Consider the following 72089-nt stretch of genomic DNA (forward strand, 5'->3'; position numbering starts at 1 on the left):
CCCAAAAAAGGCGTGGATTTTTTAAAGAATATTTTATTCAGGGTACCCAAACAAGGCGTGGATTTTTTAAAGAATATTTTATTCAGGGTACCCAAACAAGGCGTGGATTTTTTAAAGAATATTTTATTCAGGGTACCCAAACAAGGCGTGGATTTTTTAAAGAATATTTTATTCAGGGTACCCAAACAAGGCGTGGATTTTTTAAAGAATATTTTATTCAGGGTACCCAAGCAAGGCGTGGATTTTTTAAAGAATATTTTATTCAGGGTACCCAAACAAGGCGTGGATTTTTTAAAGAATATTTTTTTCAGGGTACCCAAAAAAGGCGTGGATTTTTTAAAGAATATTTTTTCAGGGTACCCAAAAAAGGCGTGGATTTTTTAAAGAATATTTTTTCAGGGTACCCAAAAAAGGCGTGGATTTTTTAAAGAATATTTTTTCAGGGTACCCAAAAAAGGCGTGGATTTTTTAAAGAATATTTTTTCAGGGTACCCGTGGATTTTTTAAAGAATATTTTTTCAGGGTACCCAAAAAAGGCGTGGATTTTTTAAAGAATATTTTTTCAGGGTACCCAAAAAAGGCGTGGATTTTTTTCAGGGTATCAAAGAAAAAAATTTAAGCACTTAGGTGCCTCCATTTGGTCAAATCTGTTCACACCATCCAGTGATGATGATGCTGCTGTCGACCATATACATGCGTGGTGATGTGTCTGTACTGCTGCGTGTGTTGTCTATAATATATGGACGATCACGGAGAAGAAGAAGCAAATGAAAGATGAGTCTTCATTTCTTCTTCATCGTCGTATTTTTTATAGCAATGACTTATGACCGATCACATCATCTTTTAAACATTAAACAGCCATTTGGAATTGTGTTTTTTGTTGCTGTTTGGTTTGAGCGTAAGTAACAGCTTCTGTTAGGAGAGAGCGATATGGTGTACAAATATCCAGCGGTGGAGGCCAATCAGATAGACAAAAATCATCGTACACAGCAGATGGACGATGGTCAAAGCTCATGCCTTCCAGCAGCTGCTAAGGAGATGCCTTGAGTACAAAGTAATAAAAAGTATTTTTATGGGGTTTTGTTGTTGGGGTTGTTGTGGTGGCTGTTGCTGATGTTGTCGTCATTACTATTTTCATGTGCTAGACTTGTTGACGTCTTTTTTTCGACTACCCGACAATTGCTGTTCCGGCTGTCCCGTGCTATGCTGTGTAGCAAAAAAGCTTTGCAAGCAAGCCCCATAAGCGTTTTGATTAAATACAACACAACAATTTTTTTCCTCTAAAAATATGTGGTATTTTGTGTGTTGTTGTATCGAATTTAAATTTTCTACTTTTTCTTTAGTCACCGCGCCGAACAGCAAGGAATCGGCAAAGTAAAATGCAGCAACATGACGACATCAATGCATAATTGCAACATCATCCATGATGGAGCAACAAAAAACAAAACAAACACCGATTTAAAGGAGCACAACAACACCGGCACCTAGGAATTGGAAAAAAATCAGCAGCAACAACAACAAACTGGCATTTCAACTCTTTAACTGCTCCTGTGTACCACTGCCGCAAAGCCAGGCAACCTGTGGTGCTGTTGCCTTGATTGTAGCATTTTCAAAGGCTCTCTAGTTTGCTGGGACTATTATACAAGTTACCTCTATAATCGCTCGTTATTATTGCAAGTGATTGGAATTTTTTCGCACCCCCCTCTCTTCTCTCTGCGTCTTATTCGCATAAATTTATGTTAGAGGATTCCAACATTGTTAGGTTTTTGTTGGGTACTTTTTACAAATATTAAGACATTCGGGATAAACGGTAGGGGAAATGGATGAAGTCTTACATGATATTTAAGGCCAAGGGAGAAACTCTTTAGACAAACGGAAGGGCGATAATTTTATAACTGACGTGGATTTTTTAAATATATTTTTTTATGACTGTAACAGCCGTAAAAATTCCACGCCAAATAGGCTTTAAAAAATCCACGCCTTGCATAGAACCTAAAAAATAGGCTTTAAAAATCCACGCCTTGCATAGAACCTAAAAAATAGGCTTTAAAAATCCACGCCTTGCATAGAACCTAAAAAATAGGCTTTAAAAATCCACGCCTTGCATAGAACCTAAAAAATAGGCTTTAAAAAATCCACGCCTTGCATAGAACCTAAAAAATAGGCTTTAAAAAATCCACGCCTTGCATAGAACCTAAAAAATAGGCTTTAAAAAATCCACGCCTTGCATAGAACCTAAAAAATAGGCTTTAAAAAATCCACGCCTTACATAGAACCTAAAAAATAGGCTTTAAAAAATCCACGCCTTGCATAGAACCTAAAAAATAGGCTTTAAAAAATCCACGCCTTGCATAGAACCTAAAAAATAGGCTTTAAAAAATCCACGCCTTGCATAGAACCTAAAAAATAGGCTTTAAAAAATCCACGCCTTGCATAGAACCTAAAAAATAGGCTTTAAAAAATCCACGCCTTGCATAGAACCTAAAAAATAGGCTTTAAAAAATCCACGCCTTGCATAGAACCTAAAAAATAGGCTTTAAAAAATCCACGCCTTGCATAGAACCTAAAAAATAGGCTTTAAAAAATCCACGCCTTGCATAGAACCTAAAAAATAGGCTTTAAAAAATCCACGCCTTGCATAGAACCTAAAAAGTAAGCCGTAAAAAATCCACGCCTTGCTTAGAACTTAAAAAATAGGTTTTAAAAAATCTACGCCTTGCATAGAACCTAAAAAATACTTACTTAGCTGGCTTGTGACATAATTTTCGTTCCATAAGCCGAACTAAGAAAAGATTTCAGGCGCGCCGGTCTTTTGCGCAGTTTTTCCGATTTGAAATACCATTTTTGGCAATGTTGTCTTCCACTTGGTCTTTCCATCTTATTCATGGTCTTCCCCTTCTGTGTAAACCATCTGCTGGTTCGCTTTTATATGCCTTTTGGGCTGGGGCATCTTCATCCATTCTTACAACATGACCTAGTCAACGTTGTCGCTGCAGCTCATGGTTCATTCGACGGCGATATTCACCGTCACTGCAGATCGGCCCATAGATCTTTCGGAGCCTCATCTGCTTGCGCAAGTACCCATGCTTCAGATCCATATAACAGCACGGATAGTGTCAGCGTGTTGTGGAGTGTGAGCTTGGTCTGGCGGGAGGTGGCCTTGCTTTTGAGTTGTTTGCTCAGACCATCACTATCCTTCTCCGAAGTTCAAAACTGATGTCATTCGTTTTATTTATGGCGGTGCCAAGGTATCTAAAATGTTTAACTACCTCGAAGCTGTAGTTCTCTACAGTTCTACGTCTTGCCTGTTGATACCATCAGCTTGGTCTTCTCTTCGTTTATTGCCAGACCCACTTTGGCAGAAGGACTCAATTTGTTCAAAGGTGGATGTTACCGCTCTCAGTGTTCGACCCATTATGTCGATGTGATCGGCGTAGGCGAGTAACATGTTTGTTTGGTGTACAGAGTGCCATTTCTGTTCACTTTTGCCTCTCGTATGACCTTTTCCAACAGGATTTGAAAAAGGTCACACGAAAAACTATCACTATGAATCCCCGTTCGGTATTAAAGAGCTCCGATAGGTCCTTTCCGACTTTAAATGCTGATCTTGCGCCAGTTAAAGTTTTCCTGCATAGCCATATTAATTTTGCAGGAATGCCAAACGCAGACATGGTTTTATACACCTCTGAACGGATAGGGCTATCGAATTCGGCTTTATAGTCGACGAATAGATGTGTTTTTCGTGTTTTTTTTCAGGATTTGGCGCAGAGTGAAAATCTGGTCGATGGTGGATTTGCCAGGGCCGCATTGGTATGGTCCAATAATGTCATTGACCATTGGCTTCAATCGTTCACACAGTACGCTGGATAACACTTTATATGCGATGGGAAGGAGACTTATTCCTCTATAGTTGGCACATATCGTCTTGCCTCCTTTTTTGTGCCCTTTTTTGTGCTGACGTTCCACTCACTGGGCATGCATTCTTCTAGCCAAATTGTACTAATCAGCTCCTTACCAGCATCTGACCACCAGTCTTGAATAGTTTGGCTTGTAACCCATCGACACCTGCTGCTTTATCATACTTCAGCCGAGTGATTGTTATTCTGACTTCATCTTGGCTAGGTGGTGCACACTCTATACCGTCATCTATTATTGGTTCTGGGGTATCCTCTTCACCGCTACTATTTGTTACCAGAAGTTTTTCAAAATGCTCCTTCCAGATCCTCAGCACGCTGTCTGTATCTGTCACCAGGTTTCCTCCTTTATCTCTACAGGAGGATGTGCCTACACCAAAGTCGTCGGTTTGGTGTTTTACCCGTTGGTAGAATTTTCGGACTTCATTCTGACTCCTGTACATCTCGATTTGCTCATGCTCACGTATTTCTTGTTTTTTCATATTTTTTCTCCTCACTCCTTTTCTCCCGATAGTTCTCCATCGCATTACGTGTTGCTACTGTCCGCAGGGTTGCCTTATACGCTGCGTTTTTCATATCAGTAGCATTACGACACTCCTCATCGTACGACGGATTTCTTGATGGTGGTCTTTGGTACCCAAGTGTTGCTTTTGCTGCAGTTTGTAGGGAGTGGCAATTCTCTGCCACTATGCTTCTATACTATTATCGGGACAAGGGGTGCTTTCGTCAAGCAGTTGGGTAAGTTGAGCGGAGTACGCTTCTGCTATCTGTTGTGTTTGCAGCTTTTCGACGTCAAATTTCCGTGTTACAGTAGATCGCACCTTTGCTGCCACATTAAGACGGGTTCGTACCGTAGCTGCCACAAGGTAATGGTCCGAATCGATATTCGCTCCTCGGATCGAACGGACATCTAAAACACTGGATGAATGCCTTCCGTCTATCACAACATGATCAATTTGATTTCTCGTTACTTGATCAGGAGAAATCCAGGTGGCCTTGTGTATATCGAGATGCTTGAATCTGGTGCTGCTAACTACCATGTTTTTTGCTGCCGCGAAGTCAGTCAACCTCATGCCATTGTCGGATGTTTCTTCATGAAGGCTGAATTTTCCGACGGTGGGGCCAAAGATATTTTCCCTTCCGTTTTTTGCATTAAAATCTCCTAGCAGAATTTTAATGTAATGGCCAGGGCAACGGTCAATTTTAATGTCATGGCCAGGGCGACAGTGTCCACAATTGAGATGAAAGAGGGACCAAGATAAGCCTGGGCTTCGCCATGTTAAAGCCAATCAGAGCCATTGCTTGGTATCTATCATCCCCTACGCCACGCCGTTATATAGAACCTACAAAATAGGCTCTAAAAAATCCACGCCTTGTTTGGGTTCCTTAAATAATATTCTTTAAAAAATCCAGACCTTGTTTGACACCATAAAAATATTCTTTAAAAAATCCATGCCTCTAAAATAAGGACTAACTACCCTCATCATACCACCCCGCCACTTTGGACCACATTGTTGTTCATAATGTTTTCATTTTTTTCCTGTTGTTGTTGTTGCAACAACTAACCGAAGAATGTTGGTCAAGTGATTGTTATGTTATGTTTTATTTTTAGGTTTTATTTTCCATTTTCAATTTTTTTTTGTGGTCTTGCAACAACAGTCATATGCAGCAACAATCACTGCAAAATAAACCACAACACATAGACATCGGCAACAGGTCTAGTAGTTATCCTAGCTGCAAAAGTTTTAGCCATGAAAACAACATCTGCTGTTTAAATGATCCGAACATTTTTAAACAGCAGGGAATTCTTCGAAGTTTTTTTTCAAAATACAATAACACCAACAACAACACAATAATAAACGTTGTAAAAAGAGTCCAGTCGGTTAAGAAGTCAGCCTCGTTAGGCTATTCTGGTAGTGAAGTAGTTGTTGTTTTTGTTCGATTATATGTTATTGTTTTTTTTTTTTTTTTTTTTGAGTTTGGGAGACAATCTCATATTCTGTGGTCGGTCAATGGCACCAACAAGTCTATCAGGTTAAGCCATATATTGTTCCAATATTGTTATGGGGTCTACTGGAAAATATGAAAGAGAGACTTTCTTTCTTAGGTGAGCCGAAGGGCATCTGAGGGATTTTTCTGTAGACTAGCTGAGGGGAGTCTTCTCCCAAGATGAAATGTGCCCTTACCTTGTCTACAATCTCTCCCTTAACTAGTCTTCACCAATCCTTAAAAAATATATATTTTTTTAAATTTGAAGCAAACACGTGCCGCTTTTGAATTTCTACAACAATTAACCGATTAACATTTTTTTTGCTGTTAAATGTCGGAAATCATAAAATTCATATTTGAAATAAAATTTTTTATTGCCTTTGTGTTTGATGCTAGTTAGTAACACGCACTAGCACTACATACATAGATATGCATGTATGTGTGTGTGAATGAATGCCTATATAATTGTTGCAAATTAATATTTTATTTAACTTAATGCAGTGTTAATTATTACGACCATAATGAGGGAAGACTGGCACGAGAAAGCCAACAACAACAAAAAATACAGAAGTGGTCGTAAAAAATAAAAAATATTAAAATTATGCTATAAAAAATAAATTGAAACATTTTTTGTGGAATTTCGAGGGGTAGCTGAATTTTTATTACCCTGAAATGACATTTGAATTAGATGACATTGACACATTTTTAGATAAAATATTCGAAGAACAAAAAATTGAGATTATTCTAATGAGAATTTTTTTCGGGCAGGGGATGATGGAAGCCAATCATAGCCGTTGCTCTGATTGGCTTTAACATGGCGAATTCCAGGCTTACCTCCCCGTGGTGCCACTTGGGGTATCATTTTTCATCACCCGATGAAATAGTGAGCTAATATGTGCCGCGAGTTCACCCATAACAACTATAAAAAATGGGTTGAGGCGTCGGGTTAGTTGCCTACACTCGGAAAACCCATCCTACTATGAAAAAGCAAAGAAGAAGAAAACCAAACCCTCCTAATGTTGACGACCCCCGCAAACGTATAAAGGAAAACGATTTGCGAATCTGCACATGGAATGTGCGCATGTTGTACAGAAGAGACGCAGTGTTCGCATTGGCGGATGTACTCAAGAAGTACAAAGCCGATATTATTGCCTTACAGGAAATGCGATGGAAAGGGACTGGCATAAGTAAATCAGATGATTACCCCCTGTATTATAGCTGCCATGAAACGAGACATGAATTTGGCTGCGGATTTATAGTTAATAGGAGAATAAAAGACCTCGTCTCCAAATTCACCCCCGTAGATGAGCGAATTGCTATAATCCGTATAAAAGCGAAGTTATTCTACATCAGTCTCATTTGCGCCCATGCTCCGACCGAAGACAAAGATCAGCAGACTAAAGACATATTTTATGAGCTCCCAGAAACAGCATATGATCGTTGCCCTGGCCATGAGATTAAAATTCTTCTAGCAGATTTTAATGCAAAAATCGGAAGGGAAAATATCTTTAGCCCCACCGTCGGAAAATTCAGCCTCCATTAAGAAACATCAGACAACGGTATTAGGTTGATTGACTTCGCGGCAGCAAAAAAAAACATGGTAGTTAGCAGCATCAGATTCAATCATCTCGATATACACAAGGCCACCTGGATTTCTCCTGATCAAGCAACGAGGAATCAAATTGATCATGTTGTGATAGACGGAAGGCATTCATCAAGTGTATTAGACGTTCAGTCGATCCGAGGTTATACACCAAACGAGTTATACACCAAACCGAAGATTTTGGTGCAGGTACATCCTCCTATAGAGATGAATATGGGATCCTGGTGACAGATACATACAGCGTGTTGAGGATCTGGAAGGAGCATTTTGAATCAAATAGTAGCGGTGAAGAGGATACCCCAGAACCAATAATAGACGGCGGTATAGAGTGTATACCACCTAGCCAAGATGAGGACCTAAAAGCAATCAATCGGCTGAAGAATAATAAATCAGCTGGTGCCGATGGGCTACAAGCCAAACTATTCAAGCTTGGTGGTCATATGCTGGTCAGGAGCATGCTCCAGCTGATTAGTACAATTTGGCTAGAGGAATGCATGCCCAATGATTGCAACCTCAGTATCCTGTGTCCCGTGCACAAAAAATGAGACAAGACGATATGTGTGACCTTTTTAACATCCTGCTGGAAAAGGTCATACGAGAGGCAAAAGTGAACAAAAATTACACTCTGTACACCAAATAACACCAGTTACTCGCCTACGCCTATCACTTCGACGTAATGGGTCGAACACTGAGAGCGGTAAAAGCCACCTTTGAACAAATTGAGAAGGAGTCCGCCAAAGTGGATGTGGCAGTAAACGGCGAGAAGACCAAGCTGATGGTATCAACGCGCAAGACGTCCAGCAGACTCGGACCAACTGTGGAACTTGAGAACTACAGCTTCGATGTAGTCAAAGATTTTATATACCTTGGTACCGCCATAAAAAAAACGAATGACATCAGTTTTGAAATTCGTAGAAGGATTGTGATGGCCAACAGATGCTACTATGGTCTAAGTAAGTACTTTAGAAACATAGCCACCTCCCACCAGACCAAACTCACACTTTGCAAGACGCTGATACTACCCGTGCTGTTATATGGATTTGAAGCATGGGTACATGCGCAAACAGATAAGGCAGCTCTTGGGGTGTTTGAAAGAAAAATTCTGCGAAAAATCTATGGTCCGATCTGCGTTGACGGTGAATATAGCTGTCGAATGAACCATGAGTTTTATCAGATATTCTCGGACGTCGACATTGTTAGACGTATTGAGCTGCAGCGACTACGTTGGCTAGGTCATGTTGTGAGAATGGATAAAGATGCCCCAACACAGAAGGCATATAAAAGCTAACCAGCTGATGGTTCACGTAGAAGGGGAAGGCCACGAATCAGATGGAAAGACCAAGTAGAAAACAACGTCTTGGAACGTGGTCTTTCAAATTGGAGATTTTAAAAATAATTTTTAGGAAACTTATACAAGGCCTAGATTTTCTAAATAATTTTTTCCGGCACTATAACAGGTGTTGATTTTTTAAATATTTTTTTATTTAATTCATTTTTATTATTGGAATAATAACTTTAAATGCAAATATGCCAAACATTAGAAATTACATTTTTTTATTATTAATTAAAATATTTAATTGTATTTATTGAATTATATGTTTGTAAAATTATATATAGAATTATGAATCATCATATTTATAAAATGCTACAGATTAAAAATAATTTTATGTTTTGTATACATACATATTTACATGTGATTCCCATATGCAAAATAACCCAAACGAGAGACAAACAATTGCCATAAATTGTCATCCATCACTGGAAATGGAATTTGGAATTTCTTTGAAATAACAACAACATCAACAACAACACCATCATCATCTCCATCACATCGAATGCAAAGTTCAATTGAAAATTTGTTTTATTTAATTTACTGATTGACTTCCCACCCTCCTCATCCCCATCCACCACCAGACCAAACAAACATTCCGCAAGACAATAGGTTTGAATTATTAGAATCAAATGAAGATTTTCATGGCAGACAAAAACTGGACAGTCCAAGATGGGTATGTTTGTAAGTATTTGCTACACACACATTCACATATAGTTGTCATGCAAATTAAAATTGGACCCAATTTGCTTGTAATGAAGAGGCACATGTCTTATTTTGTGCCTCTTCACACTTTCAGCGCGTAAAGATCTGATATCGCTTGCCATTCTGGCTACATGTCAACATTGATGACACAATAACGTCTAGGGGCTACACTCATTCAAAGTTCAATACTATTTTAATTGGAACAATTTGTATTATGGTTTAGATGTAAGTTCTTGGAAAATGTTTTGAAAATTATAAGTAAATGTTTTCTTTAAATATTTTTGGGTTCTATACAAGGCGTGGATTTTTCAAAGGATATTTTTTAGGCTTCTATACAAGGCGTGGATATTTTTTAGGCTTCTATGCAAGGCGTGGATTCTTTAAAGGATATTTTTTTGGGTTCTATACAAGGCGTGGATATTTTAAAGGATATTTTTTAGGCTTGTATACAAGGCGTGGATTTTTTAAAGGATATTTTTTAGGCTTCTGTACAAGGCGTGGATTTTTTAAAGAATTTTTTTAAACTTCTATACAAGGCGTGGATTTTTTAAAGGATGTCTTTTAGGCTTCTATACAAGGCGTGGATTTTTTAAAGGATATCTTTTAGGCTTCTATACAAGGCGTGGATTTTTTAAAGGATATCTTTTAGGCTTCTATACAAGGCGTGGATTTTTTAAAGGATATCTTTTTAGGCTTCTATACAAGGCGTGGATTTTTTAAAGGATATCTTTTAGGCTTCTATACAAGGCGTGGATTTTTTAAAGGATATCTTTTAGGCTTCTATACAAGGCGTGGATTTTTTAAAGGATATCTTTTAGGCTTCTATACAAGGCGTGGATTTTTTAAAGGATATCTTTTAGGCTTCTATACAAGGCGTGGATTTTTTAAAGGATATTTTTTAGGCTTCTATACAAGGCGTGGATTTTTTAAAGGATATTTTTTAGGCTTCTATACAAGGCGTGGATTTTTTAAATGTTAATTTTATTTAAATTATTTACAACTTAGTTTATTGCACATTGCTTTTATAACAATAAAAAGAAATGCAGATCCATAACATTAGTCCCTGTATGTCCTGTGACCACATGATAATCTCCCTGCTTAACTCCTTTATAAAAATTATATGAATCATTGTTATTGATAAATGATTCCAAATCACAAATATTTTTGGAATTCAATTCCAAGAAGTCTTTGACGACTTCTGAACACGCCAATGCACCAGCAGCATTTGTGGGTCCATCAATGCCATCAGTGCCGGCACTCAGGAAACAAACATTTCGCAAACGGCGATAGATTTCCAATGACAATCGCAAAGCTAATTCTTGATTACGGCCACCAAGACCAGAACCCGAGACCTAAAAGATACCAAAATAAAATTATATATTTCCTTTAAAAAAATAAATTAAAAGAGGGTGACCAACCTTCACCGTGGGTTCTCCAGCCGTAATTAGCATTAGTGGCTTCTTTGACTTTTGGCACATAAGCAGGGTTTTTAGGAAATGTTGAAAAATCCTTGAATCAAATGGAAATTTCTTCCTCAGCTCATATTCCTCAATAAGGCCTTCCTGGAAATCGTATATTGCCGCCAAAAAATCACAATAGGTCTTGGTGAGATCCTGTACATCTCCCTGCATGGTGGTGGATGCAATAAATGGATTATAATTACAATTCATGGCCTCGGAGACTGCAGCCGATGTGGCCACACGATTATCTCCCACCACATAAATTGAATTATTCTGTTGCGACATCACTTCCCCATCATTTCCAGTGGTAATTAGAATTTTCACATGTTCCGGCAAATCTTGCCATAGCTCGTATTTATTGAGAATTTCTTCAGGGGTGGTTTGCCTCGGCGTTGAAGTCGCTGAAACCCATGTGGGTCCACTGGCAATCAAATCAACTGGATCGCCAACTATATCACTTATCACAAAGGAGATTACCGCTGAAGCTTTGCTGGCAGCCATTGCCAATTGGCCACCCTTTATCGATGATAAGGCAATGCGAACCTGATTCATTTCTTGTATGGAAGCTCCTTTGTTGGACAGGTTTTTTATTAGTTGCATTTTTTCTGTTAAAGTTATCGGATCTTTGGGGAGTGGTAGTAAAGCTGAACCACCTCCCGAAATTAAAACGAAGAAAATATCATTTTCATTTAATGATTCCGCAAGGGACTTGATTTCTTTGGCCGCCTTTAAGGCTATCATATCGGGTTGATTGTTTTCAGCTCCTTCATAGACCCTAAACACGGTGTCCTCTTTGAGGCACATTTCCTTAATTTCATGAAATTGCTGTTGACTACCCTGGAAAGAGAATTCGGATCAGAAGTATTTTATGCAAATTTAAAAATTATAACTAAATTTGAACTTACAATTATTCTTACACTTAACTTTACTTAAAAATTATTTTTGAGGTTAGTTTTTATTTTGAAGTCACTTCACCAATTCGATTTTCGTTAAATAGACGGATTGTACAAATCCAATCCTTGTTTTAGACCCTAAAAACTATTCTAGAAAAGATTCAGGCCTTGTTTGAGACACTAAAAACTATTCTTGAAAATATCCAGGCCTTGTTTGAGATCCTAAAAACTATTCTTTAAAAGATCCACGCCTTGTTTGAGACCCTAAAAAATATTCTTTAAAAAAATACACGCCTTGTTTGAGACCCTAAAAACAATTCTTTAAAAGATCCAATCCTTGTTTGAGATCCTAAAAACTATTCTTTAAAAGATCCAGGCCTTGTTTGAGATCCTAAAAACTATTCTTGAAAAGATCCAGGCCTTGTTTGAGATCCTAAAAACTATTCTTTAAAAGATCCAGGCCTTGTTTGAGATCCTAAAAACTATTCTTTAAAAGATCCACGCCTTATTTGAGACCCTAAAAACAATTCTTTAAAAGATCCACGCCTTGTTTGAGACCCTAAAAACTAAAAACATAAAAAAACGCCTTGTTTGAGACCCTTAAAAACATAAAAAATCCACGCCTTGTTTGAGACCCTAAAAATATTTATTAAAAAATCCACGCCTTGTTTGCAAATTTAAAAATATTTTTGAACTTAAAAATCTTACGCCTTGTTTGAGACCCTAAAAATATTTATTAAAAAATCCACCCTTGTTTGAGACCCTAAAAATATTTTTTTAAAAATCCACGCCTTATATGAGTTACCCTAAAAAATATTTTTAAAACTCCACGCCTTGTATGAAACCCTAAAAAATATTCTTTAAAAGATCCACGCCTTATTTGAGACCCTAAAAACTATTCTTTAAAAGATCCACGCCTTGTTTGAGACCCTCAAAAAATATTCTTTAAAAGATCCACGCCTTGTTGGAGACCCTCAAAAAATATTCTTTAAAAGATCCACGCCTTGTTTGGGTACACAAAAAATATTCTTTAAAAAGTCCACGCCTTGTTTGAGAAAAATATTCTTTAAAAGATCCACGCCTTGTTGGAGACCCTCAAAAAATATTCTTTAAAAGATCCACGCCTTGTTGGAGACCCTAAAAACTATTCTTTAAAAAATCCACGCCTTGATAGAACTTTAAAAAATATTCTTTAAAAAATCCACACCTTGTTTGGGTACCCAAAAAAATATTCTTTAAAAAATCCACGCCTTGTCAGGACCCTAAAAAATATTCTTTAAAAAATCCACGCCTTGATAGAACTTTAAAAAATATTCTTTAAAAAATCCACACCTTGTATAGAACCCTAAAAACTATTCTTTAAAGGCACCCATAAAACTTTCTTTAAAACTCTAATTTTTGTATTTATTAATAAAATATAATTTAAGAAAAATATATATAAAATAAATTAATCCAAATTTTGATATACATCAAAACCACGAGAATAATCAAATTGCAAAGATAACTCCGGTTCGGGGACCCAGTGTGTTAGTGCTGGCATTGGTTTTAAATAGTCACGCAAATTTGGCTGTAATGAGGTGTCGGCGGATTTTGCAACTTTACTTGTCCTTGAAGATGATTGTTGTTGTGGTGGGGAGGGTAAAATCGAGTCATTGACATTTAAAGGCAGCAGATTCTTAAAAACATTATAGGTGACTCCGAAATTTAGTTTCTTGGTTGTTTCACTTGGTAAGGAGGGAATATTTTCAGCAGCGGCTGCTGCCGAAGGAACCTTTTGATTTTGTAACTTTTCGGCCTGACGCATTTGCCGCAAGGTGGTATATAATTTTGGACGTTCCATGATAGTTCGGAGGGTTTGCGATTTTAATATAATATTCCAAGAAATTTTCACTTTGTTAATTTTGAAGATATAAAAAAATAAGGCGCTTCGTTTTGTTTACAAAATTAAATACAAAAACAACAACTGCTAAACATCTGTTCAATTTCGATATTTATTTTCAATATTCGATTTGATGCCTCCAAATGCGATTATTTTTGTATCCCAAGTCATACATGTAACCGCTGTACTATCCCAGCCAACAACCATTCTATTTATAGCTCTCTAAACGATAACCCGTTCCTCATAGACTTATCGATAACAAACGATTACTTACTTACCTTTGGTATACTCAATATGCCCTGCTTCAGTGTATCGCCCAATGCTTTTTCCAATTCCACCGCCATACCCAACACCGCTTTTCCAAAACCCACTGCATGACACTGTTTATGGGTAATGTCCACCCGTTTACCCTGCAGCTGTATAATTGTTCGATCACCTTCCGAACGCGGTTCCAAATTGTAATTATTACGCGAAGACAATAAATTATGCGGCCGTACCGACTCGACCGATTTGAGGAAAATCGTTTTCAGATTTTGTAAATGTTGCCAACGGTTATACATGCTGAATCACGACACTTTGTTTACACCACACGAAACTTTTCGAATCGAAATATATTGAAATAATTTTTAATATTTTAATAATTTTTTGCAAACGGAATCTCACTCTGATAACAAAATTCGAAATGACTGAACGAAGTTATCAGTAGCAGATAAATAAACAAACTAACAGCTGTTGCTGTGAAAAGCCGACTAGTAAGAAGAAGCATAGAGGGAATTCAAAGGGAAATTGATAACCCCTGTTGAATTAGTTTCAAGGTGTCGTAGATGGGCGATATTGGAAGTTACGAAGTAATTTGAAAATTTTAAAGAATCCAGGAAAGCCCAGAACAGACAATTCCCATACCGATTGAATTTGTAATTCCTTTATGAGATTATCACTCAGCGAATTCTGAAGTTTGGATTAAAATGCCAACGAGAAGAGGATGCGTAACCTAACGAAGATTGATCTCACTTAAATGGAGAACTGCATCAAGTATAGCATTAAGTTTCTGTCCATGTTCGGCGAGCATTAGGCTCGGCTATGGCACCTCTTGATGACCTTTATCAGGTAATTTATTTAATTTTTTTGACAATTGGAAAAAAGTCCCATTAATGTCAGGTCAATTTCTTGTATAATAGTACGTTTACGTTTAACCGGATTTCGTTAACCCAGTGGGTTTCAATTGTCAATTCCTTTGCATATATGTCAAATAAATCCTCATAAAGTAGGTTAACCCGGTAAAAAATTCTAATGTAAAAGCCGTTTAATACGGCATTTACATTATAACTTTTTACCGGGTTAACCTACTTTATGAGGATTTATTTGGCATATATTCAAAGGAATTGAAAATTTAAACCCACTGGGTTAACCAAATCCGGTTTAATGTAAACGACCTTTAAGTCTTCTGGAGCTACAGCTATATCCAACATTCAGGACCTAAATGTGCCTAATGAAATATTGGATTTACCCTCCATGTTTCTTTGGACCAAATCCATTTCAGACAAATTGGAATCGATTTACAAACGTTCGTCCGTCTGTCTGGCCGGCTGGTGCGCTCAATAACTTTCGAAGGAAGTAACCGATTTCATCCACACTTTGCACATCGTAATATTTCTTCCAAACTTAGTTCAAGTTCGAAGACGGGAAATAGCGGTCCACTGCTTTTGGTACAAAATGGTCAAAATTATATTAAAAATTAATTTCATAATATGCGAATCGACTATCCGTTTTGAAACAAACTTTGTACAACCTATTATCTTTACCAAGCCTACATGAAGTCCGAATATGGATTAGTCGACCAATACTTCTGATATCTCCCACATAAATTATCAGAAATTTCAATATTTATAAATTCCAATATCAGAAAATGGATTGTCCGATTTGTACAACCTATTATGTTTACCGAGTCTATATGAAGTCTACTTCTTCTGGTACCTCTCTTACATGCGGTCAATTTGCCTGATTTGAACCAAACTTTGCACAACCTATTATCTTTACCAAGCCCATATCAAGTCCGAAGTTTAGTCCACCTGCCGGCAACACCGATTGATACTTTTTTACTTGTTTTCTTAATAAATTAGCTAGTATTTTTCTTGTAGAAGATTTTTGGAGCTACAGATATAGAAAACTTCCAGGACGTCTATTTTCTATTTCAACCGGTTGTTCTTGTAACAGTTTCTATCAGAAACGAAGGGGTTTGCTTATGAAGAATCCCTTCACTATCCGAAATTGCAGAAGGAGGTTGGAGTAGGACTTTGTTGCATTTCATCGCGTTCGCTATCGACGGTCTGTTGGCGTCAGATGAAGTAATGACCTTCACAATATTTCGCCTTTCGTCCTGACGGACGAAAGAAGTCTAGGCAGGGGTAGCAGAATAAATTATGTAGTTGTGGTACATTCAAAAGAGGACATATCTTCTACAGATCTTCTATAAAAAAGCCTCCTGGATGGCTTCTTTTTAGAAGATCTGACCTTTTAGAAGCATTCTCACTATATCCTATCCTCTATAAATATCTAAATTTATAGAATATTGAAAATAGATGTATCTTTTAGAAGGCCTCATAAGGCATTCGTTCTAATAAGTCTTTCGTTTTCAATGGAATATTTTTTGAGGTCTCCCAGCTGCAAAATACCTTATGCAGATCCTTAAGTGATAGAGGACATGAATACTCTCTGTGGGCCCTCCTTTGGCCAGAAGACTTCCTGTATGTCGTCTATTGCCAGAAGATCTATATTATTTTAGAATAATATCTTGCGGAGGTTTAATATCTATGGACGATATTGTATCCTAACCTCTATAAAGCTCTCCATTTTGTAAAAAAAAAAAATATATTCTAGAGGACATCGTAAGTCATTCGATCTACTAAGCCTTCTGTAGCCCATTTTCAATGGAATATTTTTTCTGAGTCTTTCAGCGGAAAAATGCCTTCTGTAGATCCTCGTCGTCTGGTGTAGTTTGTAGGTATCTCCATTGTGTGTTTTGCTAAGGAAAGAAGTCTAGGCATGGGTAGCAGAATAAATTATGTAGTTGTGGTACATTCAAAAGAGGATATATCTTCTTCAGATCTTCTATAAAAAAGCCTCCTGGATGGCTTCTTTTTAGAAGATATGACCTTTTAGAAGCATTCTCACTATATCCTATCCTCTATAAATATCTAAATTTATAGAATATTGAAAATAGATGTATCGGCCTCATAAGGCATTCGTTCTAATAAGCCTTTCGTTTTCAATGGAATATTTTTTGAGGTCTCCCAGCTGCAAAATACCTTATGCAGATCCTTAAGTGATAGAGGACATGAATACTCTCTGTGGGCCCTCCTTTGGCCAGAAGACTTCCTGTATGTCGTCTATTGCCAGAAGATCTATATTATTTTAGAATAATATCTTGTGGAGGTTTAATATCTATGGACGATATTGTATCCTAACCTCTATAAAGCTCTCCATTTTGTAAAAAAAAAATTAAAAAAATATATTCTAGAGGACCTCGTCATTCGATCTACTAAGCCTTCTGTAGCCCATTTTCAATGGAATATTTTTTCTGAGTCTTTCAGCGGAAAAATGCCTTCTGACCTCTTGAGGAGGTCTAATATCTATGGAAGATATTGTATCCTATCCTTTATAAAGCTCTCCATTTTGTAGAAGATTTAAAAAATATCTTCTAGAAGGCCTCGTAGGGCTTTCTATCTAAAAAAAACCTTCAAAAGAATATTTTTTGTGGGCCTGTATAGCCAGAAGACTCTATTTTATAGCCAGAAGACCACAGTATACGGAAGACCTCCTGTCGGCCTTCTAGAGCACAAACTTATGGGTATTCATAAACTGTCATTGAAAATTAATCCTTATATTTGTCAGTTGGAAGCATTGCCGAATGGTATCGGACACATCCACAGGTTGCGGATATATATAGTGGGTAGCAGGGAATTAAAAAAAAACTGTGGGGGTTTAATGGCAATGCCTCTCTGGAAATAACGGAATACCAATAATTCTTGAGGTGACGAGGGGAATATTGACGGCACTAAATAAACCATTACCCTGAAGGACTACTTCTTAATGCTGGGATGTTACGCGACCTTGTGCCTATCAGTGTTTAATTTTTGCAGTCATGGAGCGTATGTATCCGAACGGAGCTTGAGTTGTAATGTGCATACCATGGTAAGGATGCTGTGTCGCGGCCGATAAATTGTCATCCATTTAATCGATGATTCATGGATTCAGAAAAAAAATTAAACAAATAACATAAAACCAAAGTCGGAAAAATGAATGAAATAGGTATACCTTTACATTTTCAGCCTCAGACGGTATCAAAAGTAAAAGCTCACGCTCAACACATTACTAGACATAGAGAACCACTTCTTAGCCTTATTGAGCAATATGGAAAGTATCCCGGCTGGTATATACATTACTTCCATTACGGGCTGGGAAAACGATGCTGTTTTTTGGGATTTAAGACAAGGCGTGGGGTTTTTTAAAGAATATTTTTGGGACCTAGCACAAGGCGTGGATTTTCTTGGCGTGACGATCAGGTAATAATATTGGGATGAAGTGGACCGAAAACTTATTTTTTTGTGTTTTTTTTTTCGAGTCGATCTATAGGCCACACTTGAAAGCCGAACATCACAACACAACCTACAGTGAAGGGAATCTGTGAAGTAATTAGAAGAGCTGTATTGAATATTAGTAATATTTGTTGACCTCTAGTCGGACAAGAGGGTGCAAATATCTCGAAATATTGCCAAAGCTCAGAATGTATAACCACAGAAAATTAGATTTTCGTGGATGTTGTATAGGATATCATATTGTCGGCTACGTCTCACTATACTACTCCGCTCACTGGTTTAAGGAATAAATTTTTGGACCCAAACAAGGCGTAGATTTTTACTATTTTTTGGATTATTTTTACAAGGGGACCCCCCCATTCTCGGGGTCAAAATTTTTGTTGATATAATTCGAATCTACACTGATTAAAGAATGTCTCTACAAAATTTCAAGTGAAAATCTCAAGAACTGTTGAAGATATATCCGATTTAGTGTGTCAGCATCAAGTGACGGCTAAAGGGTTTCTCAAACTTTAAACGCGTTTTTCTCTAAACATTTTTTTTTGCGAATGGCGGGCACGATAACTCAAAAACTAATAATCCAATCGGTTCCAAATTTTGCATCGTTTCTCTGGGAGTGTATAGCTCTCGTATGAACTAGGATAAAGCCAATCGGTGAAGATCTTCCTTATTTTTTAATTTGGTTTTTGGTCAAAAATCGGCGATTATCTAAAAATATTTTTTCAAAGGTCCACCATTTTGTTAATTTTAGAGCGAAGTCAATAATCCTAGTTCATACGAGAGCCAGACATGTACTCTTTCTAACACCGTTGGAATTTTCGGATTCCGATGTTCCAGTGAGGAGTTATCATGCCCGCCATCAAAAATAAGGACTTTTCTTTAATTACAAAAAACAACAACAAAACAATAACAAAAATTCTTTGTAAATTATTTTTCTTCTTTTTTAAATCTTCAATTATATATGTGCAAAGTTACAAACCTTAACAAGCATTGGTATTGATTTACCAGCCCATTGAAAATCTTAAAAAATTCAAATCGAGAATGGGGGGGGTTCCCTTAATATTAAATGCTCAACATAGTTTATGCAAAAAACTATGATCCCGTTATAGTTTGGACTATACCATTAACTACAACTAACTCCGTCTGGGCTGGAGTACCCAAGGCAAATGGTGATGACGAGCCGGTGGAAAGGAAATACGAACCGCGGGCTCTGAAAGAAAACGAATAGAACACATCTGACAAAGGAAATGCAAATTATTTCTCTACTCACTTATCACTGACATAATAGCCCATCAATTGATTCTCCACATCGAAATGATGGCATTGATTCAAAATGTAATGGACAAAGTCACCACAATAATACGACCAAAATCCCAATTCCGTTGTAATCGATTCGGCATAATAGATCACCGAACGAAAATGATTGCAATTTCCTAAGGAAGAAAACAAAGAAAAAATAGAGTGAGGAAATAATTCAATTCTATTTTGAAAATACTTCTCTCTTCGATAAAACTACAACCCGGTTGAACGATCGATTCCAAATTTGGATAGAAATCGGCATGACCAACGGGTGATATAAATGAAAACAAATATGGATCGGTGTGTATAACATCTACAAAATCAGCATCAGAGGGATCCAGTTTGTCCTTGGGATCGGCGGATGTAAAACCCCATGCAGCAGGATCGAGGCCTGTTTAGGAAGAAAATAGAAATTAAACAAGTAGTAAAAGTAAATATTTTTAGGTTCTATATAATGTATTTTTTATAAAATATTTTTTGCGGTCTAAAACAAGGCATGGATATTTTACCTGTTATCTTGCCTATTCGAAAATCCATATGATTTGCCGCCAAGCCTGCAATTTGGGCACCCAAACTGAAACCAATTATGTGTATGGCTTCTGGTTTATAAATTTCCATTTCTACAAGCTTCTTTAAAAATTCCGCCAAACACTTGGCCACAACATGAGTATTTTCTATGGCCCAGGGATAAAGACATGGTAATGTAGCCAACGGCTCATAATCCACACTGATCACATCAACATCCACATATTCCAATAGTAAGGGGCGAACTTCGGCATTAGGAGATTTATCCTTATTTAAACTTAGACCATGGATTAAAATTTCCAAGCCCGGTTGGCTGGGATGAAATATGTCCGTTGTTATATTTAAGGGATCCAAGAGAAGGGGAGTGTTGGGAGAATTCCTATAAAAGAAAGAGGGGATAATTTTGGAATTATTTATATTTTTCTACATTGAGGTTATACTCACTTTTTGTACAGCCAAAATCCAACATCCTTATTGGGACATTTATTTTCGGCAAAATAACATGGAAAGGCCGTATTGAGTTCAAATCTAAATAACACTTCAATCGAGAATTAATTTAAATTCCAATTAGAAATAAAAAACTTCATCACCCTTACATCCAACCACCAACCACAGAATGTGTTTCGTTACTAACATCTCTCCCGAACTTCAAAATTACAACAAACTTTCATTTCATTATGGCTTTCAATATAAATATGAATATGGTTTTGTTTTTTATTTTCAAATTAAAATCTACAAATAAATATTATTAATCTATATCTAATTAGGTCAAGTTTGCCTTTTTGTGTGTGTTCAGTTCTAAAACAAATGCATGTCTCATATATATGCTGGTTGTCGTGTTTTTTTTTTTTTTTTTTTGCTTCGATATTCTCAGTATTTTGCCGAACTACTACTGCTACTGTGCCGCTCATCGAAATGTGTCATTTTTCGAAATTCTACAAAATCATAATCGGTCCAATCAACGAATGCCTTACGTAGCTGAGGCTCGAAATCTTCATCGTAAATATCCTTGTAATCGTAGAGCATGGGCTGACGTCGGCCATTTTGCGATACCAGTTTGCCCATGGCAAATGGTGATTTGTCGTGCGTTTTCAGGAAATAGGAACCGGAGGCACTGAAAAGAAAAATGTGAAGATGTTGAATGAAAAAGAAAAATTACTGAAAAATATTTTTTTAAAATTCCACGCCTTGTCTAGGACCCAAAAAAATATTTTTTTTGAAAAGTCCACGCCTTGTCTAGGACCCAAAAAAATATTTTTTTTGAAAAGTCCACGCCTTGTCTAGGACCCAAAAAAATATTTTTTTGAAAAGTCCACGCCTTGTCTAGGACCCAAAAAATATTTTTTTGAAAAATCCACGACTTGTTTAGGACCCAAAAAATATTTTTTTTTTAAATCCCCGCCTTGTCTAGGACCCAAAAAATATTTTTTGAAAAATCCACGACTTGTCTCGGACCCAAAAAATATTTTTTAAAAAATCCACGCCTTGTCTAGGACCCAAAAAATATTTTTTTTTTGAAAAATCCACGACTTGTCTAGGACCCAAAAAAATATTTTTTTGAAAAATCCACGCCTTGTCAAGGACCCAAAAATATTTTTTTGAAAAATCCACGCCTTGTCTAGGACCCAAAAAATATTTTTTTTGAAAAATCCCCGCCTTGTCTAGGACCCAACAAATATATTTTGAAAAATCCACGACTTGTCTAGGACCCAAAAATATTTTTTGAAAAATCCACGCCTCTATGAAAAATATTTTTTGAAAAATCCACGCCTCTATGAAAAATATTTTTTGAAAAATCCACGCCTCTATGAAAAATATTTTTTGAAAAATCCACGACTTGTCTAGGACCCAAAAAATATTTTTTGAAAAATCCACGCCTTGTCTAGGACCCAAAAAATATTTTTTTGAAAAATCTACGCCTTGTCTAGGACCCAAAAAATATTTTTTTGAAAAATCCCCGCCTTTTAAAAATCTACGCGTTTTAAAAATCCACGCCTTTAAAAAATCCACGCCTTTAAAAAATCCACGCTTTTTAAAAATCCACGCCTTTAAAAAATCCACGCCTTTCAAAAATCCACGCCTTTTAAAAATCCACGCCTTTAAAAAATCCACGCCTTTTAAAAATCCACGCCTTTAAAAAATCCATGCCTTTTAAAAATCCACGCCTTTAAAAAATCCACGCCTTTTAAAATCCACGCCTTTTAAAAATCCACGCCTTTAAAAAATCCACGCCTTTCAAAAATCCACGCCTTTTAAAAATCCACGCCTTTAAAAAATCCACGCCTTTAAAAAATCCACTCCTTTAAAAAATCCACGCCTTTTAAAAATCCACGCCTTTTAAAAATCCACGCCTTTTAAAAAATCCACGCCTTTAAAAAATCCACGCCTTTAAAAAATCCACGCCTTTTAAAAATCCACGCTTTTAAAAAAAATCCACGTTTTTAAAAAATTAGACAAGCCGTGGATTTTTTAAAAGCGTGACCTAAAAATAATATATAAAAAAAAATCCACGCCTTGTCTAAGACACAAAAAATATATTTCAAAAAAATTCACGCCTTGTTGAGGAACCCAAAAAATATTTTTCAAAAAAAATCCACGCCTTGTTGAGGGACCCAAAAAATATTTTTCAAAAAAAATTCACGCCTTGTTGAGGGACCCAAAAAAATATTTTTTAAAAAATCTACCCCTTGTGTATCGACATCCTTACCTCCTCTTGACCCGATGACCCATAATTTCATCATTCGAATAGGGATTGCAGAGGCCAAAGACATTGTGCAGCCAACTGGGACAGGCATAGGCCCAAAATCCCTCTGGGTTGCGTATTGATTCAGCATAGTATTGAGGGGCACGATCATGATTACAGCTACCGGGATCTATAAATAAAATAATTTTTAAATTAATTTCCAAAAAAGTTTTGTCTCCTCCCCTTACCCTCCATATTATCCATTTGACAGCCCGGCTGATAGGGACCAATATTTGGATAAAAATCCACATGACCCATAGATCTTAGCATGCCACGACCCAATACATCGGTGTGTATGACATCGACAAATTCGGCATCTGTGGCATCCAGCTTGCGATCGGAACCCACTGTAACAAACATGGGCTTGGCGGGGTCCAAACCTAGAAAAACCCCATCAGAGAAAGTAAATTAAAAATCGGGGAACACATATGTATGACAAACTTACCCGTTATCTTTTTCAACCGCCTCTTGAGATAATTTGCCGTTTGCCCTGCCACCTGAGCCCCCAAACTAAAACCAATAATATGGATGCTGTCATTTTCCACAATATTCTGATCGACCATGGTGTTGATTAGATGACCCAAACATTTACTGGCCAGCGGTAGATTTTGTACTGCTGCAAAATAGCAGGGGTAGGGCACGAGAGGACCATAATCCACCGAAATCACATAGACATCTTGAGTTTCTAACAGAGCTGGACGTATATAGGTATTCGGTGAGAAATCACGATCTCCGGTATAACCATGTAAAATTATGTACAGAGGTTTGGCAGGCTTAAAGAGGTCCGCTGATAGATTTAATGGATCCAATTTAAGGGGAGTATTTTGAGTTTCACTGAAAGGATATGGAAGGAGAAAATATTCTTTAAAAAATCCACGCCTTGTTTAGGTCTGGGGAAAAATATTTTTAAATGAAACCACGCCTTGTTTAGGTCCCGGAAAAAAATATTCTTAAATGAAACCACGCCTTGTTTAGGTCCCGGAAAAATTATTTTGAGATCTCCTGGACTTCAATAACCATGTTCCACTGTATTCGTCTTTGTTTTTCCACTTACTTGGTATATAGCCAAAATGTCACATTCTCATTGGGACAATCACCCTGGATGACAACACACTTCGGATCGAATAGGCCCACAAAAGGATTCCCGTTTGTAAAATCTAAACAAAGATTTTCATTTATTTACAACAAATTCACACAATAATAACACCAACAAAACCACCGTTCACACCTTTAATTAAAATTATAAATAAAAAAATATTGGAAATTATTTTGAAATTTTTTAACAACATTTTTTGTTTTTGTTTTGGGGAGGCCTTTTCGGAACCACTAACTTCAGTAAAGACTTTTCTTAGAATAAACGAAATTCATTGAAAATTCTGGCTTTTTATATGACAAATCGAAGTGTTGATAGTCGAACCATTTCGTTGCGCATATTTTAACAAAATTTCATTTCAATTTCAAAAAAAAAAAAAAAAATAAACTTAAATTTTTTTTTGTTGATTAGTGGTTTCCCAATTTCTTTCCCATTCAACAAAAGAATTAACACCCAATTTGGTAGTCACCCTATTCTGTCAGTCCGTTAGGTAGTTAGTTAGTTGTGACATGACATGACAGTGACTGTTCACTCTACAGGTGGGCGGACGTTCCATTGATTAGGTATCACTTCTGCTTGTTTTTATTTCGGTTTCAAATTAGCCACCTATTGCCACCTGACTTTGGGAAACGCGACGATAGTGTCGTCACAGAATGATTTAAAGCTTCATTAGAATTACCGAACACCCTCATAAAAATTTCACTCGGCTGGCGGCAGCTGTCATAGATTTGACGCAACAACAAAGTCGAAAATCCGACTTTTTTGTTGCGGCTCGAAATTCAATGTTGCATTATTGGATCAAGGTTTTGAGGCCAAATTCAAAGTTAAATAATTTTTTAATAAACGGCACATAAAGGGTTAATAATTTCAACATTGAATTTTTTTGAGGAGGAGTATTTTTTTAAGGATATTTTTTCCGGGACCTAAACAAGGCGTGGATTTTTTAAAGAATATTTTTTCAAAGGCCTAAATAAGGCGTGGATTTTTTAAAGAATATTTTTTCAGAGGCCTTATCAAGGCGTGGATTTTTTAAAGAATATTTTTTCAAAGGCCTTATCAAGGCGTGGATTTTTTAAAGAATATTTTTTCAGAGGTCTTATCAAGGCGTGGATTTTTTAAAGAATATTTTTCAGAGGCCTTATCAAGGCGTGGATTTTTTTAAAGAATATTTTTTCAGAGGCCTTATCAAGGCGTGGATTTTTTTAAAGAATATTTTTCCACAGACCTAAACAAGGCGTGGATTTTTTAAAGAATATTTTCCACAGACCTAAACAAGGCGTGGATTTTTTAAAGAATATTTTCCACAGACCTAAACAAGGCGTGGATTTTTTAAAGAATATTTTCCAGAGACCTAAACAAGGCGTGGATTTTTTAAAGAATATTTTCCAGAGACCTAAACAAGCCGTGGATTTTTTAAAGAATATTTTCCAGAGACCTAAACAAGGCGTGGATTTTTTTTCAGAGACCTAAATAAGGCGTGGATTTTTTTCAGACGCCTAAATAAGGCGTGGATTTTTTTCAGACGCCTAAATAAGGCGTGGATTTTTTAAAGAATATTTTTTCAGAGACCTTATTAAGGCGTGGATTTTTTTTTTCAGAGACCTTAATAAGGCGTGGATTTTTTTCAGACGCCTAAATAAGGCGTGGATTTTTTTCAGACGCTTAAATAAGGCGTGGATTTTTTTCAGACGCCTAAATAAGGCGTGGATTTTTTTCAGACGCTTAAATAAGGCGTGGATTTTTTTCAGACGCCTAAATAAGGCGTGGATTTTTTAAAGAATATTTTTTCAGAGACCTCATCAAGGCGTGGATTTTTTTTCAGAAACCTAAATAAGGCGTGGATTTTTTTCAGACGCCTAAATAAGCGTGGATTTTTTAAAGAATATTTTTTCAGAGACCTTTTCAAGGCGTGGATTTTTTTTTTTCAGAGACCTAAATAAGGCGTGGATTTTTTTTCAGAGACCTTATCAAGCAATTGGATTATTTTCAGAGACCTAAATAAGTCGTGGATTATTTTTCAGACGCCTAAATAAGGCGTGGGTTTTTTAAAGAATATAATCAAGTTTGTGACTTAAGTCTTTTGTTTTGTATTCCATAAAATTGCATAGTTGACATCACTACTTTAAAAGCTTTTTGCCTTGTTTTCTCTCTCTGTCTCTCTCTTTCCTTCTCTTTGAAAGAGAGCCCATGAAACTGCATCTGCTTGAAAGCAAAAGTTGTAAGTTGTGCGTATTTTTGCCAGATTTACTTGAGCGCGCAAACTCAACGGTCGGAAGTCGGAAAAATTGGAAAAAAAATTACGAATTAAACGAAAATTTATAAATAAAGAAATAAAATAATAGAAAACCTAACGAGTGTGCCAATGTTTTAGTTTAAGAAAAAAAAGAAATCAAAACCAAACGAAATAACAAATTGTTAATTGTAGTGCAAAAAGTTGGTTTGGAGGCTTGAAAATAAAAGCCCAAAGTCTATGTTGAAACAAGATTGAGTGGCTATTAACACAATTAGTTAAAAAATATAAACAACTTTTTTGTAAAAAAAAATAATAAAATAATTACCAAAAGAAGAAGTTAAATTTCATTTTTTTATAAAACCTTGGCCTTTAAAAATTTTTGATCAAATGGTTATAAAAATAAATAAAAAAAAATAATAATAACAGAGATCATCGATTACATAATAACAACAACAAAAACAACAGGTGGTAACTGACAACATACCCAAAAAAAACAACAACAACAAAATAAAAAATACAACAAATTTGGTTACTAGCCATAAAAAAGTCGAAAACAAGTCTTACGTTAAAGGCCATTTAGCCTAAGTTCTTTACAACCAAAACAAAAATTAAAAAAAAAAAACATAAAAAAAGTTTTGGTATTTTTTTGGCCAAAACCCCTGCTAATTAATGTTCGAAAATTCTTTGCCACAAACTGTTATTTAACAGTTGAGTTGAAAACCAAAAAAAACCACCCGAAAGCAAAGTCTTCAAGCTCCATTGCCAATAAGCCAGAAATGTTCGCTGTTGCTGTAATTCCAAAATTCCGGAATTTATGGATTTTTGCCTTGACGCTCAGCTGTTTGATAATAAATGCCGGTTTGTATTTTTTTCTTTCTTTACTTTTGTTGTTGTGTTGTTTATTGATACCGTTTTTGGATATTTGTGTTTTGAAGAAAGCCAAGGGGATACAAGTAGGGAGGGTGGGGAATGTGTGGGGCTAAGTGAGCTAATATGTGTAAGCATTTCATTGACACTTTTTTTGTGACGGTTTGACGAAGTTTCCAAAAAACAAACTTTTACTTTCGCTTTTATTTGCATTTCTTTAAAATTTCTTTAAGAGACCCTTTGATTGTTGGCCTTCTTTTTTTTGATTTTGTTATTTTTTTACTCTTCTTCTTTTCTCGATTTTTATCGTTTTTTGTTTGATTTTGCTTTTTTGGTGGCCTAAAAAATCGCTTAGTCACTTTGGAATTATGTGTCACAGTGTATTCGCTGTGAGCTTCATCCATTGAAGGTTATCTGTGACCCTTTACTGGTTAAGTTCAAGTTTGTCGCCTAAGTCTTTTGTTTTGAACACGGACAGAGGTGTGAATTTACATAAAAATGCGATTTATGGGAATATTTCCATTGTGCCAAGCCTATAAATTATAAATAGGCCTATATACGAAAGCGAAATTAGTCTCACTTGTCAAGGTTTATGAATAAATATTTTAATTTTTTTTAATAAATATTTAGAATTTTAAAATGAAATAAAACCAGTAAGGAAAGTAGTAAAGTCGGATGGGGCCGACTACATGATACCCTTCAACACTTTGGGTATATTCAACAGATGAATCCTAACAGACGTCGCATTTTTAAGGGACCAGTAAAATGAAATTGCATTGATAAACATGTCATTCTGCAACCGATACTAAATTTTTCATTTGGTCAGATATTGAAGCTATAAATCTAAACCGAGCTATAAATCTGAACCGATTTTAGGAAACTTAACACACATCATTCTAACATCCTAATTCATTACACTGTGCCTAATTTCGTGCAAATCGAAAGATATATAGGGACTTTGGTGCACCATTTACATTAAATCGGACGAAAATATATATGGGAGCTTTATCGAAATCTGAACCGATTTTCACGAAACTTAGCACACATCGTTCTAGATTTAATTCATTACGCTGTTACAAATTTCGTGCAAATCTAAGGATATATAGTGACTTGTGTGCACCAATTACCTAAAATCGGACGAAAATATACATGGGAGCTATATCTAAATCTGAACTGATTTTTACGAAACTTAACACACATCATTCTAGGACTAATTCATTATGCTGCGCCAAATTTCGTGCAAATCGAGAGATATATAGGGACTTTGGTGTACCATTTACCCTAAATCGGACGAAAATATATATATATGAGATCTGTATATAAATCTGAACCGATTTTCACGAAACTTAACACACATCGTTCCAGACTTTATTCAGTACGCTGTGTCAAATTTCGTGCAAATCGAATGATATATAGAAACTTTGGTGTACTATTTACCTAAAATCGGACGAAAATATATATGGGAGCTATATCTAAATCTTAACCGATTTTCACGAAATTTAACACAACATTCTAGATCTAATTCATTACGCTGTGCCAAATTTCGTGCAAACCGAAAGATATTAAGGGACTTTGGTACACCATTTACCTTAAATCGGACGAAAATATATATGGGAGCTATAACTAAATCTGAACTGATTTTCACGAAATTTAACACACATCGTTCAAGACTTAATTTAGTACGCTGTGCCAAATTTCGTGCAAATCGAAAGATATATAGGAATTTTGGTGGACTACTTATATATAGGGACTTTGGTGCACCAGTTACTTGTACCACAGTGTGGTGAAGGGTATAATGAAATTAAAAATAATGTAATAAACATGAATGTAATAAAAATGGGTTTTGAATACATATTTAAACATTTTTAATAAATATTTAGAATTTTAAAATCGATGAAAAATATGTTGAGCTCTTGAAAAAATATTTTTTTAAAATCTACGCCTTGTTAAGCTCTTAAAAAAATCTTTAAAAAATCTACGCCTTGTTGAGCTCTTGAAAAAATATTCTTTAAAAAATCTATGCCTTATTTGGGCCTTGAAAAAATGTTTTTAAATATTTAAGCCTTGGTTGGTTGATTAAAACGTATTTTTTTTAAACCTATGACTTGGATAGTCTAAAAAATATTCCTTAGAAATCAACGACTTAAATAGTTGAAGAAAAAAATATTATCTATGTCGATGTAGATTTGTTTAGCACCAATCAAACTATTTTTAAATATTTCTAAAATATTTACACATTCTTTTATTTTCTACAAAACAAAAAAACCAATAGAACTGTAGGTCAAGGCTTTTGTAAATACATTTTTTTTTGTTTTTCTTTTCTGTGGCTTTTTTAATAATTGGAATTTTCTAGTACAATTATATCTGCAGATGCCTCTGTGAAACCAGTCACTCACCACTCAGTATCAGCTTATTGTTATTTTCGATTATTTATGTGTGTTGTGTATTTTACGAACTCGCATAATCATGTTAATATTATTTTATTTTTTTTAGTTCAGTGGCATTTTAATTATGATTTTACGTTTATTGAATTAGGATGAAGTCGGGGTGCCTTTTGTTTTGAATATTTTATTAGACGCTGATGGGGCTTTGGGAAATTTTTTGAATGATTTGTGTGTCATTGAATTGGAAATGATTTTAACTAGGCCAGTATATAGGGTATGATATTTTCATCGACTATCAAAGGGGTAGATTTTTTGAAAATAAACGTGGTTTTGATTTTTTTAAATATCATACAAATATTTTTTTATAATGTACTAAATTCCATTGAACCCCCAAAGATAGTTTTTATGTCAATTACAAATTTAAATTTTTATACCCTATACAACTATGTTGTCAGGGTATTATAGCTTTTTGCAGCCCCAAGAGTTTGTAACGCCGAGAAATATTGCTCCTAGACCCACCTTTAAGTATATCTATCGTCATATCTCGACTAGCTGAGTCCATATAGGCATGTATGTCCGTCCGTCTGCCCATTATAATTTGTAAACATTATACAGGCCACAATTATAGATCAATCTTCACGAAATTTTGCATGTAGGATGGGTTCGGCCCAATACTTCGGGGATGAAATGGACCAAATACTTAATTTTTGTCGGTTTTTCTGGTCGCTCCAGAGGCCATAATAAGGCCCTAACATCTCGAAGTTTTACATGAAGAAGGGGATCGGGCCAAAGAATGAGCATGCCTGATCGGTCAATATTTAGCGGGTCAAATAGACCCTGACTTTTGTGTGAAAAATTACAAAATTGTTATTCTGGGGCGTATATACTTGCTCCTGAAGGACATATACCCGAGAAGTTGATAGTATAGCCAAGAGGAGTGGCTGGCCTTCAAATTGATACCAATGGCTGTATGTACTCTGTATGTATATATGGCTGTATGTACTCTGATGTGGGAGTTGTACGTAATTAGGTAAAGGTGACTATGTGCAAAGTATTACTATTACTCCATTAGAGGATAGAAATGTAGCGCTGATCGCTTTAAAATCGTACATGAAATTCCGATTATGGTCATGGACGATGCCTACGGTTTTCGGTGAAGTTGAGATTTCATTCAGGGGGTGCAATGAACCAGAGCCAATTATTATATGCAGAGCATCACATAATTTACAAGGTGAAGGGGATCTGACCAAATACTTAGAGCGGCTGTTTAGATGATGATCGGTCAATATTCAGAAGGTCAAATCAACTAAAACCTAAAGTGACCAATTTTTTATTTAACGGCGTAAAAATTCACTTCAAGAAAAAAAATTTCTAAAATATGCCAGGATCATATGGTCGGCTCCGTCCGACTATATTACTCCGCTCACTGGTTTAAAAAATAATGTTTTTTATCAACTAACCAAGGAGTAGATTTTTTTAAAAAATATTTTTTTTATCAATTAATTGAAACTCCAAAGTTAGTTTTTATGAAATGTCAAGGTCAAGTACCTAACCTTGCTCTTTATATCAATTATAAACTTTAATTTAAATATAATTACACTTTTAAAATTAAATGTCACATAAATCATGAACTAATTTAAGCAAACAAATTTTACGACATCTTCTCATAAAAATTTGTTTCGTGATGATAATTTAAAAAAATATATATATATATAATAATTAAAACTGATACCTTGAACATTAAATAGATATTGCCAAAAAATAAGATCTCCCCCACCTTCAACTCAAAAAAAAAATCATAACAACGAACCTCTAATTTCACATTAGCACCTGAACCTACCTTACTTACGCACGAACACACACATACACACTTCAAGCAAAATAAACAAAAAAATGTATTTCTCATAGAAATTTGCACATCATTTTGTTGAATTGTATTATTTTTTTAAGTGTAGGGAGTATTTAGGAAACCATATTATTATGATTTTATTACAATTGTTGTTGTCAGTATTTTTTTATAATTCACATTAACACGGGCCATCAAATAAAATTCATAATTTGTTTGTGTAGTCAAGGAAAAAAGGCCACAAACTTTTAGTGTCACAACAAAAAACAAAAACAAATTCACTTTTTTGATTTGTTTTGCTTTGAACTTCACAACCCCCAAGTGGGCCATCACCAGGTCAGAAGCAGTGGATATGGAATTTGTCTGTCCATTGGATGGTACTGCAAAGTGCAGATGTATGCGTGCCTGCGATTATCAGAATTTAAAATTTTATGTCACAACGTTCTGTTGTTGTTCTGGCCATTGTATTGAAGAATTCTTGGTTTTGTTTTTGTTGTTTATTCTTTTGTTGAAACCCCATTAACGACTAGTGCTAAAGTTGTAAACACGTTTATGGTTATTTTTTAATACGTTTGGGGTTATATATATTTTTTATTTGCAATGACAATTAGTTTTTGAGGTCATTGGAAATATATTTTTTTTAAATTAAAATTATTATATACATAAAATTGCTATATAAATAAAATATTTAATTGAAATAAATTTGTTTCCTTATTTCGATGTTCTTTAAAATTTTTTCTTATAATTAATTAATTTTTTTTTGAAAATTCCAACCGACCCTGAAAATGTATGGAAAATTCCATTTTCTATTTTTTGAATATATTTTTTTTTAATTACTATCCAAGGAGTTGATTGCCAAAGAAAAAATTTTCAAAGCTGTTCAAGGCGTAGATTTATTAAAGAATATTTTTTCCTGAGCTGTACAAAGCGTAGATTTTTTAAAGAATATTTTTTCCTGAGCTGTACAGAGCGTAGATTTTTAAAGAATATTTTTTCCTGAGCTGTACAAAGCGTAGATTTTTTAAAGAATATGTTTTTCCTGAGCTGTACAAAGCGTAGATTTTTGAAAGAATATTTTTTCTTGAGCTGTACAAAGCGTAGATTTTTTAAAGACAATTTTTTCTGCGCGAGCTTTTTCATAGACTATTTATACCCTACACAAATATATAGTCAAGGTATTATAGCGCAGCCCCAAGAGTTTGTAACGCCGCGAAATATTGCTCCTAGATCCACCTTTAAGTATACCGATCGTGATATCTCGACTAGCTGAATCCATCTAGACATGTGTGTCCGTCCGTCTGTCCATTATAATTTGTAAACACGATGTCACGAAATTTTGCATGTAGGATGGGTTCGACCCAATGAAGACCCCTATTGTTTTTGGTAAAGATCGGTTAATATTTAGGGGATCAAATGGACCAACTACTTTATTTTTGTCTGATTTTCTGGTCGCTCCAGAGGCCGCAATTATGGCCCAAACATCGCGAATTTTTGCATGGAGAAGGGGATCAGGCCAAAGAATAAGCATGTCTGTTTTGATAAAGATCGGTCAATATTTAGCGGGTCAAATAACCCCATACTTTTGTGTGAATAATAGCAAAATTTTTATTCTATGGCGTATATATTTAGTCCTGAAGGACACAGACCCGAGAAATTGATAGTATATCCAAGAGGAGTGGTTGACCTTTAAATTGATACCAATTATATTGTAGTATGTACTTGGATGTGGGAATTACAAGTAAATATTTACAAGTGCTTAAGTATACAGATATTAAGTATTCAGATATAGCGCTGAACGCTTTGAAATTGTCCATGTGGTTCCATTTATGGTCAAGGACAACGCCAATAATTTTCGGTGATTACCATATAATAATTTTGGGATGAAGTGGACCAATTTTTTTTTTTTTTTTTTTATTTTTTCGATTCGATCTATAGGCCACAATTGAAAGCCGAACATCACAACACAACCAATGGTAAAGGGAATTTGGACAAGTAATTAGAAGGGCTGTACTGAATATTAGCAATATTTTTTGACCTCTAGTCGGTCAAGAGTGTGCAAATATCGAGAAATATCGCTCAAGCTTAGAATGTAGAACCAAACAAAGTTAGATTTTAGTGGAAGTTGTGTAGGGTATCGTATGGTCGGCCCCGTCCGACTATACTGCTCCGCTCACTGGTTTCTATTTTTTAAAATACAAAAAAAAATGTGTATATATATATATATATATATATGAAATATATTCGAGGGTGTAACAAATTTTATTGCAACATACATACCTACGTATGTATATATTAATATCCTCAACACAATGGTATAGCAAAAACAAACCTGCCTGTAATAACACCAACCTGTTCATGCAGGTTGTAAAATTGCAAAATCATTGAATTTATGTTAACCAACAAAAATAATAACAACTGTCTAGTTACCTTGATTTCAATTTTGGTACATTTTTTAATCATTTTTAAAATCCGGTGCGTAGTTGTAAACAACAAATATATATTTGGTCAAGTCTCAGAGTGATTATAAAATCATATTTTTTAAAAAATGGAACAGCTTGGGAAAAAATATTCTTTAAGAAAATCTATGCCTTGTAAAGCTCAGAAAAAAAATATATAAAAATATAATAAAAAATATTCTTTAAAAAATATACGATTTGTACAGCTCTGCAAAAAATATTCTTTAAAAATAAATTTTTAAATATTCTTTAAAAATCTATGTATTGAACATCTGTGGAAAATATCTTCTTTAAAAGATCTATGCCTTCAACAGCTCTGAAAAAATATTCTTTAAAAAATCTACGACTTGTACAGCTCTGGAAAAAAATATTCTTTAACAGATTTACTCCTTGTACAGCTCGGCAAAAAATAGTCTTTAAAAAATCTACACCTTGTACAGCTCTGGAAAACATATTCTTTTAAAAATTTACGCCTGGTACGACACTGGAAATAATATTTTTATGAAATCTGACCCAAGTACACCTTTGAAAAAATATTCTTTCAAAATGATAGGCCTTGTACAGCTCTGGAAAAAATATTCTTTGAAAATCAACGTCTTGCAAATATTTCTAAAAAAATAGTAAAAGGAATTCACCATACATTTCCAAGAACGATCATGATGTCCACAAAAATTAGGTAATTAGCTCCAGAGGACTAAAAAATTAATTATTAAAAATATTCTAAGAAATAAGAAAACAATTTTTTTTAATTAAATCATATATTTTAATTTATATATTAATTTTAATTTAAAAATTATATTTCCAATGACCTCAAAAAATAATTGCAAATTAAAAAATATATATATAAGCCCAAACGTATTAAAAAATAACCATACACGTTGTTAACAACTTTAGCACTAATTGTTAATGGATTTTTAACAAAATAATCAACAAAAACAAAACACTCAGTATTCTTTAAAACAATGGACAGAACAGCAACAACAAAACGTTGTGACATAAAGTTTTTAAATTCTGATAATCACAGGCACGCATACACCTGCACTTTGCAGTACCATTCAAACTTCAACGGATAAATTTCATCTCCACTGCTTCTGACCTGGTGATGGTCCGCTTTGGGGGTTGTGGAGTTCAAAACAAAAACGAGGCATTAATTAATTTGTTTTTTTTTTTTTGTGATACTAAAAGTTTGTGGACCTTTTTCCCTTGGCTGCAGATATAAATTATGAATTTTATTTGATGGCCCGTGTAAAATGACTGATACAAATTGGCTGCAGATACAAATTATGAATTTTATTTGATGGCCCGTGTAAAATGAGTTATAAAAAAAAAATACAACAACAATTGTATAACATCATAATAATATGGTTAACTAAATACTCCCTACATTCTACTTAAAAAAATATTACAATTCAACAAAATGATGTGCAAATTTCTATGAGAAATACATTTTTTTTCTTGTTTGTAGTGTGTATGTTTTCGTGTGTAATTGAGGTAGGTTGAGGTGCTAATGTGATATTAGAGGTTCGTTATTATTATTTTTTTTGAGTTTGAGATGGTGGAGATTTTATTTTTTTCACAGGGGTGATAATATCTATGTAATGTTCAAGGTATCAATTTTAATTGTTATCTTTTTTTTTTAAATTGTCATCACGAAACAAATTTTTATGAAAAGAAGTCGTAAAATAATTTTTAATTTTAAAAATGTAATTATATTTAAATTGAAAAATTTTAAATTTATAATTGATATAAAGGGCAAGGTTAGGTACTTGACATTTCATAAAAAACTAATTTCGGAGGTTCAATGGAATTTAGTCAATTATAAAATTTTATTTAACAAATCAAAACTACACCTTTGTTAGAGGTTGCAAAAAATATCTTTAAAAAATCTAAAAAAACAGTGAGCGGAGCAATATAGTCGGACGGGGCCGACCATACGATACCCTACACAATTACCACGGAGTTCTAACTTTCTGCGAATGTTTATTCCGATCCCCGCTATATTTTCGCTCTCTAATGTGGTAATGGATTACTGAATAATATATGAATACGTAAGTACCTGTAAACATTTAAGTGTAACTCCCACATCCGAGTAAATACAACAATGTAATTGGTATCAATTTAAAGGTCAACCACTCCTCTTGGATATACTAGCAACTTCTCGGGTCTATGTCCTTCAGAGGTAAATATATACGCTATAGAATACAAATTTTGTAATTTTTCACACAAAAGTCAGGGTCCATTTGACCCGCTAAATATTGAACGATCTTTATCAAAACAGGCATGCTTATTCTTTGGCCCGATTCCCTTCTTCATGTCAAAATTTCATCATGGTCGGGCCATATTTCCGCCCTCTGGAGCGACCAGAAAAACCGAAAAAATTAGCATTTGGTCCACTTCATCCCCTAAAAAATAAACTATCTTTTTTCGAAAACAGTAGGGGTCTTGATTTTCCAGAACCCATCCTAAATGCAAAATTTCGTGAAGATTTGCCCATAACTGTGGCCAGTATCGTGTTTGCAAATTATAATGGACAGACGGACGGACGGATACGCATATCTAGATCGACTCAGCAAGTCGAGATATGATCGGTATACTGAAAGGTGGATCTAGGACCAATAATTTGCTGCCAATATTTTGGGGCTGCACAAAGCTGCAGCCCCCTGACAACATAGTTGTGTAGGGTATTAAAAATCTACGCCTTGTTTAGATGTTCGAAAAAATATTTTTTAAAAATCTACGCCTTGTTTTGATTATGAAAAAATATTTTAAAAAAATCTGCGCCTTGGTTAGATGTTCGAAAATATATTTTTAAAAAATCCAACAAAATTTTTTTTTGATGTTTATATTTAAATAAAGCCAATAAATCATAATGTTGGCAAAATCAAACACCAAAAGGGTGGTCATGATCTATGGCACGTCTGTCTTTTAAATCGAAAAAAACAGAGGCAGACGTCTCGAATTATTATACAAACAATAAACAACAATGGTGCCTTTATGACCACATGTTGGTAAAACACAATCACAGTTTTGTTCAGAAATAAAAAAAAAAACAGAAACCCAAAAATATTATTAAGACCTGTGTCTGTGAATGGCTTCTTCAGTTTGGTTATTTTCGGTTACCAATGACAGTATTTTTTTTTTTTTTTTTTTTTTTTTTTGAAGATGGCCTTTACACCCGTAACATAAGAAATGATGAATGGCTTGGTTGGTGGCTTACGATTTTGCGACGGCATAGTTCCATTGCGGTTGTTTGGCCACAAGTTTTTTTATTACTGTTGTTTAAGTCATTTGTTTTGTTATTACAACAAGTTGTTGTTGCTGTTGCTTTTTTGTGTTATGGTTTATTGAACCAAATCGACAAAAAGTTTGTCATAGAATTAAAAAAATATTTCGAAGTTTTATGTTGCTACTTCATATGTATTTGTCGTAAAAGAAGAAGGTGGGTGGTAGTTGGAAATTCCATTCCATATATGCATATCAGGTTTTTTTTTGATTACAAATATTATGAAAGATAATATGAAATTATTATTTGTAGAGGAAAATGAACAGAAAATTTAATTTCATTGAAAAAAAAGACGAGGGGATTTAATTCATATTATTATGATAAACGAAAGACTTAAGATACAAACTTCATTGAGTAAATTTCATTTCATGATTTTTTTTAATTTTATTTTTTATTTGTTGTTATTGTTTATGTTTGTATATAGTTTATGTCGAAGTACTCATTACTAAGTACACACTTGACTTGTTGTAAAATACTAGTTTTAACGTTTGATTAGTTAGGCCTACTCATGTGTGTCACTACTCACTACTTCATATAAATATGAATATATGTTCATGCATACTTGTCATATTTTATGGAGATTTGACATTTCGTTGAAACATTTAGACTATAATCAATTTTTAAATGGGATTTTTATACTATGTTATTATATAATTTCCATGGTTATATAATAATGTAGTTATATAGCATTTTTTGTTAAGGAAGTCAAAGGGTCGCTAAAAATGTTTATGTCTCAAAATTGAGACATAATTTACGATAGTGTTATAAAAATATATTATGAGTTCCACTTGTGATTTTTAGCATCTTAACAACCATAGCTTTCAAATATTTTTAATTTAATTAATTTTAAAAACTTCACGCCTTAGGTTACTCGATGAAAAATTAACTTTAAAACAGTGAGCGGAGCAGTATAGTCGGACGGGGCCGACCATAAGATACCCTACACAACTACCACGGAACTCTAACTTGCTGCTAATTTTTATTCCTAGGCTGGACAATATTTCGTGATAGTTGCACCCTCTTGACCGACTAGAGGTCAGTAAATATTACTAATATTCAGTACAGCCCTTCTAATTTCTTGTCCAGATTCCAATTTCCTTCGGCTTTCAATTGTGGCCTAATGATCAACTCGAAAAAAAAAATACAAAATTAAGTTTTCGGCCCACTTCATTCCAAAATTATTATCTGATCATCACCGAAAATTATAGACGTTGTCCTTTAACGGTCAACCACTCCTCTTGGATATACTATCAAATTCTCGGGTCTATGTCCTTCAGTAGTAAATATATACGCTATAGAATACTAAATTTGTAATTTTTCACACAAAAGTCAGGGTCGATGTGACCCGCTAAATATTGACCGATCTTTATCAAAACAGGCATGCTTATTCTTTGGCCCGATCCCCTTCTCCATACAAGAATATGCGGTGTTTGGGTCATAATTGCGGCCTCTGGAGCGACCAGAAAATCAGAAAAAATTAAGTATTTGATCCATTTTATCCACTAAATATTAACAGATCTTTACCGAAAATAATATGGGTCTTCATTGGGCCGAACTCATCCTACATGCAAACTTTCGTGAAGATTGGTCCATAACTGTGCCTGTATCGTGTTTACAAATTATAACGGACAGACTGACGGATATAAATGTCTAGATCGACTCGGTTAGACGAGATATGACGATCGGTATACTTAAAGGTGGGTCTAGGACCAATATTTCGCCGCGTTACAAACTCTTGGGGTGGCACAAAACTATAATACCCTAACAACATAGTTGTGTAGGGTATAAAAATTCACGCCTTATGCTACTCAATGAAAAATTACTTAGCTGGCTTGTGGCAAAACTTTCGTTCCATAAGCCGAACTTAAAAAAAAAGATTTCCAGGCGCGTCGGTCTTTTGCGCAGTTTTTCCAATTTGAAAGGCCATATTCCGCAATGTTGCCTTCCACTTGATCCACTTTCCATCTTATTCGTGGCCTTTCCCTTCTGCGTGAACCATCAGCTGGTTCGCTTTTATATGCCTTCTGGGCATATAAAAGCGTTGGCTAGGTCACAACATGACCTAGCCACGTAGTCGCTGGAGCTCAATACGTCTAACAATGTCGATGTCCGAGAATTGCTGATACACCGTCGACGCAGATCGGCCCATAGATCTTTCGGAGAATTTTTCTCTCAAACACTCCAAGGGCTGCTCATCTGCTTGCGTAAGTACGCATGCTTCAGATCCATATAACAGCACGGGTAGTATCAGCGTCTTGTAGAGTGTGAGTTTGGTCTGGGGGGAGGTGACCTTGCTTTTGAGGTGTTTGCTCTGACCATAGTAGCATATGTTGGCCATCACAATCCTTCTCCGATTTTCAAAACTGATGTCATTCGTTTAATTTATGGCGGTACCAAGGTATATAAAATCTTTAACTACTTCGAAGCAGTTGTTCTCAAGTTCCACAGTTGGTCCGAGTCTACTGGACGTCTTGCGCGTTGATACCATCAGCTTGGTCTTCTCGCCGTTTACTGCCAGACCCAATCTGGCAGACTCTTTCTCAATTTGTACAAAGGTAGCTGTTATCGCTTTATGTCGATGTCATCGGCGTAGGCGAGTAACATGTGTTGTTTGGTGTACATAGTCCTATTTCTGTTCACCTTTGCCTCTCGTATGATCTTTTCCAGCAGGATGTTAAAAAGATCATACGAAAAAATGTCATCTTGTCTGAATACTCGTTCGATATTGAAGGGCTCCGATAGGTCCTTTCCGACTTTAACTGCTGACCTTGTGCTACTTAAAGTTATCCTGCATAGCCGTATTAATTTTGCAAGAATGCCAAACGCAGACATGGCTTTATACACCTCTGAACGGATAGGCTGTGGAATGCGGGTTTATAGCTGGATAGCGCTTTATATGCGATGAGAAGGAGACTAATTCCTCTTTAGCTGACACATATCGTCTTGTCTCCTTTTTTGTGCACGGGACGCAATCTTCGGGCATGCATTCCTCTAGCCAAATTGTACTAATCAGCTGATGCATGCTCCTGACTATCATCTGACCGCCAGTCTTGAATAGTTCGGCTGGTCGGCTCCTGCTGCTTTATTGTTCTTGAGCCGATTAATTGCTTTTTTGACCTCATCTTGGCTAGGTGGTATACACTCTATACCGTCATCCATTATTGGTTCTGGGGTATTCTCTTCACCGTCACTATTTGATACCAGAAGCTTTTCAAAATGCTCATCCCAGATCCTCAGCACGCTGTCTGTATCTGTCACCAGGTTCCCATCTTCATTTCTATAGGAAGATGTGCCTGCACCAAAGCCTTCGGTTTGGTGTTTTACTCGTTGGTAAAATTTCCGAACTTCATTCTGACTCCTGTACATCTCGATTTACTCACGCTCACGTTTTTCTTGTTCTTTCTTATTTTTTCTGAAAACATGTTTATCCTCTCTCCTTTTTTCCCGATAATTCTCCATCACATTACGTGTTGCTACTGTCTGCAGGGTTGCCCTATACGCTGCGTTTTTCAGATCAGTAGCAATACGACACTCTTGATCGTACCATGGGTGGCTTTTGCTGCAGTTTGTTGGGAGTGGACAATCCTTTGGCATTGTGCTTCTATACTATTTTTGGGACAAGAAGTGCTTTCGTCAAGCAGATGAGTAATTTGAGCGGAGTAGTACTCGGCTACCTGTTGTATTTGCAGCTTTTCGACGTCAAGTTTCCGTGTTGTATTAGATCGCACCTTTGCTGCAACATTAATACTAGTGAGAACATTGGCTGCTACAATGTAGTGGTACGAATATATATTCTATTGAACGTCTAATACATTGGATGAATGCCTTCCGTCTATCACAATATGATCAATTTGATTTCTCTTTGCTTGATCAGGAGAAATCCAGGTGGCCTTGTGTATATCGAGATGCTTGAATCTGGTGCTGCTAACTACCATGTTTTTGCTGCCGCGAAGTCAATCAACTTCGTGCCGTTGTCTGATGTTTCTTCATGGAGGCTCAATTTTCCGACGGTGAGGCTAAAGATATTTTCCCTTCCGATTTTTGCATTAAAATCTCCTAGCAGAATTTTAATGTCATGGCCAGTGCAACGATTATACACAGTTTCTAGGCGCTCATAAAATATGTCTTTGTTCTGCTAATCTTTGTCTTCGGTCGGAGCATGTGCGCAAATAAGACTGATGTAGAAGAACTTCGCTTTTATGCGGATTATAGCAATTCGCTCATCTACCGGAGTGAATCTGGAGACGAGATCTTTTATTCTCCTGTTAACCATAAATCCGCAGCCATTCATTCATATCTCGTTTCATGGCAGTTATAATACAGGGCGTAATCGTCCGATTTACTTACACCTATCCCTTTCCATCGCATTTACTGTAAGGCAATAATATCGGCTTTTACTTCTTGAATACATCCGCCAAGGTGAAAACTGCGCCTGTTCTGTACAACGTGCGCACATTTCAAGTGCAGATTAGCAGATCGTGGTCCCTTATACGTTTGTTTGTCAACATTAGGGGGTTTGGTTTTCTTTTTCTTTGATTTTTCATAGTAGGAGGGTTTTCCGAGTGTGGGCAACTAAACCGGCGCCTCATATAGTTGTTATGAACTCTCGGCACATATTAGATCACTATTTCAACGGGTGATGAAAATAATTACCCCAGGTGACACCGCGGGGAGGTCAGTGCCACAATTGAGATCCCCTACGCCACCGCCACGCCTTAGGTTACTCGATGAAAAATGAATTTTAAAAGATCCACGCCTTAGTTTACTCGTTGAAAAATTATTTTTGAAAATCCACGCCTTTTGTGGGTCGATATATATTTTTTAAATCCACGCCTTTAGTTACACATTACCACACAAAGGGGCAGAAATATAGCGCTGATCGATTTGAAATTTTCCATGAGGATCCAGGTATGGCCAAGGACAACACCTATAATTTTCTGAAATGATCAGATAATAATATGGGGATAAAGTGGACCGAAAACTCATTTTTTGGTATTTTTTCGATTCAATCTATAGGCAACAATTATAAGCCGAACATCCATATTCACGGTGAAGGGAATATGGACAAATAATAAGAAGGGCTGTGCTGAATATTGACAATATTCGGAAAATATGTCAGTGTAAGGAAGAGGTGCTGTTGACCTCTAATAGGGCAAGAGGGTGCAACAATCACGAAATATTACCCAGGCTCGGAATAAAAATCCGCAGAAAGATAGAGTTCTGTGGTAGTTGTGTATAGTATCGTATGGTCGGCCACGTTGGGTTACATCATGAAAAATTTATTTAAAAAATTCTGGTATAGGGTGTCTCATGTCTTTAGCATTCCTCTGTATTAGTTCGAAGTTATAATTTTTAGAATTTGGACTGTGGGTTGTGGTTGCATGTCTGCAATACCATAACAACTTAACGGCCTTGTGCCAAGAAGTTTTTTTGAAAGTAAATATTTCCGTAAATTATTACCACAAATTTTAATTTGGTCTTCGGCCGAACAAAATGTTATGCTTGAAAAGTTGTAAAATAAAATAATTAATTTTATGTTTTTTTTGCTTGATTTATATTTCCACGAATAATAACACAAAAGAAGATTGTGAAAATATTTAAAAAATAAATTTGAAAAAAAACCACCAACAAGAAATAATCAAAGAAAATCGAATAACATATATTTTGTAACAAATTAGGAGAATTGTGTTATATGGACGGACGGGCGGACCACAATGTTGGCCATAATTAGAGAAATGGAATCACTGCCACCTTAAATCGCAAAAACAAATACCGACAACTCAGCTATTTGCAACCATATGGAGAAAAAGTGTAACAGACCACACCAAAATGGCAAATTGAATAACTAAGACAACAAGTTTGAAGATGGAGGGTATGGTTAGGGAGGGAAGGAGGATGTGTGTGAATTAGTAACTAAAACGAATCATCGAGAAACTGTTACTACCTAATAGACAAATGTGTAAAATAAGGCCTTAACATTCCATTTTGAAAAAAATTGCAAATATTGTTTTGATTTAATTTTCTTAGTCACAGTGTTTGGAATCGGGAAATTTCGTTGAAGATTAAATATTCCAAATTTTGGCTAATTGCTTGTTAATGGTAATTTTTAGCACGTGTTTTATATTCTAAATCAATTTTTATGAGCCAGACAGGTTGTGGCTAGCCCATCAAATGGCCTCTAAAAAAATACCCGCAATGAATTAACAATTAGCCCACCACCCCAACAACCAATACCAACAACCATGGCTCCTCATCAAATACTTACTCACCTGATTGAGATTTTTTTAAAAATAAATTTTTTAAAGAACCACACACGGCGTGGATTTTTTAATATTAATTTTTCGTGGAGCTATCAAAGGTGCGGATTTTTTAAAATATATTTTTCATGAAGTTACCCAAGTTACCCAAGGTATTATAGCTGCCATGAAACGAGACATGAATTTGGCTGCGGATTTATGGTTAACAGGAGAATAAAAGACCTTGTCTCCAGATTCACTCCAGTAGATGAGTGAATTGCTATAATCCGTATAAAAGCAAAGTTTTTCAACATCAGTCTTATCTGCGCCCATGCTCCGACCGAAGGCAAAGATGAACAGACCAAAGACATATTTTATGAGCGCCTAGAAGCAGCATATGATCGCTGCCCTGGCCATGACATTAAAATTCTGCTAGGAGATTTTAATTAAAAAATCGGAAGGGAAAATATCTTTGGACCCACCGTCGGAAAATTCAGCCTCCACGAAGAAACATCCAAGACGGCATGAGGTTGATTGACTTCACGGCAGCAAAAAACATGATAGTTAGCAGCACCAGATTCAAGCATCTCGATATACACAAGGCCACCTGGATTTCTTCCGATCGAACAACGAGAAATCAAATCGATCATGTTGTGATAGACGCAAGGCATTCGTCCAGTGGTTTAGACGTTCGATCGATACGAGGAGCAAATATCGATTCGGACCATTACCTTGTGGCAGCCAAGGTTCGCACCAGTCTTAACGTAGCAGCAAGGGTGCGATCTAACACAACACGGAAACTCCACGTCGAAAAGCTGCAAACACAACAGGTATCAGAGGAATACTCAGCTCAACTTGCCCAACTGCTAAACGAAAGCACTTCTTGTCCCGATAATAGTATAGAATCACAATGACAAAGAATTACACACTCCCTACAAACTGCAGAAAAGTAACACTTGGATACCAAAGACCACCATCAAGAAACCCATGGTACGATCAGGAATGTCGTAATGCCACTAATGTGAAAAATGCAGCGTATAGGGCAACCCTGCAGAAAGTAGCAACTCGTAATGTGATGTAGAATTATTGGGAGAAAAGTAGAGAGGAGAAGAAAGGATAAGAAAAACGTGAGCGTGAGCAAATCGAGATGTGCAGGAGTCTGAATGAAGTCCGGAAATTTTACCAACGAGTAAAACACCAGAACCAATAATAGATGACGATATAGAGTATATACCATCTAGCCAAGATGAGGTCAGAATAGCAATCAATCGCCTAAAGAATAATAAAGCAGCAGGTATCGATGGTCTACAAGCCGAACTATTCAAGACTGGTGGTCAGATGCTGGTCAGGAGCATGCATCAGCTGATTAGTACACTTTGGCTAGAGGAATGCATGCCCAATGATTGGAACCTCAGTATCCTGTGTCCCATGCACAAAAAACCGAGACGAGACAATATGTGCCAACTATAGACAAATAAGTCTCCTTCCCATCCCATATAAAGTGCTATCCAGTGTGCTGTGTGAACGACTGAAGCCAATGGTCAATGACATTATTGGACCATACCAATGTGGCTTGAGACCTGGCAAATCCACCATTGAACAGATTTCACTCTGCGCTAAATCCTGTAAAAAACCTAAAAAAAAACACATACACAGCACCTTTGAACAAATTGAGAAGGAGTCTGCCAAAGTAAGTCTGGCAGTAAACGGCGAGAAGACCAAGCTGATGGTATCAACGCACAAGACGTCCAGTAGACTCGGACCAACTGTGGAACTTGAGAACTACAACTTCGAGGTAGTTAAAGATTTTATATACCTTGGTACCGCCATAAATAAAACGAATGACGTCAGTTTTCGTTTCGGAGAAGGATTGTGATGGCCAAAAGATGCTACTATGGTCTGAGTAAGCAACTCATAAGCAGGGCCACCTCACGTCAGACCAAACTTACACTCTACAAGACGCTGACACTACCCGTGCTGTTATACGGATCTGAAGCATGGGTTATTACGCAAGCAGATGAGGCAGCTATTGGAGTGTTCGATCTGCGATCTGCGTTGACGGTGAATATCGCCGTCGAATGAACCATGAGTTGTACGAGCTATTATCGGAAATCGGCATCCGCATGGGCCGATCTGCGTTGACGGTGAATATCGCCTTCGAATGAACCATGAGTTGTACCAGCTATTCTCGGACATCGGCATTGTGTTAGACGTATTAGACGTATTGAGCTGCAGCGACTACGTTGGCTAGGTCATGTTGTGAGAATGGATGAAGATGCTCCAGCATACACAAGGCATATAAAAGCGAACCAGCTGATGGTTCACGCAGAAGGGAAAGGCCACGAATAAGATGGAAAACATTTTTCAAACTGGAAAAACTGCGCAAAAGACCGACGCGCCTTGAAATCTATTTTAAGCTCGGCTTATGGAACGAAAGTTGTGTCACAAGCCAACTAAGGAGAAGAAGAAGCCCAAGGCGTGGATTTTTTAATATTTATTTTTCATGAAGTAGCCCATGGCGTGGATTTGGTGAAATTAATTTTTTAATATATTTTTTTTTAAATTGACTTTGCTATGATTCGAAAATTAAATTCCCCCCATAATGATGCATCTCACGTCTATTTGTGCAACATTTACGGCACTTTGGCTATGACCACGTTTTGCTAAATAAAGCTTAACGGCTAAGAGAGTATCTTAACTCTCTCCCGATGTCTTTCTCTCCGCTATTGCAGTTTCTACATTTGCTGTATGACGTCTTCAGTCGATGGCGGCATAGTATTACAGCATTTGAGCTGTTTTGTTTTGTTCGCGGTTTTCGTAATGAATGTAATACACGAGTGTGTGTGTGTATGTGTGCTTGTATCTTACCTAGCTAGTAAAAGAAATAGGAAGTTACATTTTCTTGGGGCATATTTATGCGCTTAACAATCCCATGATTAGATAATCGTGGAAGTTCAAGTCTGGCTGGAGCAAAGCAACAACAACAAAGTATGTGTTGTTGTTGTTATTTCTGACCAACTGGATGGATGTTGTGTGTGTGTGACCAAATGTGGGATTTGGAATTGTTCGTTTATTTTTTTCCTCACAAATTTTCACGTCTCCACAGAAGTCCATTTACAGGCGCTGATTTTAAATTCGAAAATGTTTTTCGGTGTCAATATGTTAAGAGCACGATGTGTCCATTATTGTTAACCATGGTCGCCGACTTCAAGCGCCGCTAAACGATTATTATTTACTAGTAAATATTATTGCTGAATTTTTATGTCTTTTAATTGGAAATTAATTGATATGACATGATTTGTTATTGTGGCGCCTACAAGGGGACAAGAGGTTATTTTGAGCCAGGAAATCATAAATTATGTAGAGTGTGAATAATACAACCACACATTGACTTGGACTACTTGGTGAAGAGGCAAAAACTAAACAAAAGACTTAAGACACAAACGTCAAACAATTTATTTTTCATTTATTTTTTTCGTGGGTTTTTTAAAATTCATTTTTCAGGGACTAAATTTTATTTTAAGGGGTCGAATCAAGGCGTGGATTTCTTAAAATTTAATTTCAGGGCGTGGATTTTTTAAATCCTACTTTTCAGGGGTCGAATCAAGGCGTGGATTTTTTGAATCCTACTTTTCAGGGGTCGAATCAAGGCGTGGATTTTTTAAATCCTACATTTCAGGGGTCGAATCAACGCGTGGATTTTTTAAATCCTACATTTCAGGGGTCGAATCAAGGCGAGGATTTTTTTAAATCCTACATTTCAGGGGCCGAATCAAGGCGAGGATTTTTTTAAATCCTACATTTCAGGGGTCGAATCAAGGCGAGGATTTTTTAAATCCTACATTTCAGGGGTCGAATCAAGGCGTGAATTTTTTAAATCCCAAATTTCAGGCGAGGATTTTTTTTATTTTTTAAATACTACATTTCAGGGGTCGAATCAAGGCGTGAAATTTTTAAATCCCAAATTTCAGGCGAGGATTTTTTTAATCCTACATTTCAGGGGTCGAATCAAGGCGTGGATTTTTTAAATCCTACATTTCAGGGGTCGAATCAAGGCGAGGATTTTTTAAATCCTACATTTCAGGGGTCGAATCAAGGCGAGGATTTTGTAAATCCTATTTATCCACAAAAGTTTGTAACGCCGCGAAATATTAGTCCTAGACCCATCTTTAAGTATACCGACGTCATATCTCGACTAGCTGAGTCGATCTAGACATGTGTGTCCGTCCGTCTGTTCATTATAATTTGTAAACACGATACAGGCCACAGTTATGAACCAGTAAAATTTTGAACGAAATTTTGCATGTAGGATGGGTTCTGGCCAATGAAGACCCCTATTGTTTTTGATAAAGATCGGTTAATATTTAGGGGATGAAATGGACCAAAAACTTTATTTTTGTCCGATTTTCTGGTCGCTCCAGAGGCCCCAATTATGGGCAAAACATGGCGAAGAAGGGGATCGGGCCAAAGAATAAGCATACCGTTTTTGATAAAGATCGTTCAATATTTAGCAGGTCAAATGGGCCCTGACCTTTGTGTGAAAAATAATACAATTTGTATTCTATAGCCTGTAGGAATAGATCCGAGAAGTTGATAGTAGTGGTTGACCTTTAAATTGATAACAATTATATTGTCGTATGCACTGGGATGTGGGAGTTGCACTTAAATATTTGCAGACGCTTACACATTATCCACACTAAGGGACAGAAATATAGCGCTGATCGATTTGAAACTTTCCATGAGGTTCCAGTTATGGTCAAGGACAATATCCATATTTTTCGGCAATGGTCAGATAATAATTTTGAGATGAAGTGGACCGAAAACTTTTTTTTTTTGTATTTTTTCGAGTCGATCTATAGACCACTGTTATAAGCCGAACATCACCATACAACCCATGGTGAAGGTAATCTTAAAAGGTATTAGAAGGGCTGTACTGAATATTAATATTCGGATAATATGTCAGTGTAAGGAAGAGGTGCTGTTGGTCTCTAACCGGGCAAGAGGGTGCAAATGTCACGAAATATTGCTGGGAATAAACATCCGCAGAAAGTTAGAACTGTGTAGGGTACCGTATGGTAGTTGTGTAGGGTACCGTATGGTCGACCCCTTCCGACTATACTTCTCCGCTCACTGCTTTAAAATTAATCTTTCATTAACTACACCAACGACTGGATTTTGTAAAATAAATTTTTAAAGAAGCTTCGTCCATTGTTCACATAACCTCGATATGAGTATGGATATCACATAAAATCTTAAATGTTATAAGTGTAATTATTTGGCGCCACATATATTGTTTATTATTTTCCTTCCAACTAAATGATTAATATTTATTCGAGAAAAAAAAATAAATAAATTAACGAATATCATACAACATAAAACAGTGGTCCTCGTTTTGCCGCAACATGCAACTGTAACTGTGTGTGTGTGTGTGAGAGAGTGTGCCTTTACAACAAATTGTGGCAACAATCCAGAAATTTGGAGTATTGAAATTGCAGTTACTTTAGTCATGAGCAAAACAAAATAAAAACAAATTCAAACTCAACTAAGAAAAACTTCCGGTACTTTTACTTTCAGTTAAGCTTTCCTCTTTCCGAAACGACAGTCGCCTGCAAAAAATAGAAACAAACTACAAGACGCGAACAAGCAACACAGAGCGGGTAAACAAAAAAAAAAAAATAAATAAACAATCCACTAAACCCGTTCATGACGTAGATATGGAACCCAAAAAAGAGTAACATAAAATAAATTGCCTGCATACCTAAGGCAGAAATTAACGAAGCAGCCGTACTCTTTCCAGAAAGTCCCAAATTAACAAGTTTAAGTTGCAAAAAAAGGCATTGGAGTTTGAATCATGCCAAAAATCTGTTGCATGTTGGTCACGAAATTAACATGCAAAGCAGTTGAGTGGCGTTTTTTGAAGAGGTGTCGGAAATTTCCATACACAATAATATCGTGTTTACAATATTTTATTTCATATTTATGTTCAGCTCCAATTAGTGGGTTTCATACCCTCACCCCGCCTCCTCAACATGTTTACGTTACTACTTCTCTGGGATTTGTCTTTTGTTTTGGTTTTTGTAAACCCAAAAACAACAGCATTTTTCCCATATGCGGAAAATGCATTTATGTTTGATAAGCAGTGACACGTGAAAAATAGATTTAAGTGGTATTTCCTTGCAACAAGTTTGACCGGACAAAATAGATTATATAACATTGACAAATACGAATGAAATATAGGCAAATATGTTTGCATAATATTTGGAGTGGGGAAAAAATATTTAATTTTTGTAAACCCTAAAAAATAAGAAATAAAAAAATATTTAAAAAAATCCACGCCTTGTATAAGACCATAAAAACATATTTTAAAATATCCACGCCTTGTATAAGACCATAAAAACATATTTTAAAAAATCCACGCCTTGTATAAGACCATAAAAACATATTTTAAAATATCCACGCCTTGTATAAGACCATAAAAACATATTTTAAAACATCCACGCCTTGTATAAGACCATAAAAACATATTTTAAAAAATCCGCGCCTTGTATAAGACCATAAAAACATATTTTAAAACATCCACGCCTTGTATAATACCATAAAAACATATTTTAACAAATCCACGCCTCGTATAAGACCATAAAAACATATTTTAACAAATCCACGCCTTGTATAAGACCATAAAAACATATTTTAAAAAATCAACGCCTTGTATAAGACCATAAAAAAATATTTAAAAAAATCCACGCCTTGTATAAGACCTTAAAAAATATTTAAAAAAAATCCACGCCTTGTATAAGACCTTAAAAAATATTTGAAAAAATCCACGCCTTGTATAAGACCTTAAAAAATATTTAAAAAAATCCACGCCTTGTATAAGACCTTAAAAAAATATTTTAAAAAAATCCACGCCTTGTATAAGACCATAAAAACATATTTTAAAAAATCCACGCCTTGTATAAGACCATAAAAACATATTTTAAAAAATCCACGACTTGTATAAGACCATTAAAACAAATTAAAAAAAAAATCCACGCCTTTTATAAGACCATAAAAAAATATTCAAAAAAATCTACGCCTTGTATAAGACCTTAAAAAAATATTTTAAAAAATCCACACCTTGTATAAGACCTTAAAAAAATATTTAAAAAAAATCCACGCCTTGTATAAGACCATAAAAACATATTTTAAAAAATCCACGCCTTGTATAAGACCATAAAAACATATTTTAAAAAATCCACGCCTTGTATAAAACCATAAAAACATATTAAAAAAAATCCACGCCTTGTATAAGACCATAAAACATATTTTAAAAAAATCCACGCCTTGTATAAGACCATAAAAACATATTTTAAAAAATTCACGCCTTGTATAAGACCATAAAAACATATTTTAAAATATCCACGCCTTGTATAAGACCACAAAAATATATTTTAAAAAATCCACGCCTTGTATAAGACCATAAAAACATATTTTAAAAAATCCACGCCTTGTATAAGACCATAAAAACATATTTTAAAAAATGCACGCCTTGTATAAGACCATAAAAACATATTTTAAAAAATCCACGCCTTGTATGAGACCATAAAAACATATTTTAAAAAAATCCACGCCTTGTATAAGACCATAAAAACATTTTAAAAAATGTACGCCTTGTATAAGACCATAAAAACATTTTAAAAAATGTACGCCTTGTATAAGACCATAAAAAATATTTTAAAAAAAATCCACGCCTTGTATAAGACCTTAAAAAAATATTTAAAAAAAATCCACGCCTTGTATAAGACCATTAAAACATATTTTAAAAAAATCCACGCCTTGTATAAGACCATTAAAACAAATTTTAAAAAAATCCACGCCTTGTATAAGACCATAAAAACATATTTTAAACAATCCACGCCTTGTATAAGACTATAAAAACATATTTTAAAAAATCCACGCCTTGTATAAGACCATAAAAACATATTTTAAAAAATCCACGCCTTGTATAAGACCATAAATATTTTAAAAAATCCACGCCTTGTATAAGACCCTAAAACATATTTTAAAAAATCCACCTCTTGTATAAGATCTTAAAAAATATTTTAAAAAAATCACCCCTCCCCCTTCTCATTATCTTTACAGCTGCCCAAGAACGAAATCAAACCCAAGTCTATGTCACCGAATCCTGCCTGGAGAAACCCTTTCGATGTCCCCACCCGAAAATCCAATTCTATTTGTATACACGAAGAACCCAAGAAGAGCCGGAGTTTATAGATGTACTCGATGACAATGCCCTCTACTATACACACTTTAATCCACGACATCCAACGAAGATAGTCATACATGGTTTTGGAGGTGGTCGCAACCTTAGCCCCAGTCCGGATATACGAAAAGCCTATTTTACAATTGGTGAATATAATATCATAATTGTAGATTATGGTTCGGCAGTGAAGGAGCCCTGTCTTAGTCAAATGGAATGGGCACCACGTTTCGGTGGCCTATGCATATCACAGCTTGTGAAATATTTGGCTAGACATCCGAGAGGTGTACGACCGGATGATATACATTTTATTGGATATAGTGTTGGTGCTCATATTGCCGGATTGGTTGCGAATTATCTACGACCAGAGGAGGGGAAAATTGGTCGCATCACAGCCTTGGATCCAACGATTTTCTTCTACGCAGGAACAAATAATTCGAAAGATTTAGATCCCAGTGATGCCCATTTTGTGGATGTCCTTCATACGGGTGCTGGCATTTTGGGGCAATGGCATACAAGTGGTCATGCGGATTTCTATGTTAATGGTGGCACTCGACAACCAGCCTGTGTGGGATCGCCAACGATTTTTCGTAAGTTGGGGACAGAATTTTTGATTGAAAATTGCGATAAATTAATTATTTTTTTATTTCAGAAACATTGGCCTGTGACCACACCAAGGTTACTCCCTACTTCATAGAATCCATTACAACAAAGAAAGGTTTCTATGCCGGACCCTGTCCCAATCTATTTACCTATCTGATAGGTTGGTGTGAACCCAAGGATTCGGAATATGTGCTAATGGGTGAACATGTTTCGCATAAGTAAGTCAAAACACTTTGAAAAAAAATATTCTTTAAATAATCCACACCTTGTCTGAGTCCCTGAGAAGTATTCTTTAAGAAATCCACGCCTTGTCTGAGCCCTGAAAAGTATTCTTTAAAAAATCCTCACCTTATTAATTTGTTACTTTCCTCTTCTTCTCTTCCAGAGCTCGCGGTACATATTATGTAACAACAAATGCCAAGCCACCATTTGCCCGTGGCTTCCCCGGCAAGGGAAGATCAGCAACTACGGGTGAATATTTGGGAGTACGAAGACGACGCCATATCCCTAAATTTTAGAGCCAACAATTTTCGAAAGTGTTCTTCATCGTAAATTAGTGAAAAACAATTGTTTGTGATTTTAATTTTAGAATTCTTCATCTCTTCATCCACCACCCCACTTTTGTCTTGTCTTTTGTATTATTTTTTTATTGTAATTTCATACGCCATTATATTGTTTGTTACAATTCGCGTTGTTGTTGCAAAAACACAAACACACACAATTTTGTAAAATTTATTTATTTCCATTGTTTTTTTTTAAGTTTGTGGCTAATTGTTAAGTTCAAATACAAAAATAATTATTTTAATAAGGGTCCACATTTATTCGTTTTAAGTATCGTAATTAAGATTCTCTAATGAGGGTGTATTGGAAAATATTTCCGAAGGAAATTTTAAGACTCAGCCTAAAATAGTCTCCATAATTTGTCCTCATTAGAAAATCTTAAATCATGTCATATTACCATATAAAATATTATATTATTTAATTTTATTTTTAACTAAATGTACCATTTCTTTTTAATTTGTTTTAATTAAATCATAATTGTTGGGATATTGTTTTGAGTTTAATTTGTTACATATCATTGCCGAACAAATATTGATTTTCTATTTTGTAAAATATATTTTTTTAATAAAGACCATTTTCAATTTCTAATCATTAGACAATAAAAAAAGGTGTTGCTATTTTCATTTGGGAGGTGGAAAATAAAAAAGATTTTAAAACAAGTTCCAAGCTAATAATATAGTTTTGAATCCCAAATATCAAATATGTAGGATGTTTTATATAGGACCTAGGCCTACATGCGGGTCGATATAGTTCATTCTCAAACCTCACGTTCTAGCTTTTATGTCGATATCCTCCAATAGAAAAGTGATTACAACATATGGCAAAATACCGAAAATTGGGCGGTACCCTTATATGGGGGCTATCAGAAAAAGTGGACCGATGTTTATAATTTTAGTTTAGTTATTTGACACCAAATAAGAACCCAATGTACCAAATTTCAGCGAATTCGGTTGAAAAACGCGCTCAAGAACTCCAAAATACCGAAAATTGGTGGATACCCTTATATGGGGGAGATTTACTATCCAATAAGAACTCAAAGTACCAAATTTCAGCAAATTCGGTTAAAAAACGCACTCAAGAACTTCAAAATACAGAAAATTTGGGGTTACCCTTATATGGGGGCTATCAGAAAAAGTGGACCGATGTGTATATTTTTTTGCGTAGATATTTGGCACTAAATAAGAACCCAATGTACCAAATTTCAGCGAATTCGGTTGAAAAACGCCATCAAGATCCCCAAAATACCGAAAATTGGGGGTATTCTTATATAGGGGATATCCGAAAAAATGAACCTATATTTATATTTTTGGTGGGGAGATTTGCTACCCAATAAGAACTTAAAGTACCAAATTTCAGCGAATTCGGTTGAAAAACGAGATCAAGAACCTCAAAATACCGAAAATTGGGGAGTACCCTTATATGGGAGCTATGCCTAAACGTGGACCGATATATCCCATCTTCGAACTTGATCTGCCTGTAGACAAAAGACGACTCTATGCAAAATGTTGGCAATCTATCTCAATTCGTTTAGACGCTAGAGTGATTACAAAACACGGACATGCTTAAATCGTCATAGAATTTCACACTGATCAAGAATATATATACTTTATAAGGTCGGAAATGATTATTTCGATGTGTTACAAACGGAAAAACAAAACTAATATAACCTCCATACTATGGTGGAGGGTATAAAAAATAAGTTTTCGGTCCACATCAAATTTATTATCTGATAATCGCCGAAAATTATAGGCATTGTCCTTGACCATAACTGGAACCTCATGGAACATTTGAAACCAATAAAGGATATATTTTCGCCCTGTAGAATACAAATTTTGTAATGCTTATTCTTTGGTTCGATTCCCTTCTCCATGTAAAATTTCACGATGTTCGGGTCATAATTGCGGCCTCTGGATCGACCAGAAAAACGGACAAAAATCTTTACCAAAAACAATTGGCCAGAACCCATCCTACATGCAAAATTTTGTGACGATTGGTCCATACTGTGGCCTATATCGTGTTTACAAATTATAATGAACAGACGGACGGACACAGATCGACTCAGCTAGTCGAGATATGACAGTCAGTATATTTAAAGGTTGGTCTAGGACCAATATTTCGAGGCGTTACAAACTCTTGGGGCTGCACAAAGCTATAATACCCTAACAACATAGTTGTATAGGGTATAAAAATATTCGCTTTGGGAATGAATATTTTTTTTTAAATCTACGCCAATTTACATACGATTCGTTGGTTACTTTATTTTTTATGGACCTCACTTTATTTAAATCGAGGTGGCGTATGACTGGCGTCATTAGTAATACGCACCTATGTTCCATAAATATTATATCAAATACTTCACTATCTATGGAAAATGTTGTACATATGAAGTTCATTATGCATTGGCTATTTTGTATGAAGATGGTGTGCCAAATCATATTTGCATTACAGTTGAAACTGAGTAAATTTAAACTGAGGTGAATAGAGTGGCGCATGATTGATGATATTAGTTATACGGTCAAAAGTACTACGAACAAAGGAATATGTTTTCAATATTGGGATATATTAATATAGACGATTTGTTGGGGGAAAACATAGATATAGATTTGTTGTGGACTAAAAATATTTCTGTTTAAAATTAAGACCCTGGGAAATGCTTAATATGTGTTTAAAAAAATCTCCACTCTTTTAAAAAAGCCTTTAAAAATAAATGTATATTCTATTATTAGTATTGTAATTTTGGTTAAAATAAATTCAAATTTTTATGAAAATATTTTTTATATTTGATTTTAAGGAACTCATTGTATTTCAACTGAGGTTAATACGGTGGCGTATGAATGACGACATTATTTATACGACCATATGTCCCACAAATGTTAAAACAATTACTTCAAGGGATTTTTATGGAGAAATGTGAACATATGAAGCACCCATATCTTCCATATTTCGTATACACATTGTGCCCTTCGATCTGATTTTTTTTTTTTGTAGACACTCCTAGACAAATTAAATAAATTATTGAAAAAAATATCTTGGCCCCTATAAAAACCCCTGAAATTTAAAAGAAAACAGAAATCAGTAAATTCAAATTTCATTCTGTATACATTTTAAATATTATTAAAATATTTGTTATTTCAACAGAGGTCAATTAGTTGGCGTATTATTGACGACATTAGTTATACGCACCTATATCCCAAGAATTTTAAATCAAGTATTTTAAGGTATTTCTCTGGGGAATTATGAACATATGAAGTTTGTTACGCGTTATGGTGACATATATGTATTCATTGTGTTATATACACTAACCAAAAAATTATGGATTACAATTGACATTCAAAAAATTTCATCTATGTTGAATAGCGGGGCGTATGACTGATGTCATTTCTTATACGCGCAAATGTACTTCGTTCTAAAGTTTTGGTGTTTTTTTATATGGGAAAGTGTTAACATATGCGATTTATTTTAATTTTCTTGGTAGACCCTCCTGGACAAATTAAATAATAAACTTTAACAAAAAATATCTACGCTATTTTCAAAAACCCCTCAAAATAAGAAAAATAATTTCAGATTTTTTTTAAATAAATTTTTCGTATACACATGGATTACCAAAACATTATGCATTACTATTGACATTCAAAAAATTTCAACTGAACTGTGGCGTATGACTGATATCATTAGTTATAGGTATGGATGTCCTGTTATCTAAAGCCGTAGTTTTTATGTGAGGGAAATATAGTATATAATAATTTTTTTATAGGGGGAAATATTAACCAAACGGAATAGTTGTGAAATATTTGAAATAAATTGACACGGTTTAAACTTTTAAATAAATAATTTTAAGAAAATATTTGCCCTTAAAACTCCTCCAACTGAGTGGAATAGTGTGGCGTATATCTGATGTCATTAGTTATACGCACAGATGTCCTGTGATCTAAAGGCGTAGGTTTTTATAGAGAGATAACAAGACAGACTAGAAAAATATTTAAATTAAATTGGCACTCTTGGAAATTTAATAAATAATTTTAAGAAAAACTTCGCCCTTTAAAAAATCTTCCAACTGAGTTGAATAGCGTGTTGAATATGATGTCATTGGTTATACCCACAAATGTCCTGTGACCTAAAGGCGTGAGTTTTTACAAAACAAATTATTTGTGAATTTATTTAGAAAAATATTTAAATTAATTTTTAATTTCGTTAAATTCCAATAGTGAGTGGAATAGTGTGGTGTATGACAGATGGTATTAGTTATACGCCCCTATCTCAACAGAGGAAGATAGGGTGACGTATGACTGACGACATTAGTTATACGCACCTATGTTCCGCCAATTTTCATAGAAGGATTCTTGTGGCCTATTTACATTAAATTGACACGCATGGAAATTTGAAATAAATAATTTTATGAAAATTTTGACCCCTCGAAAAAATCCCAAAATTAAAAAAAAATTAATTCAGACCTTGTTTTGAATAAATTTAACATTTTATTTAAATATTTGCATTACATTCGTTTTATTTATGATTATTAATTACTTTTGTTGTTGTTATTTTATATTTGATTTTGTTATGGTGTTTGTATATAATTAGAGATTATGACATATGATGTTGTTGTTTTAACGTCACAATTTTGTGTTTGGGTGTGTTTTTAATATATCGTTTATAATAATTTACATTTTATTTAGGGATGTTGTTGTTGTATTTTCTTTATAGGTATGTAGTTTATTATTTTTTTTAGTAATGTGTGTTTTTTATATAATTTTAAAAATTAGGCATTATATTTTAATTATGCTGGAGTATATTTGGGAAAGAAACAAATATGTGTATTGAGAAAATTTTGTCTAATTTTGTATTGGTTTAATTTTGTATATAATTTTTTTTTTTATTTTATATATTTTAATATTTATTTATATAAAGAGATGAATTATGGAAAATAACACATAAGAATTGAAAGGTTTGTTTCGAAATATTTTTTTCTTTTTCTTTTTAAATTTATTATTTATTTTTTGTTGATGTTATATTTATTTTTAAATTGTATTTCAGTCGATTTTGTTGCTACATTTATAGTTTGGGTTTGTTGATTTGTTTTATGTTTTTTTTTTTCATATAATAAATAATATTTTATAAACAACATTTAAAATGAATTTAAAATAACACATTTTGTCATTTTTTTAATAAACAATTATTTAATTATTTTTTATAAACAATAGAATAAAACACTTATAAATTTTGTTGTTGTTGATTTTTTTTCTGTGGGCGGTTATTTATCAGAAAAGGGATTACTACAATTTGTTTATATTAATTTGTTATATGTATATATTTTTTTTATTTATATGTTCATATATTTTTTTATATTTTCCTATTGTGATATTATTATATTAATATTAACAATTTGTATATATATTTTTTGTGTTATTTTTAATTAGAGAATATTTTTTCCCACAATTATATTTTTTTAATTTTCGTAAACATCAAAAATTAATTTTCTTAATTTGTTATATATTATATATTTAATTATTTTTAAATTCCTTAACTATTAATTACATTGTATGTAAATTAAAGAATTCCTTACTATTTTGTTTTAATTATTATTATTATTTTAATTATTGTCACTGTCTCAGCAATGTTATGGTATAGTTACATTCAAAGGAATATCATGTTTCTTACCATATCTTAATATTTATGTATTTTTTTCGTAATAAAATAAAAACAAAAATCAATTTATATTTAATTATATATTTTAAATAAATTTTATATATATAATTTTCTCTTATATTAATTTTCATTTCCAAAATATTTGTATACATAGGGTGTGCCAAAAAAAAAAATATATATATATATATTGAAATTCATTAAATTTCAATAGAGAGGGAATAAGGTATGATTGCTGACAATCATTAGTTATACGCAGCTATGTCCCACGAATTTTTATACAAGATTTACATTGAAAAATGTGAGCAAATTAGATTTGCTTTGGTGTGTTTATAACCTGCACAACTATTTTGTAAGGATATTATAAGTTTTTTTTGGCCCCAAGGGTTTGTAACGTCTCGAAATATTGGTGCTAGACCTACCTTTTAGTATACCAATAGTCGTATCTCTACTAACTGAGTTCATCTAACTTTGTGTGTTAGTTCATCTGTGTCTTCATAAATTTGTAATCGAAGTTCAAATCGAATTTGTGGACCAATCGTCACGAAATGTGGAATTCTGACCAAAGGTAATGATCGTTCAACATTTACGGTACAAAAATGAGCAAAAACTTAATTTAGTCTGCATTTATGTTCGCTCAAGAGGCCACAATTACATCGGAACATCACGAAAGGCAAACAAATAAATTTAATTGTTTTGATCACGATCGGTCAATATTTAGCAGTTCAAATATACCAAATTTTATGTACATTTGCATTCTATGATTATATTTACTCTGAAACAGTATATCCAAGAAGAATGGTTAACCTTTAAATTGATAGCAATTATATTCATGTATGTACTGGGATGTGGGAGGTATACGCAAATATAAAGAGGTCCATATATTGACATGTTTGCACTAATATCCCTCAGATTTTTACTGAAATATTATAATATGATCATTCTATTTTCTCCAAAAATATAGGTTCTTCAGAACCATATGAAAAACGATTTTTTAATTTACTGCTCCGCTAACTGATTTGTCATTTTTCATATTTTTGTTATTGCAATTCCCTTAATTTCAACTGAGATGAATACTGTGGCGTATGACTGACGACATTAGTTATACGCACAAATGTCCAAAGACCCAATTACTTAGATTTTTCTCTAGAGAAATATTATTTGGGGCCGAAACCGTACAATTTCGTAGCAATGACCTTGATCACCTATAATATTTTTATCATGTGCCATAAGTAGAGAAAGCATGAAATTATGACTGGTTTTTAATCGCTCTATGGTCCACATTTCTGATCCATGTTTTTCGTATTGAAATTCTCTTAATTTTAATTGAGGTGCATAGTGTGGTGTATGACTGACGTCATTAGTTATACGCTCAAATGTCCAACGAACAAAAGTCGTAGATTTTTTCTCTAGAGGAATAATAACATACGTTGCTTGTTTGGCATTATATTGACATCCCTAACTTGTGAGACCGATATTGTTTAATTTCGTAGCAGTGGTCTTAGTTAGATCTTTAATATTTTCTTTATGGATCATATGTGGAGAAAACATGGAAATATGGTCATGGAGGGACAAAATTATGCTCAAATTTATCTTCCATCATAGGATTGAACATTCGTATGGTCAACCTACTTGCGTTGAGAGATTTGCCTAAAGTAATCAACCATGAATCCGCGGATTTATGAAAAAATTCCCCTAGTTTTTTAGCCATTCGCCAATTCCTGTTTCCAAAATCCTACAATTTGTGATAAAGTATATCTTATTTGCCTTCTGGTAGGGAAACAGCAGTTGAACAAGATCAGAGAAAAATATTTTGTAGGAGTAGGTTGTAGAAAAGGGAAAATCATATTCTAAATGGGAATTATTTCTTTGAAGGGATCAGAAATACATTTTAAATTCTTCCGAAGATAATCTGAAAAGAATTCATTTCAAAAAATTAGTATTTTATATGTGTCCCAGATCCATTCTCGTTGTGAATGAAACCGATTAAAATTAAACAGTTGGGATATGGGGTGGCGTGTAAGTTGTGGCATCAGTTATACGCACCCCGTACACTTCGAATTTAAAATATAAGACAATTTGGGCATAATTAAATAATTTGTTTGTTATTATTAGCGCTAGAGAGTGAAAATATTGTCGTAAGTATTCTAGGATTTTTGCTACGCGATACCGCAACTGTCAAAGGATCACATGGGATTTAGGACCACAAATAGGGTGGCGTATTAGTTGTGACATCTGTTATACGTATCATATAACCTCCGATTTTAAAATATGGGGGAATTTAAGCATAATTGCACAAAACTTAATATAAATTTAGTATTATTATAGCGCTAGAAATAGAATTTTTGTGTTTGGGATGTCTGTGTTTTTAGGATCCATAAAATTTATTGAATATTTTTTTGAGTGGGTTAGGAAGGCATTAAAAAAAGATACCTGCGACATTAGTTATACGCAGATATGACCTTATAACGCATTAACTCAATGGACAAAAAGTTACGACAGAGTAGAGCTAATTTTTGAGGAAATAACTTTTCGTATTAAAGCTCAATAAGTAAAATGTTGGGGAAAACATATAAGTTTTTTTTTTTGGCACATCCGTATTACCAAATTTATTTATATTTTATATGTTCTTTTGAATTTTATATTTCGCTTGTCTAAATATATTTAATTTTTTAAAATATATTTAATTTGTATTAGTTTAAATATTTTCTAATTAATTGTTTTACATTATTGTTAGCTATTTACAAAATTGTCTCTAACTTAATTGTACTCACAAAAGCATTTAATGATTTGCTATATTTAATTTGCATTTAACATATATACATTGTTTATTTTTTTATTTATTATCATATTTATTTAATTAAAATTATATAAGTGAATATACATTAATTTAGTTATTTTCTATGAAACTTAAAAAAATAATAAATTTAAATATTTTTTTATTTTTTGTGATGGTTTATTATTGTCAACACAGCCTGAGAGTGAGTTGCTCTCATTTCCAAATAATAAATGAAATAAATTTAAGTTAAAATATTTATTTCTAATTTTTATCAAAAATTCAAAAATTTCAGCTCATTTATTTTGATATAATGAAATTAATATTATATGTAATGAAAATATTATATAAAAAATATAAATTATAATAATCAATATTTAAGGAAAAATAATTAAACTATTTTAATAAATTTTTATTTTAAATCAATAAAATATAGAATTAAAATGTAAAATTATAGAATTAAAATTTAATTTGACAACGTATAACTAACGGCATCAGTTATACGCACTCATGTCCACAGAACAGAAATTTTGATTAAATGTAATAATGGAGGGATATGAGATAAATTGTTATATCGATGTTGATCTCGTTTCTTGGCCATAAGCTACATTTTTTTTTGTTTCAAAACCTGCAATGCCTACTATTATTTTTTTCGATTTTTTCTCTTTATAAGTCGGAAAAAAGAAATTCTTTTTGAGTACAGAGGAAAATTAATTGATAAAAATTTATATATAAAATAAAGAATTAGAATGTATTGTTTTAACATATATTATTTTTTTTTCTTGAATATTTTATAGGTTAGTTTGGTATTTTATTTTTTTATTTAAAAAATATTTTTAATTAAAACATATTTATGTTTATAAATAAATTATTTATAAATATATTTTTTTATGAAAATATGACAATAAATAATAAAAAGATATTTGTATATTAATAACTAATATAATTTGATTTAGGAAAGTAAACTGAGCCGAAATTTTGAAATTGTATTGTTTTTGCTATTTTCCTATATCTTATTTTCTATTGCACATTTGTCCGACTCTATCATTCGTTAATTATTTTATATAACTAACTTAAGTATTTATTTTTGTTTACTTGTTTTAATTTTTATACCAACAAATTGAAATAAAAAAACTAAAATTTCAACTACTTCGATTATATTTTAAATATAGTATTTTGGGTGCAAATTTATATACAGTGCGTTAAAAAATATTTATTATATTTTTCCGGTTTATGTGAATTTAGAGACTTAATTAAATTAAATTATTTTGAAAAATTCCAAAAACCTGGCCTAAACGTAGGCCCTATTTCGATCTTACGACCGTAAAGACATTTTGCAGCCAAAAATATTGACGTAAGTATTCTAGGATTTTTGCTGCAACGATACAACAAGATTCAAAGGATCAAATGGGATTTAGAACCACATAATGCCATACAAATTTTAGACAAATATTTTACAAAAGGTAGGATAATGGTTTCCGATTCTTTGTATGGATTTATAACTACAAAAACTTTCAAATTTTTAAAGGGAGCATCGAAAACAATTTTGGTATGATAAAATATTTTTCATTATATAACTGAACAATTTTATTTTAAAAATTGTAGACAATTATTAAATGAAGGCAGTAGAATGGTTTCGAATGATTTGTCTTTTTCTTGTTATAGATAACTTATAAAGCAAATTGTATTGATTTGAATTGATCTTGGTGACGTATAACTAATGTTATCACTTATACGCACCCACCATATTCATCGAAAAGAAATTTTAATTTAATTATGTACATTATATTGCGAAATATGGTAATATGTTGGCAATAAGCTAAATTTGCTTTGTTCTCGATATAAGTGATCGGCAAGTGGACACAATGGAGATATAAATTCACTGATAATTTTAGTCTAGGGTATGGTCAAATGGTCATTATTATATTAAATCTTTTTGTTTTATTTTTCATTTCCAAATATTTGTATAATATGGGCAATTAACTTTTAACTGAGGTGCCGTATGACTGATGGCATTAGTTATACGCACCTCTGACCAATGAATTAAAAAGAGTTAATCTGGGGATTCTGGGTACCAACATATATATACAGTAGTGGTCACATATATACAGGGGTCTGGTCAATCGGTTGGCAATGAAGATTAATATTTAAGACATGAAGTGGATCAAAAAATATTTAGTTTTCTATTTTTCTAGAAAATAATTATTTATATTATTTTCCGTTTCTTATTTCCTATGTTAGTAAAGTGTCATTTTGTTGGGTGTGAAATGTGCAATTTTTTATTTTTTGTGCTAAGAGTGCTGTTGGTGCAGTGGGGGTTAGTGATTTAAAATTTATTTAATTTTATATAGAACTTATTTTATTATTAATATATATATATTTTTTATTGAATGAAGGTTAATATTTAGGGAATCAAATTGACCAAAAACTCCAATTATGGACCGAACATCGCGAAATCTTTTATGGAGGAGGGGATTGGGCCATAGAATAGGCATGACTGTTTTGATAAAGATCCGTCAATATTTAGCGGGTCAAATGGACCCAGATTTTTGTGTGACAAATTACACAATTTGTAATATATTTCGTATATATTTACACATGAAGGACATGGACCTGGGAAGTTGATAGTATACCCAAGTGGAGTGGTTGACCTTTAATTTGATACCAATTACATTGCCTACATGTACTGGGGATGTGGGAGTTATACGTAAATATTTAAAGGTGTGCTATAATATTGTCGCATTGAAAGTTCCGGTTTTGGTCAAGGACAACTCCTATAATTTTTAATGAAACGCAGAAAGTTAGATTTTGTGGTATTTGTGTAGGGTATCATATGGTCGACCCGTCCGACTATACAGCTCCTCTCACTGGTTTTATTTTATTTTCATGTCTAAATATTTGTATACCCAATAAATATATGCAAAACTGATTGCAGACAATTAACTTTTAACTGAGGTGACGTATGACTAACGACGTTTGTTATACGCACCTATGAACCATGAATTTATAAAAAAATGATAGGGATTCTCTTTGGAGTAATAACAAAACTACGATTTCTGCTTGGTTTTATTTTGACACACAGACCAAATGGACAAAAACCTTTATTTTTCATTTTTTTGGTGGCTCTAGAGGCCACAATTATGTCCCGAACATCACGAAATGTTATATGGGGAAAGGGATATGACCAAAAAATATGCATGGCTGTTTTGGTAAAAACATTCAATATTTAGCAAATCAAATGTGCCCAGACCCAAAACATCACACATTTTTCATGGTGAAGAGGATCTGACCAAATACTTAGAACGGCTGTTTAAATGATGATCGGTCAATATTCCGAGGGTCAAATCTACCAAAAACTAATATGACCAAATCTTTTTATGGCGTAAATATTCACCTCGGGAAAACAAGATTTGGAAAATATGCCAGGGTTAGAAAGTGGAGCTGTTGACCTGTAATCTGTCAAGAGGTTGGAAATATTGCCAGGCTAAGAATATAGAAACGCAGAATGTTCGATTTTCATGGTAGTTGTGTAGAATATAATGTGATTGCTCGATCAGACTATACTACTACGAGTATTATCATTCATATCGCATTAGATGTCGTACAATTCGGGCAGATCGTTTTTGAGATGTTTTTGAGTCGTTCTATAAGTGCCACAATTATAAGCTGAACATCATAAAACGTCACACGGGCCATTTAATTGGAAGAACCTTTTTGTTAATGGTCGGTCAATATTCACCGTATCAAATCAACCAAAATTGTTTGTGTGTAAAATTACAATATTTTTATCATATGACGTAAATGTTCACACCGGCAGAACAAGATTCAGAAAATATACCAAGAGGATGCAAATATCCGCAAACTGTTGGAGTTTCGTGGTACCTGTATAGGTTATCATACGCCAGCCCCGTCCGATTATACTGCTCCTCTCACAGATTTTTTCAACATATTCGCATGTGCTTTATTTTATAGATAGTGCAGTATTATGATTGTGGTGGCTGTTTTTTTGTGCAATTTCTGGGTCTAAAGAACTTTTCTTTTTGATTTTAAATAACATCCTTTTTATATCCGATGTTTCCGATGTTAATAGAGGGCCAAAATTTGAGATGTGTTAATAAATTTTAATTGCTTTCAATTTCTTATTTCCTATGTTAGTAAAGTGCAATTTTGTTGGGTGCAAAATGTGCAATTTTGTAATTTTTGTGCTAAGAGTGCTGTTGGTGCAGTGGGGGTTAGTGTCTTAAATTTTAATTATTTTTATATAGGAATTATTTTATTATTAATATATATTTTTTCCTAGTTCATATTGATAACATCGGGTTGTAAAATTTGTAAAGGATTTTTTAATTTCTTCCCTGGTGAAAATTAATAAAATTTGAAGAAGAAAAATTATTGTCAGCGTCAGCGTAAATACGTAAGTCCTTAAAAGTACCTTATTAGCTATGTTAGTAGAAGTGCATCATAGTGTCAGTGGTGCAGGTTGTTTTTTAATTTTTGTGCTAAATGTGCTGATGGTGCAAGAGGGGTTAGTGATTTAACATTAATTTATATAGAATTTATTATTTACTAATTTGTTATCCCATACCTTTCGAAGAAGGATGGGTCATAAAATACGAGGGCAGTTCAGAAAGTTCTTAGCCTAGCACAAAAATCGCGATATAAACTGCATAAAGTTAAGTGTTTTGGAAACTTTCAACTTTCATGTCAAATTTTGTTTCGATCTGGCAACTCTTTCATATAAAAACGGGTGTTCAGAAATTACGCATCCGTAATTTTTTACAGTGGAAAAATTAGAAATGCATGTTTTCATTGTAAAAAAATTGCGGATGCGTTTTTTTGAACACCTGTTTATATATGAAGCAGTTGTTAGATCGTAACAAAATTTTACATGTGTTCATAACAGAGACGTACATGCTATACTATATATAGAACATTAAACCAAAGAGACCAAGTAAGAAGTCAATTATAGTCAGAGAGTAATTTAAAAAAAATCATACAAAATATATCCTGGAATTTTTATTGTTCTTCAAATGGAAATAAATTATTTAGTATGTTAGTAGAGCAATTTCGTCGGTGCAAATGGTGCGTCTTATTTTTTTAATTTTGGTGCTATAAGTGCGGATGGTGCAATTGGGGTTAGTGATGTCAAATTTTATATAAAACCTAATATTTAATAATATTTCCCACAATCCTTAGGTGGTTAAATATATATAATTGATAATAATAATTATTGTTTTTTCTTACTTTCATTATTTGTTATGTTAGTACAGTGCATTTTCATTGGTGCAAATGGTGCATTTTTTTAATTTGTTGTGCTAAAAGTGTTGATGGTGTTATTGAGGTTAATTATGTCAAATTTCCTCATATTTTCCCTAGTACAAAATTATGTGAGATCTCTCGATTATCATTAAAAAATATGTCAGGTTAAATAATCAAAAATATACATACGTAGAAATTCGATCTTATTTCCTATGTTAGTAAAGTGCAATTTATTTTGTGCAAATGGTGCAAAAAAAAAATAAAATTGTGCTAATAGTGCTTTCTTTGGTGCAAGTGGGGTTAGTAATTTAAAATTTATTAATTTGTGTATTCATATTTTTCAATAATTTCAATCATCATGACAGATATTTCCCATACAAATTCGTGAATCATATAATTTCTATAATCCTAACCACTTCAATTAATTAATAAAAAAAGTCCACAATATATCCGTAGAAGTGCAATATTCCTTCAAATTAAATATCATATTTCCTATGTTAGTAGAGTGCAAATTTTCTTGGTGCAAATGGTGCATTTTTTTCAATTTTGTGCTAAATGTGCAGTTGGTGCTATAGGGGTTAGTATTTATTTAAAATGTCTAATATAGGGATGTATAGTTCGTGAACAAACTGGGTTCAGATGAATGATTCACTTGAAAGAGCAAGGGAACTACATAAGTCAAAGTCGTTCTTTATAGTTTATTTGTTATTTATCAGCTTCTTGTTCTAAATAAACAAATGTTAAAAGATAAATTTATACATAACAGACTTTCTATATTCTCAAATGGGAAGTTGATTTAGTTTTTCTAGTTCCTTTATTTGATCTTGTTCCTTTTTACTATATTCTTAAAGTGCGTTTACATTTAGAAATCCTATGTTAGTAGAGTGCACATTTTCTATGTACAAATTGTACATTTTTTTCAATTTTGTGCTAAATGTGCAATTGGTGCTATAGGGGTTAGTATTTTTTAAAATGTCGTAAATAATTATGTATAGTTCGCGAATAAACTACATTCAGATGCACGATTCACTTGAAAGAGCAAGTGAACTAGTTCAGTCAAAGACGTTCATTTGTTGTGTATCAGCTGTCCGAACTATTTCATCGTTTGTTCAATCACAAACGAACGCAACGAATCTGTTCGGAACTATGTGAGCGAAAAAAACGAAGAGAACGATGAAAGAGACAGATTCAAAGAAACTATCTAGGAGTCGGAACTATATGAAGCAAAGAAACTATATTAAGGAACTAGTTCTTTTAAAAAAAGGAACGAGAAATATCGATCCGCTCCGTGAACTATATTATCCAACTCTATGTGACTGCAGCACGAATAGTATCAGCGTCAGGTAAAGTGTGAGTTCAGTCTGGCGAAAGATGGCTTATGTTGGCCAATACTATCCTTCGCCAAATTTCAAAACTTATTTGTTTTATTTTCGGCGTTACCGATCTCTGACTATCTCAAAGCTGTAGTTTTCAACTTTCACAGTTGTTCTGAGTATACTGGACGCCTTGCGCATTGATATTCTAGTCATTTACTGTCCGACTCCTTCTACAGACTGCTTCTCAAATTGTTGAAAGTGGCAGTTACCGCCAGCAATGCCTCCATCTAGTGTAGTATCAGCATCTTTTAGAGGGTGCGTTTGGGCTGGCGAAGGTGGCTTATGTTGGCGAATACATCTTGGAAATCTTGCGCATTGATAACGTTAACATGATATACTCGTCATTTACTGTCAGGCCCACTTTGGCGGCATAGATAAAATCGCTAACTATTTCAAAGCTGTAGTTTTCTAGTTCCACAGTTGGTCCGAGTCCACTGGATGAACGCCTTGCGTGTTTATATTCTCACCATTTTCTACCAGACCTACTTTGGCAGACTCTTCCTCAAATAGTTAAAACATGACAGTCCAAATTTAAACCCATTATGTCGATGCCATCGATGTAGCCAAGTTTGGTGATGTTTGGTGTACGGACTGACATTTATTTTTACCATCTGTCAAACGTTGGCAACATTCCGTGTCGAGTAGAAATTCAATGCCTCTTAATAATGTCATCCAGAGAGACCAGCTGTATATCAGCTGCCTCACAAATTTACTGTCAAAATCCATTATTGTGAATTGTCTTTCAATTATGAAAACATTAACAAGGTCTAAGTTTTTGACATTAGACTTGAGAAATACGACTTTATTGCCGACGAATAGGTAGAATGTGACGATGCCTTTTTTATTATGATTCAATGTTTATAGACAGCTGACTTTCACTCGCTAGGAGAAATTATTAATAGATCTTGGAAGAAACTATGCACTTTTACAGTTAATCGGAAAGTCAGATGCACTATTTATTGAATCATGCGACTTTATTGTCGACGAATAAGTGAAACGTTTCGATGTTTTTTTTTATTATAATAATTAAGTTTTTTGTATATGTGTGATAATAGTAGAGTTGAGCAATCTATTTCATAGAGCGGATCGATTTTTTCGTCCATTTTTTATAAAGGAACTGGTTCCTTAATAAAGTTCCTATGCTACATATAGTTCCGACTCCAAGATAGATACTTTAAATCTGTAGGGAACAATTGAAAGTAATCAGCGAAAGGAAGGAGATCAGAAAAGAACTATATGAGCTAAAGCTCGGAACCTAGTTTCTATCGTTCCTTTATGGGAATAGTTCCAATGGACTGGTTCGTTCCAGAACAATCCAACTCTAGATAATAGTGCTGTGGTGCAATAGATGTTGATGAATTAAAATGTATCGCATCTTCCTCAGTATAGAATGTGTTAGTAAAGTGCAAATTGTGTTATATGGAAATAGTGCAATAGGTTAGTATTATATCTATACAGTCGAAATTCGGTTAAGCGAAAACGTATAATTACAATTATTCTTTTTTCTCTTGTGCGAATTGTTCCTTTCAAAAGACTATGGATAGATTTCTTTGTAGAATCAAAATTTTTTGATTTCCTTAAAAAGGTGGAAAATTGTATTCGATTCACATAAACCGGAGTTTAAATTAAATTTTAATATTTATAACAAAACCAGTGAGCGGAGCAGTATAGTCGGACGGGGCCGACCATGCGATACCCTACACAACTACCACGAACTCTAACTTTCTGAGGATGTTTATTCCGAGTCTGAGTAATATTTCGTGATATTTGCCCCCTCCTGTCCGATTAGAGGTTAACAACACCTCTTCCTTACTTTTTTCGAATATTCAGTACAGTCCTTCTAATTACTTGTCCAGATTACCTTCACGGTGGGTTGTGTTGTGATTTTCGGATTATACTATACTCGAAATCACACAAAAAATTATGTTTTCGGTCCATTTCATCCCAAAATTTTAATCGGATCATCACCGAAAATTATAGGCGTTGTTCTTGACCATAACTGGAACTTCATGAAAAATTTCAAAGCCATCAGCGCGATATTTCTGCCTCTAATGTGGTAATGGGCTACTGAATAATATCTGAATACGTAAGCACCTGTAAATATTTGACTGTAACTCCCACATCTGAGTAGATACATCACTATATTTGGTATCACTTTAAAGGCCAACCACTCCTCTTGGATGTGCTATCAACTCCTGGGGTCTACATCATCCAGGAGTAAATATATATGCCATAGAATACAAATTTTGTCATTTTTCACACAAAAGTCAGGGTCCATTTGACCCGCTAAATATTGACCGATCTTTATCAAAACATGCATGCTTATTCTCTGGCCCGATCCCCTTCTCCATGCAAAAATTCGCGGTGTTTGGACCATAATTGCGGCCTCTGGAGCGACCAGAAAAACCGACAAAAATTTAGTATTTGGTCCATTTCATCCCCTAAATATTAACCGATCTTTTCCAAAAACAATAGGGGTCTTCATTGGCCAGAACCCATCCTACATGCAAAATTTCGTGAAGATTGGTCCATAACTGTGGCCTGTATCGTGTTTACAAATTATAATGGACAGACGGACGGACGGACGGACGGACGGACACACATGTCTAGATCGACTCAGCTAGTCGAGATATGACGATCGGTATACTTAAAGGTGGGTCTAGGACCAATATTTCGCGGCGTTACAAACATTTGGGGCTGCACAAAGCTATAATACCCTGACAACATAGTTGTGTAGGGTATAATTATAAATGTGTTTTTAGATAGTTTTTTAATTACGTGCAATATACCTATTAGAGAGTGCAATATAATTCATGCAAAAATAAAAAAATAAATAAAATTATAATCTTATCTAATGTGCGTTATTGTGGAAGTCAACTACAATGATATTATATTATTATTTATATAATTATTACTAATTGAAAAAAATTATATATATATTATTGTTCTTGATTCACAAGCAGTATTGGTTTCTTAATATACTAATTTTTGAATAAATAAAAATTAATATTTTGTTATAAATAAACACTACAAAAAAGCAGGATATAAAAATAAATACTTTGAAAAAATCATAGTTTCAACAGATTTTTAATTAAAAAAGTATATGAAAAAAATTATATATATATATATGGGCAATATTGCCAATTTTTTAACATAGCTGAAGCGGAGGTTCACCCTTTTATAACTCGGGAACTACTTAAGTATATGAAAAAAAGTGAATAGTTTTGGGTTAATTGATCTGTCGTTGCAAACTGCTCATGATATTGACCTCCAAACTTTATTTTGGTGGAAGCTGTGTCTACTTTAATGTAAAAAAATGTGTAAAAACACGTTGAGGCGAACCAGTTTTTTTATGTTCTCTATCGATTTGTGACTAAGCCACTCATTGCACGGTCTTCGTGTCAAAATAAAACTAGAAGCCAACAAAATGGGGACTACGCCCCTTATGTATCATTTTTCAAAATTTTCACTGCATCTACCTTTAAATGATGCTGACATTTTGAAGCTCGATTTTGAGTGTTTTTTTAATTTTAATTCTAGCTTTAATACGCAAACAGGAATTTCTAAAAATCGATTATAAGATTATTGTAGTCGCCAATCTGCGTCATTTGATATGTATTTTGTGTATGTAGTATGCACAGCTTCAGAGTAATACTCATCCGAAGGTGCGAATTTTGTGCGATCAAATTTCTAAAAAACCTATTTTTCGGTCAAAATTTTTAGATCTGTCAACTGAATGATATGGGTACCCGCGATCAATAAGGTTTTTTACGTTTCGGATGATATAAAATCTTCTTCGTGAAAATCCATCTATTAGAACGGCGGGAACTGGCCTTCCAAAAACACGAAATTTGGCAAAAAATGTTTTTGAAAATATCGCGGATTTATTTGCGTTTTCTGTGTATCATTTCCGCTTCAATAAATGACCTCATATGGATTTTGATCTTTTTCGAAAAGAGAACTTTAAAAACTTTAGCCGAAAGAGAGATGTACGCAATTTATCTCAAAAATAGATTGTGCTGGCACATCCATGGTTCTTAATGGACCACATTGAAATGGTATAGATCGATGTATTTTTTTAGGGTGCACACCGAAATCGGATGCGCGTTAATGGCATATGGAGTTTTTGGAAATTATTCGCGTTTTACGATTTTTTGGGTACTTCAATGCAACGTGTGGCACATCTTAGCCGTCAAATGAAATTTCGCAAAATATGCATGGATTGGAAGATAAACTTCAGTACTTCCTGGAAACCGCATGCGCATCAAATGATTTTGAGAATTACGCGATTTAGACGCAATT

At 34.3% G+C, this 72089-nt stretch overlaps 4 protein-coding genes across 4 annotated transcripts; 1 reads left to right on the forward strand and 3 right to left on the reverse strand.

The window, feature by feature from the left end:
- Positions 1–10563: 10563 nt before the first annotated feature.
- Positions 10564–14333, reverse strand: LOC133335206 (glycerate kinase-like). The gene is made up of 3 exons (XM_061543508.1): positions 14052–14333; positions 10960–11838; positions 10564–10893 (listed from the first exon to the last, which is right to left on the reverse strand). Exons 1-3 carry the CDS (start codon positions 14331–14333, stop codon positions 10564–10566), a joined length of 1491 nt encoding a protein of 496 aa, XP_061399492.1.
- A 5127-nt stretch (positions 14334–19460) lies between these two features.
- Positions 19461–20828, reverse strand: LOC133335201 (pancreatic lipase-related protein 2-like). Its single transcript, XM_061543504.1, has 6 exons — positions 20789–20828; positions 20637–20730; positions 20177–20571; positions 19864–20058; positions 19639–19801; positions 19461–19578 (listed from the first exon to the last, which is right to left on the reverse strand). The coding sequence occupies exons 1-6, from the start codon at positions 20826–20828 to the stop codon at positions 19461–19463; spliced, it is 1005 nt and encodes a 334-aa protein (XP_061399488.1).
- Positions 20829–21062: 234 nt separating this feature from the next.
- LOC133335202 (pancreatic triacylglycerol lipase-like) lies at positions 21063–24584 on the reverse strand. The gene is made up of 6 exons (XM_061543505.1): positions 24566–24584; positions 23990–24092; positions 23381–23769; positions 23124–23315; positions 22900–23065; positions 21063–21306 (listed from the first exon to the last, which is right to left on the reverse strand). The coding sequence occupies exons 1-6, from the start codon at positions 24582–24584 to the stop codon at positions 21063–21065; spliced, it is 1113 nt and encodes a 370-aa protein (XP_061399489.1).
- A 2453-nt stretch (positions 24585–27037) lies between these two features.
- LOC133335203 (pancreatic lipase-related protein 2-like) lies at positions 27038–52694 on the forward strand. The gene is made up of 4 exons (XM_061543506.1): positions 27038–27119; positions 51455–52162; positions 52225–52393; positions 52561–52694. The coding sequence occupies exons 1-4, from the start codon at positions 27038–27040 to the stop codon at positions 52691–52693; spliced, it is 1092 nt and encodes a 363-aa protein (XP_061399490.1). The 3' UTR covers position 52694.
- The last annotated feature ends 19395 nt before the right edge of the window (positions 52695–72089 follow it).

The sequence above is a fragment of the Musca vetustissima genome, unplaced genomic scaffold (genome assembly GCF_032173495.1).
Source record: "Musca vetustissima isolate MV318-11 ecotype Yass unplaced genomic scaffold, APGP_CSIRO_Mvet_v1 utg37579, whole genome shotgun sequence".
In the NCBI taxonomy this organism is placed as follows: Eukaryota; Metazoa; Arthropoda; class Insecta; order Diptera; family Muscidae; genus Musca; species Musca vetustissima.

What these genes read in the sequence shown, in the direction of transcription:
- LOC133335203 (XM_061543506.1), top strand. Translation starts at nt 27,038, where the DNA reads ATGTTCGCTGTTGCTGTAATTCCAAAATTCCGGAATTTATGGATTTTT. An exon ending in CTGTTTGATAATAAATGCCG is followed by an intron (nt 27,120 to 51,454) that starts GTTTGTATTTTT and finishes TTATCTTTACAG; the next exon opens with CTGCCCAAGAACGAAATCAA. An exon ending in GGTGAACATGTTTCGCATAA is followed by an intron (nt 52,394 to 52,560) that starts GTAAGTCAAAAC and finishes CTTCTCTTCCAG; the next exon opens with AGCTCGCGGTACATATTATG.
- LOC133335202 (XM_061543505.1), bottom strand. An exon ending in ACATTTTGGCTATATACCAA is followed by an intron (nt 23,770 to 23,989) that starts GTAAGTGGAAAA and finishes ATATCCTTTCAG; the next exon opens with TGAAACTCAAAATACTCCCC. An exon ending in GGTCATCGGGTCAAGAGGAG is followed by an intron (nt 21,307 to 22,899) that starts GTAAGGATGTCG and finishes TTTTCTTTTCAG; the next exon opens with TGCCTCCGGTTCCTATTTCC.
- LOC133335201 (XM_061543504.1), bottom strand. Translation starts at nt 20,828, where the DNA reads ATGTTAGTAACGAAACACATTCTGTGGTTGGTGGTTGGAT. An exon ending in GGATTTTGGCTGTACAAAAA is followed by an intron (nt 20,572 to 20,636) that starts GTGAGTATAACC and finishes TTTCTTTTATAG; the next exon opens with GAATTCTCCCAACACTCCCC. An exon ending in GGCTATTATGTCAGTGATAA is followed by an intron (nt 19,579 to 19,638) that starts GTGAGTAGAGAA and finishes GTTTTCTTTCAG; the next exon opens with AGCCCGCGGTTCGTATTTCC.
- LOC133335206 (XM_061543508.1), bottom strand. Translation starts at nt 14,333, where the DNA reads ATGTATAACCGTTGGCAACATTTACAAAATCTGAAAACGATTTTCCTC. An exon ending in GCATATTGAGTATACCAAAG is followed by an intron (nt 11,839 to 14,051) that starts GTAAGTAAGTAA and finishes TTCTCTTTCCAG; the next exon opens with GGTAGTCAACAGCAATTTCA. An exon ending in CTGGAGAACCCACGGTGAAG is followed by an intron (nt 10,894 to 10,959) that starts GTTGGTCACCCT and finishes GGTATCTTTTAG; the next exon opens with GTCTCGGGTTCTGGTCTTGG.